Raw genomic sequence first — 72,089 nt, 5'->3', positions numbered from 1 at the left:
ATAGAAGAATGATTTTAGATAATGAACATTTTGGAGAGGTGATTTATTTCAACATGACATATAAAACAAATGAGTATGAATGATCATTTGCACCATTCTTTGGTGTTAATCATCATAATTTGACATTTTTTTTTCTATACTCATCTGCGATGAAACCATCTATTCTTTTTATATTGTTATTTAAAACTTTCTACCATGAATTATGTGTAAAAAAGCCTTAAACAATTCTTATATATTAGGATAAGGCTATCAAATGTGATGAAGATGGAGTTATCAAGAGTGGTTCACTGTATTTGTATATGGCATATGTTTCAAAACATGTGCAAACACTTAAGTCATTTATTTAGTTCTTTTACGTCGTTTAACAATGATTTTAACAAATATGTATGTGATTTTGATGAAGAATATGAATTTCTTCAAGTGTGAAAAAAGAAACATATATATATATGGTTGCAACAATTATTCAATAAAAAAGAGAAGTGAGCATTAGTGTATGGAAATAATATATTTTGTGTGGATATGAACAGCACATAATATTGCGAAAGTTTGAATAAGGAATTAAATGTAAGCCCCGTATCCTAGACCGTACCTTTCCATAGGCTTCCGCGGTCTTCCCGGTCGAATTCCGGCAACCTTCGACCTTTAACCGGTAATTGCACGCGACCTGGATTCTAGTGTCGTCAACCCGAGTCGACTCAACCTAGGACTCGTACCTTAGCGACCGCGTCGTCGCCGCGGTTCCGATGCCGCGACTCGCACGCTGATGCGATGCTCTGGTTGGGAGATGTGGGCCAGCGTTCGGTGCGAGGAAACGCCGCGCGTGCGAATTCCGAGAGAATCTCTACAAGGTGTCACATCAATCAATCAATCCCATTAATTCCATCATGTCAAGTACACATCAACTTTCACCCTTTCCCAAGCAACCCCCAAAGTCAAAAAAGCTCTTACACAACCCATGCTTTTCTTACATATTTTGCCAAAAAAGTCATAAAGTCTCTTACACCCATCCCTCTCTCCCATCCATCACTCCATCACCCATCATTCTCTCTCTCTCTCTCTCTCCCTTACAAGTCTCTCTCTCATTTCAACTCTCCCTTAAGCAATTCATACGTATGGTCCTCCCATGGTGAGAAAATCTCATTTGTGAGGTCCACCTTTCCTACCCCTTCATCTCTCATCTCAACCATCCATTTTTCATCTTCCTCCATCAAAGAGGAGCACAAGGAGCTAAGGAAGCCAAGGGAGCAAGAAGATCAAGCGGTGGGTGTGTTATAGGGTAGATTTTGATGTTTTTAAGTTGGGCCAAGTGAGGCCAACCGATCAATGGTTTGGATCTCACTTTGGACCCTAAGATGTGGCCGATGGCCCACTTGGATCATCATGATCATTCCATGATGGGGCCATTCTCCATGGACCCCATCATGACGTTTATTTCCTTGTATGCTTAAGGTCATCTAGACCATCTATTTTAGTGGAGAAAGGATCTCCACCGTTGGATTTCAATTCCATGGACCCCACATGTAATGGGACCCACTTGATGTATGATTTAGTGCAAGGGAGGGCCCATAGTGCCGGGGTCCCTCCATCACACGGTCTCACTCTCTATCTCTCTCCCTTTTTATTTTATTTTATTTTTATTTTATTTTATTTTATTTCGTTGTTATGATGATGAGGTTGTGTGGCCCACTTGAATGGACCCCACCATGAGGTAGGTACCTTATCCAAACCATTTATAAGTGGGGCCCATCTTATATGTGTAGCACCCACACCATCCATCACTTGGTGGCCCACCTAAGCAGGGCCCACCTCCAACCTATATGCAAAGTCCAGCGTCCAGGAACGCTGGACGTCTGTTGGAAGAAACACAAATACAAGCTTTTTTCCCCAAGCTTGGAATGGTCCACTCATATGGATCCCACCTTGATGTATGTATTAAATCCATGCCGTCCAATCCTTTCCTAAGTTTATTTTAGGCGTTGAGCCAAAAGATGTGATCAATCAGACCTTCGGGCGGGCCATACCATACCAAAAGGTGGTTTTCACCATTGAAACCTTCCCTGATTGGTTATACACTGGAATATGTCCAATATTGGACTTGTTTTGCTCGTGGTGAGCCATGGAAGAACGCTGGACGGTGTGGATTCACTGGATGTGGACCCCACCTGCAAAATCTGTGGATTTTCTGAAAAAAAATAAAATAAATAAATAAATGAACAAAGCAGCTACTGCTGCTGTTGTCAGCGTTGCAGCAGGCAGCGCCAGCGCACGTCCGGGCGGTCAGCGGACGGACAGGCAGTGGCCACGGCCGTAGCTGTGGGCCCCACCTTGATGTTTGTACACCATCTAAACCGTTCATAGGGTGGGCCATCCCCTGACGTGGGCCCATCCCAAAAATCAGCCAGATCCAAGACTCAGGTGGCCCACACCGTAAGAAACAGTGGGATTAGACCTCTACCTTTGAAATCTTTTTGGGGTCCACAGAAGTTTTGGATCTGGGTGAAATTTGTTTTAACCCTTCATCTAGGCCCATGGGACCTTATCAGCGGGTTGGATGGCATATCAACATTTCAGTGGGCCCCACATGGAGCCCAGCAATGATGTATGTGTTTTATGGCTACCGTCCAGGCGGACGGTGGGCCTGGGATGGTGTGGTGCGTGCGTGTGTGGTGCGTGCGTGTGTGGTGCGTGCGTGTGTGTGTATATATATATATATACATATATAATATTATATTATATATAATATTATATGTAATGTATATATATTATATATTATATTATATATAATATAAAGGTGGGGGGGGAGGCCCATTTCAGTTCACTTATGGGCTAGGATTGAGGCCCACTTTGATGTCTATGTAAGGTCCATGGGTCGAGGCCCATTTAATGTATTAGGGGCCCATGGGTCGAGGCCCATTAAGATGCAATGAGGCTAATGGGTTGAGGCCCATTTGATGCATGTATGGGGCCCAACTGGTAAGGCCCATTTGATACATATGAGGCCCATGTGAGTAGGCCCATTTGATGCACGTATGGGGCCCAATTGGCGAGGCCCATTTGATACATATAAGGCCCATGTGAGCAGGCCCATTTGATGCACTCTAAGGCCCACGGGTTATAGCCCATTGCAATGAACATAAGGCCCATTGATGAGGCCCATTAATGTGGCCCACTTAATGAATATAAGGCCCATGAGGTATGGCCCATTTGATGTATTGAAGGCCCAATGAGATATACCTAAGGTTCATTGCAATGTGCAGTCCCAACATGATTCATGTAATGATATTTATGACAGTCGTGCCTTGGGAGCAATGGTGGTTTGACGTCCACATTGCAAGTATAGTGTGGTTAAATGTCCGCATTATGACTTTCCCTAGGGCCCATTATTAGGCTCGTACGTCTGATGTGTAGGCCGTCTAGGCCCATCTTTGTTATGATTATCATTCATCTCATATAACATGTTTAATTCCATGATTCATAATCATATGCATCATACGTATGCTTGATATGAGAAATGCCCGATCATAGCATATGCCTTCGGGCGATTGTTTAGGGGCTCCCGACAGGGTGTTGCCCTACATGAGCGTACGATACGCGCATGATTGCATGACCGGATAGTGTGATTCATGCATTCGCATTGTGTGATATGGTTACCGTACGCCTTAGCGACATCAGGCCGTAGCCTCCATAGGACGTATCGTGGTTGGAAGGATTGGATACCGAAATCGTTCTACATGGGGTGCGATAGATATCCCCGGGTGAAAGTCCCTAAACCCTTATGGTACCAGGAGATTGCTCCAACGCCTAGACCGAGTGGATGCATGAGCGCCGAGTGCCGATCACCAGACGGCCGTTGCGCTTCCCACCGTGTCGTGGTCGGTTGAAAGGGGGTGCGACCTTACCCGCCCGAGAGTAGGAGCATTGCTAGTCTGACCAGCTCGAGGAATGGGTTCGCTATTGACGAGCCGAGCCCGATATTGGCAGGCAGATAGTGAGGTCTTTTCCACTCACCTTATTGCGCGCGATGGGGCGGCAATCTGGCTTGGAGTGTACTAGACCCCGGTGATATTCCAGATTTAAGCCGCATTGACATGTGGACTTAGATGAGGATTTGTATGCTTGACTTGCATTTCGCATTGCATGGCCTTGGTATGGCCGACATCATTCTTTGCACCGCATGGCCTTGGTACGGCTAATGGGATTCTTGGCATTCATCAGCATGTTCCGCATTACTCTGATACTGCATAACTATATTACCACCTTGAGCATACACTTTCACCACCCTCTAAGCTTTCTATAAGCTTATGCACGACCCTTGCGTGCAAGTGACGTTGGATCGCAGCAGCGCTGAGGCTTGGGCGCGTGGCTGATCTTTTTGGAGCTTTTGGTCTATCATCATTGTATTTCCCTTATGCTCATTGTACTTGTAAAGTTTTTTATTATAGTGGAAATGTGATGGAGTTTTTGGTTGTTGTTTGTGGGTTATGCCTTTGGTTATGCGTGTTACGAATCAAACTGATGTTGAAAATCCTCCTTGTAGCATCCCAGGATCGGAACCTGGCGAATGGGCGCTGGGAGCCGAGAATGGGGTTCTACGGAGGCTGTCGGCGCCGGATTCGGCGATCGGAAATTTTGTGAGCCCGGTTTCCAAGTTTGGGGCGTGACATTAAAGATATACGTACATCCTAACCAAAATTTTATCAAATTTTTGAAATATTTTGAACAATTTGTGAATGATAAATTGAATGCAGAATTAGATATCAATTTCAAAATGACGCAAAGTTCACCAATTGTGTCATTTTATATTAATATCTTGAAGCATATAAATAGTGTATATACATAAATCATTTTAAAATTATTTCAGGCATAGTTTATCAATAGTCTTTATCAAATTGGAAAAAGAAGAAGAAGAAGAAGAAGAAAAAGAAGAAGATAATTAAGTCCAATACAATAATAAAATATCAAGTTTTGAATAACAGAAATCATAGTCCCCGCATGGTTGTTATGAATTTAAAGGATGAATCCATCGCTTGCAATTGTAAAAAGTTTAAATGCATGGGTATTTTATGTTACAACGCATTAAATGTAATGAATCATACCCTCACAACTATCCCAACTAAATATATATGGAAGAGGTAGACCTGAGAAGTTACTTCAATTTTGTTCTCATCATTAAGTAGTGGATGTGGCTCAGATGATGACCATAAGACATTCTGATCCCAACATTATAATAATTTGGTTTACAACTTTATCATCACATGTTGAAGTGTTTGAATACACTTATAAACATTTTGAACAAAATTGAAGAAGGATTTGAATGTGCTTCTAAATATTAGGAATGAATGTTGCAAGATTTTCAAAAAATATTGAAATAAAAATAAAAATGACCATCATCACACGTTGAAAGCAAAATAATGAGATAGGTGGTCAAGCTAACTAATTGGAAGTTGACAATGCACAACAAAGAGATGAAATCATTAAAGTTAAAAAAGAAGCCCATGATAAGTACAAAAGAAAATTATTGTGTCAAAAGAAAAAGAGTTGAAATTAGAGAAAAATATCATGAAATTAAAATAAATAAGATTTGTTGTGTTATACATAGAATTAAGAGTGGTTTAGAGAAAGGAAGATTGAAAAACTGTCAACAGAAAGTGTAGAGAGATGCACTAAATCAAGTTTATCCAATACATGTCTCGCATCAATACGATCTAATGTTCAAACTTCATTTGTGCAGATAGTATTTCAATTACTTTAAGAGCAATGAAAATTTATGTTGAAGTAAAATTAAATTTCTTGGCGAACCTAGTATTTATTTGTACATTTGTAACACCTCAGGTTTTCAGGGGCTGTATAGGAACTCAGCTCCCAAATTCATAGGTGCCACAGGTGCCCTAATGAGCTTCAAATTTTAATTACATTTCGATGATCTCATAAACAATGGAGAGTTTAGCAAGACATGAAGTATAAGTAAGTCATAAAGCAGTATCAAGTGTCACTAAATATAAAAATATCCAAACCACAAATCCCAAATCATTTAAATAGGGAACTAGTCCCACCCATATATGACCCAAAGTGACTAAAGCCCTGACCCATACCCCGTGGTAGCCCGAACTCGAACCAAAAGGATCCACCGAAAGTCTGGAAGCAAGGAAGCTTCTCTTCCTTATCCATCCCCACCCCGCTCGGCTCGTCGAGCTCCGCCTCACCTGCATCTAGTAAAGGGTCTGGTTGGTGTTTTAAAACATTGTCCCAGAGTGGGAGTGAGTAGCTAACTTAGTGGGTGTCATTAGCCATAAGTTATATCAAATAACAATTCCAGGATGAATTTAATGAAAAGTATAAATTCACACATCTCTAACTAATCTTGTTAAATGTGTATGCTTGAATTATGGTATGATGCATGACCTTACCCACAACACTCCCTCGAGTGACTTTGTCTCACGGTCGCACATGACCAACACTCCCTCATTGCAATCTCAACTGTCAAGTCCCCAAATCCTAGCTAATGCGATGTATGGATAATGTTAGCCGAGTATTTAGTTAATTTCGTTCATCCAGTATGTTGGAAAAACTGGTACACCCCGACGATATCAATACCCTCATCCATGTGCGAGTCCAAGACCCCTCAACGTGCGAGGCCAAGACCTCGCAATCCTTGATCCCATCGACGTCTCCACCCCCCGATTGCAAGCATGTGGGGAGTGCTGGGAAGCGAGATCACTCGCGGTCACTATGCAGAGGCTCGTCACCCTAGCGTAGGCTGATAGCTCGGACATAGTGTCTCATTCCACCATGCCCGACTCACGAGACTGTTGATCAAATTCTAACTGTTGTCAGTGGGCGTCAGTGGGCGATGGGTGTTCTCAAACACGCGTGAGCAAACATGGTTAACAAACAAGGTTGGTCAGTTGGTGGACCTAACCGTCTAAACTTAGGCGAGCACGTATCGCACGACATCGGGTGAAAGCAACCCATGTAGTTTCACTACTGTCATACATACGAGTTCGCCCAAATTTCTCAGTCTAGTCTTGGGATGGCTCAACCGATGAGGCTGCCCTCATAATTTATAGGTTCATGACCAACTGAGACAAAATGACTTCAATTTTTAACATATTAAGATAGTCACGATTTCTCATCAAATATTCATAAAATATAACCCATAAGCAGTCAAGACATAATTTTCAGAATATCAAAATGAATGCAAACTACCCCTAGCAGCAAAAATTAGACACGCATGTACATGGAATTAGATTTTTTTCTAAGAGAAAAAAATTTCATGTCATTCGCAATGCAAGAAATACAGACATACAAAAGTATAGAAAATCATACTGGAAATCAAATGCAAGGGTGAACATGCAACAAAATTTTCAGACCTAAACACCATTTCAAATTGATCAAACTTCAATTTATCTTTGCATGCATGTTAAGCATACACATCAAATAGGTTCCTAGATAGAATCTCCTAAAATCTACACATGTATATCAATCTAGCATCCAAAATCATTAAGTTCATCTTAGAATTGGTAATTTGTCACCTAAGGATAATATTCCACACCTTGTGACGAACTGCTCGATTCACGGCGCTCGTAGGGTTAAGGTGTTAGGAAATCATCATTGAAATTTCTAAATAAGCATACAAGCTTGTAAGAATTAGAAGGAATTAAACACAAGACCTAAACCTACAAACATAATTCAATACTTACCTTCAATCGTCGCCGAATCGACACCAATGAATGACAATGTTGCTATAGAGGAGATGAGAGGGTGAAGGTGCACAAACTCTCATGCTTCCAAGCTCTCCCTCTCTCTTTCTCCTCTTTTCTCCTCTTTCTCCTCTTTTCTTCTCTTTCTCTTATCCCTTTCTCCCTTTTTTTCTTGTTGAAATTCGTGTGGGAGAAGGGGGTGCCTAAAAGAAGCCCTTATATAGTGCTAGATTTGGTGTAAATGGCCCCAAGGGCTAAGTTTTTACTATACTAGCCCAATGGGAGAGTCTTTCTAACCTCTAGGGCCCACTATAGGGCGTATATATTGATATACATCATAGGATAGTTAGCCTTAACGATGATCTACATATGGATATGATCAGCCCGCCATTTGGATGCGCCGATCGACAAATATGATTAGAAGTCTATTCAACGGTCAGCAATGGTCGATCGGGGCCGCGGCTATACGGATATGAGCATGAAAATATCCTTACTCCACATGTGAAGTTTGGTCGTAAACTTACGATTCGAAATCCTTAACTTTGCATAAGAGTGGATGACCCAATTCACTTAAGTTTCAGCTTCTTCCTTTAGGGTATTTGCACTTCTCATGCACTCATCTTTCGGCTCAAGTTGAGCGGTTCTAAACACTACACAGGTCCGACTCCCACGATGGACGTCGAGCCCAGTAAGACGGACATTATTCTATAGTTTTGGAACTAGTGGCCCACTGATGAACAGTCTAGAGCTTATTCAAAAAATCGGGGCATTTCTAGAATGAATTAGGTATTGAGATTTCTTATGGAAAATGATTAGGGTTTGGATTAACTATGTTCATAGCGTGACCTATTTATAACTAGTGAAAGTGGAGATTTGGTTATGATTACTCTAAACTGTTGGTTTTAGGCTAAAACAATAACGGGGTTGATCTGGTCTATTAGTCAAGATCCGGGCCCAATCTAACTCAGCTTCGAGTAGATCTTTTAATTTAGTTACAATTGTCTTGATTAATCAGTGGTAGATCGATTAGATTTAGGCTATGTGTAAGTAAATCATGTGGTTAAATTCGGTGTTTTAAGTGATTGGGCGGATTCGTTGGCTTCCTATGGTTGATTAATCGGACTTGTGCAATTATTTACTGGTATCACCTGTGTATAAACTAACATTGAGTACTAATGGTCAGTAAATGATAATATAAGTTAATTACATTTTAAAAAATTCAAGAATTTTTGGAAATTCAAGACAGTAAAAATCGAAGACATTACAACATTATTTTAGAGATACAATAATGTTGGGCCCCATGACCACATAGTATCTTTTTCTCTTTGTTTTTCTTTCCTACACCACCATTCCACCCTCATTTTGCTTGGATTTTGCTGCTACTTTTAAGTCGTTACCACTTCTTCTCCATACTCGCAAGGTATCCATGCATTCTCACACTTTTTTAATATTTTCCATGTGTGCCACATGCATGTTGCTGCTCATTTCAAAAGTGGGCCTCACCGGGATTGATCATGGCTCTATTGGACGATCCACTCCATCAAATTCATAAAGGGTTACCTTGTGCATACATGGGAGTTCGTTTCATCTCAATTGGACTCCCGTAGCTCCTTGATCAGGCTAAGTCATTGTGGGGTCCATTGCGAGTGTTTCACAATGACTTGTTTTCAAATCTTATTCCAATGATTTTGCCATGTGCCTTTTCTACACTGCTTCCCATTGTAGATGCGAGCCCCACTTGTGGCGATCGTAACCCTAACAAGCGATCCACTTCGTTGAAGATTTAGATGGCATACTAGTGCGTGCATGGGAGTTCGTTTCATTGCAAACAGACTCCTGTAGCCTCCTAATCAGGCCAGATCATCTTGGGGGTTTGCTACGACTGATTTTGATGATGGTTTTTCATTTCCATGTGATATGATAATTCTTGCCATGTGCCATGACTTCCTTCGTATGGGCCCTTGTTTCTTGTAGTAGGACCCTTAATGTGATTATCTAACCCATACAAAAGACTGACAACCCTACCTTACTTAGGTTGTTGATGTAGCCATGTTACTTATTATAACATGGGTTATGTGAGAAAAGACTTCCTTGTAGTCCTTGAGAAAGTAAGATTAAACATAGTGGTGATTGACCGGAAAGAGTTGTAGTTTATGAATTTTAGTACCTTGACGTATCATAACCATCACAAATACTTAGGACGCATCTATGAACATATGATTACATGTATGAGGGGCCTTATTTGGGTTAGAATGGACTGTTTCCACCATCAAGAGCCGACTTACTATGCGTTATACCTTTATCTTTACCTTACACGGGAGTGCAAGTGTGTCATGCACATGGGATCCTGTTATTAGACCTTTGGACACTTGCACCGAAAGATCGAGTTCAAGCTAATAGTCTAGAAGCCTATTGCCTGGACTACGATATATACGATTCAGGATTTGATGTTGCATAAAAGATTATCAATCATTAGACTCAAGGACGTGTAAGGGTCATGATCTTCATTGGGCAGCTTTGGGTCATTTTAAAAGGCTTCACCAAAGGCTATTGAAAGTAAATGATGCTAGTTACATACACTAGAATTCATTGATTCTTGCGCGGGCCAGCATGAGATCACTAAGTTTACTTAAAGACTTTTCCATGGCTAAGATCTAATTAGATCAAGGACTAATCAAGTGATTTTTCCACTGGGCTTCGTACTTAAAAGGTTTTAATCAGCTCTACAAAGGTTTTCAACCGTTACAGTTTTGTTTTAACCATTAAAATTATTTTTATCATACTTGATGATGATTTAATGGTCCACTACTTGATCAGTATGGGATTTGAATCCATGATGAATGGCCTACACAATAAAATGATTGGATCATAAATATATGCATGAATGAGGTTATTTAACGGACTTTTATCATATTACATAAGAGTATATAAAAATTCATAGGATAGTGGTGTATCATACCTATACCACCACAAAAACCTAACCCTTCCTTATATATATCCAATCCCAAAGGGAACCCAGAGCTAGTCCCCCCAACGAAGACTAAGAGCCATTTCGGTTAGGAGTGATTTGGTACAAGATGAAGGCTCTAGAAGGACAAAAGCAAGGCTCAGATGATGTGAATGGAGGTAGTAAGAAAAGACTTAATGACTTATGATATCACTTAAGGTTTGTCCGTTGATTGAATGGAACGGCAGAACAAGATTCATCTAACTGACCGTTATTAATTAGAAAAAAAATGCTTTGCTGATGACAATGATGATTAAATAACTCGTCCAGTCCTATAAAGACTTGGTCGAGGCTTTGACTTCGAGTCTACCTGACCCACCCATCCACCCAGTCAAATGCGTATTGAATGGAGCCCAGCTTTTGAGTTTTTAAAAACTCTCTCTCTCTCTCTCTCTCTCTATATATATATATATATATGAAAGTCATGGAAAATCTACTTTATTTTGATTGACCCTTTTTTTTTCTTTCTAAACTTTAGTTTAACAGAATCCGTACTTGGTAGAAACTGAATTTGAGCATAGAACGTGCATAGAAAAAGGATACCATATTTGTTTTAGGCAACCTCACAAAATCCAAGAAAATACAACATAGAATGGAAACCATTGTTCAATATCATCCCCGCTAAAACAATTCTGGTTCCATTAAGATGGGCGCCGCTCCGGTCAATTGCCGGACTAAGGTAAGAGGATCCTTGATTGTGGGGCCCACTGTGATGTATGTTCCTTACATCCATGCCGTCCCTTCGTTTTGACAGATCATTTTAGGGCATAATCCTAAAAATGAAGCACATCTAAATCTTCGATGGACCACACCACAGGAAACAGAGGTGATTGAATGGCCACAATTAAAAAAAATTGGGAGCCACCAGAATGTTTATTTGCTATCCAACCTGTTGATAAGGTCACAAAGACCTGGATGAAGGTACCACACAAATATCAGCTTGATCCAAAACTTGTGGCCCACAACAAGTTTTTAATGGTCAATCACCACAGTTTCCTGTGGTGTGGTCCACCTGAGATTTGTATCTGCTTCATTTTTTGAGACCATGCCCTAAAATGAGTTGTCAAAACAGACTGACGTTGTGAATGTAAGGGACATACATGACGGTGGGCCCCACAGTGTGGGATCCACCGAAGCCCCTGCCCCATTAAGATGACTGAATTGCAATAACTCAAATGAATGTAGAGAAAATGATCAGAATAGGGGCAGAACCATCTTAACTCAAAACAAAGACAAGCCCCTAGACATGTTTTTTTTTTGAGTTGGACAAGAAACGATCTGAACAGCTATCTTTGGGCTGATCCTTCATTGTGAATATGGTGGAACTAGTCCACATTGTTTATTTCCCACAATAATGTGCAATTCTTTTAAATTGAGAATCCAAATTCAGTAATGCAGCCTACGCATAATCAAGCCAAACATATATTCTTTAATGTGTTAAGCTTTGTGAAGCCAGACCATCATAGATGAATTGTTCATCCAGTTAGCACTTTCACGGAAGGCAATTTTGTAATTTCACATGAAGTTTTATGTAAACTCTAGTTCGTATGGGGTAATTGATGCAGGACATGGAAAATTAAATATGATATGCAAGATTGCAGGCTTAGATCACACCAATTTAGAAACAATCACACAAATTTAACATCCCACATGAAAATCCAAACATTCAATTAAAGGGGAATCTATGCGGGTCCAAGCCGACACAGGCTAGGACTGGACCAATAAAATTATAAACCAAACAATGTCAAAGGGAAATAAAATCAACTACTCATGCATAAAAATCAGTCCCTAATCCAAGGGATTCCCTAATTTCAATTCAAGGAACCCTAAGGTGATAAAAAGGGGCAAATCAATTAGGGATCATGTAATATAGGGTTAGAATTCATGAAAAAATGACTATGAGAGGATAAAAGAGGATAAAAACCTGAGCCAAAAGATGATCCCGCGTGTGGACAACAACAATGGCCCAAACGGACGTGCGTGTGATCCCGGCCGCACGTGTGTGGGGCCCACTATTCAGAAAAAGGCCACCTTGGCCCTGGTCAGCCAGGGATGGACTCCAAAACCTTCAAATTTCAGCTCGATCCGATGTACGGTTTGTACGTGGTGCTCCGCCGAAGTTTCAGCCGAAATCTGGAAACCTGCTTCAATGAAGAAATCTAATGCAAAAAAAGGACAAATTCAAAGTACGGATGGTGGGGGAAGATGGAAAAAAAAGATGATGGAAGATGGGGGTGAATTGGGATCGATGTGGCTTCGCACCACGGTAGTTAGCCCTTCGAAAAGGGAGGGCTTCGCACCCACTTTTGAATTCTTCCACAACTCACGAAGAGAGCAGAAAAATAAAGCAGGAATTTTTTATTAACTTCAATGAATGAAAAGAACTACAAAGGGTGCCTATTTATAGGGAGAACCCTATACCCAAAAACTCGCACCATGTGCGACACCTATTACTTGGCGATGAAGTAAACTAAAATAAAAACCAAACAAGGAAATCTAAAGCGTTCACGATGTTCTAAATAATAACAATAAGCAAAACTTAAAATATAAAACCAATCCGACGAGTGGGCCACGATCATGAGATCCCATGGTGGGTTTTTCTTGACTATCGGGCCACTTTTCTGAACCAGAACTTGTCTTCTAGATAGGAGGCCCTCCCTGGACGTCGTCATCGAGCCAGATCGATGGTGGGGTCCTCCTTCTGCGTACGTACGTGCGTAGGGGTGGTGGTGTGCGGGCGTGCGTGTGCACGATGTCCTCATCAACTCTCTCCGGCTGCGAAGATTTCGCCACTAGCGAAATAAAACTCCTGAACCGCTCTAGGATGTCTGGATCAAGTCTCTGAAGCTCCTCCTCAGTGAGCCACGTGCTGTCCGAAGTTGGGCGTGACTTCCATTTAACTAGGTATTTCTGAAACCCGCCATCCGACGTGGAAATTATCTCATGGTCCAAGATATCCTCTATTTCCTCTCTGGGTGTGTGAAGGCTAGGTATGGAAGGCAGAGGCTGGGATGAAAGGTCGGTTAGAGGCCATGGATCAAAGGGTAAGGTTGGGACATCAGGATGGGTGGGCGAAGGGCTGGACAAAGTATCAGTGGGTCTCTGAAAAGCAACTAGATCCTCCACGTTGAATGTGGAACTAATTCCCATGGAAAGTGGAAGATCTACCTCATACGCATTGAGACCGTTTCGCTTTATAATTTTGAAGGGCCCAGCGCTACGCGCTTGTAACTTACGAATGGCCCCTGGAGGGTACCGCTCGGGCCTGATACGGACCATCACAGAGTCCCCAATATTGAACTCTTTGAAACGTCTATTTAGGTCTGCAGAAAGTTTGTAATGCTCATTACTAGTAGTGATCTTTCGCCTGATTTCTTGATGCAATGAATGTATGTGATGCGCAAAAGACTCTGCAGACTCTGATGGCCTATGAGACAATGACATGGGGATAAGATCAATAGGTTTCCAGGCTTATAACCGAACGACTTCAAAAGGACTTAGACTGGTGGACCTATTGACAGAACTATTGTATGCAAACTCGGCTATGGGTAGTACGGCGTCCCATGTCCTGGTATGCTCCCCCACTAAACATCGAAGTAAACTCCCTAGGCTCCTATTAACCACCTCAGTCTGGCCATCGGTCTGAGGGTGGTAAGCAGAAGAAAACTGGAGCCTAGTATTCATCATGTGTCATAGTGTCTTCCAAAAGTAACTCATAAATCTCACATCACGGCCAGACACTATGGTTTTTGGTAACCCATGCAGTTTGACAACCTCACTAAAGAATAGCTTGGCAACATGAGAGGCGTCGGAGGTCTTAGAACAAGGAATGAAGTGGGCCATTTTAGAGAAACGGTCCACGACAACGAATTTGGAGTCATGCTTTCGAATAGTCTTTGGAAGTCCAAGCATGAAGTCCATACTGATGTCCTGCCAAGGGATGAATGGGACTGGCAAAGGTGTATATAATCCTGTATTCTGTTTCCTTTGCTTTGCCAGTTGACAAGTACGACATTGCCCTATAATTTTGACCACGTCCCGCTTGAGGCTTGGCCAATGAAATCTATCCTCCACTAGGGCAATGGTCTTGTCACGACCGAAATGACCTACAACCCCTCCTGAATGTAACTCCCAGACAAGAAAATCGCCAAGGGAGGTGCGTGGTATGCACAAGCGGTCACTCCTAAACAAATATTCGTCCAAAATCAAATACTCAATGTTAGCTCCTGATGGACTCTCTAATAAAGACGTATACACAATTCCAAAATCTGGACACTCAGAATACTCTTCTTTGATGCGCTCAAGGCCCGTAACTTCAACGTTCATGGAGTTGAGTAATGCGACTCGACGACTCAACGCGTCGGCAGGTTTATTCTCTACACCGGCCTTGTGCTTAAGCACAAAAGTGTACTCTTAAAGGAATTAAATCCACTTAGCGTGCCTGGGGCTTAATTTCTTTTGAGAGTTTAAGTATTTTAAGGCCTCGTGATCTGAGAACAAGACGAATTCTTGCGGTAATAGGTAATGTCGTCAATGGCGTAGTGATTGCACTACCGCGTAGAATTCCTTGTCATAGGTGGAATATCTTTGCTTCGCCTCATTCAGTTTCTCACTAAAAAAGGCGACAGGGTGCCCTTCCTGGCTAAGTACTCCCCCTATGCCGACTCCTGACGCGTCACAAGCGACTTCAAAAGCTTTTGAAAAATCTGGAAGTCGCGTAACTGGAGCTTCGGTCATCTTGACCTTTATCTCCTTGAAGGCCTTCGAGGCGGACTTTGTCCATTGAAACTCTCCCTTTTTTATGCAGTCCGTGATGGGAGCCACAATGGAACTGAAGCCTCGAATGAACCGCCTATAAAAGGTGGCTAAGCCATGAAAGCTGCGCACCTCATGAATATTGCGGGGTTCAGGCAAATTAATGATGGCCTTGACCTTCTCGGGATCCGCCGATACGCCCTCAGCTGACACAATAAAACCTAAGAAGATCACACTACTAGACAAGAACGCGCACTTCTTTAGGTTGGCGTACAACTTCTCGGCCCTAAGGATCCCACAAACCTGCCTCAAATGGTTGAGGTGTTGCTCCTTAGTCATGCTATAAATCAAGATATCATCAAAGTATACGACCAGAAACTTCCCCATGAAGGGTCTCAACACTTGGGTCATCACACGCATGAAAGTGCTTGGGGCATTAGTTAACCCAAAAGGCATAACTAGCCACTCATATAGCCCATCCTTCGTCTTGAAGGCCGTCTTCCACTCATCACCAGGGCGTATACGGATTTGGTGATACCCACTTTTGAGGTCGATCTTTGAGAAGATAGTAGCATTAGCCATCATATCTAGCATGTCATCAAGACGCGGTATGGGAAATCGATACTTGATTGTAATTTTGTTGATGGCCCTACTATCAACACACATCCTCCATGTGCCATCCTTCTTAGGTGTAAGAAGGGCGGGCACGGCACACAGACTCATGCTCTCTCGAATGAAACCCTTCTCTAGGAGTTCATCAATCTGCCTCTTCAACTCAGCGTGCTCCTTCGGGTTCATTCTGTAATGTGGGAGGTTTGGTAGAGTTGCCCCAGGAATTAAATCAATGGCATGCTGTATATCCCTCATAGAGGGAAGCTCATTCGGTAAATCATCAGGAAAAACATCACGAAACTCATGTACTACCTGAATGGCCTCAGTGGATAATTCTACGCTAGTATCTGGTACACTCTCCCTAGCCACAAGGGCGAATATCATCGAGTCCGCCTCCGTCTCTCACTCAAAGTCTTTGGCATTCAAAATATGGAGTGGTTTGGACTTGGACTTCGACTCCTTCACTTCTTTGGGCCGCTCACACCACTCTATGTGGTGAACTCTTTTCCAGTTATATTCTTGGGTGGTAGAGGATTTAGCTTGACCTTCTTGCCCTCAAACCAGAATGTACACACATTTGAACGAACAAATATGGTAACATCCCTGTCATAGAGCCACGGCCTACCCAGAATGACATGGCCCACATCCATAGGAACAACATCACACCAAATTGTGTCTTTATAAGATCCGAACTGAATAGGGACAAGACAGCGGTGCGAGACTGGAATGGATGTTTCATCAACCCAGGAGACTCTATAGGGCTGAGGATGGGCTTCCAGCTTCAAGCCCAAACGACTCACAGTGCTAGTCGGTGCCACGTTGGCACAACTACCACTATCCACGATCTACTTACAGCTCTTTTCCCCACATTTTGCATAAGTGTAGAAGTTCGTGTTGCGGCGCTAGTCATCAGTGTTCTTGGCTTGAGCCAAGGCGCAACACACAATTGCGAGGGTCATAGACTCTTGTGCTCCCTCTTCCTCATCACTAGGGGTTCCGACTGGCTCATATTCCTCCTCACTATCACTCTCTGGGGGCACTATTTCTACTTGCCCATCAATAAGGAGTACTTTGGTGCCCTCTCTCGTGCCGCACTGGTGAGCAAAGTGACCAAACCCCTGATACCTAAAACACCTAGTGGCCCCACTTCCACGTGAACTAGACCCGACAATCTCTTTACCCTTATCATCCTTACGTTTGGGCTGAACATTAGGGGAAGGTTTGTTTTGGAATCCCGTGTTAGGTTTAGCCCCAGAGGGGTTGGCCTTAGTACTGGATTCGCGAAAGTCAAACCGCCTTCCCACAAATGCTTTAAGGTATTGCTCGACATCTAACACTACTTGGTATAATTGTTCGATAGTGTCTATGCCTTTGGCGAGCAATTCTCTCTTAATGTCAGGACGGAGGCGCGTTTTAAAACGAGCAAGGGTGAGTACGAGGTCCTCATCAACCTCACAGCGGGTCGAGTACTTTTCGAATTTCTCAATATAGTCAGCAACACTCATGGAACCCTGTCGAAGAGACTGCCACTCCTCAATCAACCGCATGCGATAAGAGAAAGGGAGGTACTTCTCTTTCAACGTTTCTTTCATTTCTCCCCAATGGACTATTGGAAGTTCCCTCGCTCTTTCTTTTTTTCGCTCACCCGTCGCTCAAAACCTCTTTGCTTGACCCACAAGCTTCATCTTGGCGAATCGGACTCGTCGAGCATCCGACATATCATACCACTCAAAATAGTGGTCCATATCCACCAACCAATCTAAAAAAGCTTTAGGGTCCAAGTGACCATCAAAAGTAGGAGCATCTACCCTAACTCCCTTGAGGAGTTGTGCATCTGGGTCATATTGATCATGATGTCCCTCACGGGGTGGGTGCACAGGTACGCGCCCATGACCAGCTCCTTGGCCGCCTCCATTCCTTGGTCTAACCTCCCGACCAACTGCCTGAGATTGGGCATCCTCCCCAGTGGTGGGGTTTGCCCTGAAGGAGGTCTCTATTTCTTCAAGACGTTTATCTATGTGTTGTTCCAAATGCTTATTCAAGGACTCAACTTGCTAGGCTAACTTGGCCACTGTTTCTTGTAGTTGCTCCATGTTTAGTGTGGGGTGCAAACCAAAGCCGCGACCCGTACGTGTGGGCATACACTGACTTGCTCAACCTAAGGATCTGCTATGACAACTATATGCGTCTAAAAACTAAATGACCCTACGAGACTCTATATGAAGGAGACTACACACTATTACTAAAATTCAGCTATATATGATGGACTGAATGCATGAAGGACTCAAACAAACTAAACCCTAAATATGTGGTGAATTCCCCTATAAGAACCCTAGGCTCTGATACCAAATTTGATGCAGGACATGGAAAATTAAATATGATATGCAAGATTGCAGGCTTAGATCACACCAATTTAGAAACAATCACACAAATTCAACATCCCACATGAAAATCCAAACATTCAATTAAAGGGGAATCTATGCGGGTCCAAGCCGACACAGGCTAGGACTGGACCAATAAAATTATAAACCAAACAATGTCAAAGGGAAATAAAATCAACTACTCATGCATAAAAATCAGTCCCTAATCCAAGGGATTCCCTAATTTCAATTCAAGGAACCCTAAGGTGATAAAAAGGGGCAAATCAATTAGGGATCATGTAATATAGGGTTAGGATTCATGAAAAAATGACTATGAGAGGATAAAAGAGGATAAAAACCTGAGCCAAAAGATGATCCCGCGTGTGGACAACAACAATGGCCCAAACGGACGTGCGTGTGATCCCGGCCGCACGTGTGTGGGGCCCACTATTCAGAAAAAGGCCACCTTGGCCCTGGTCAGCCAGGGATGGACTCCAAAACCTTCAAATTTCAGCTCGATCCGATGTACGGTTTGTGCGTGGTGCTTCGCCGAAGTTTCAGCTCGCCTGCGGGCCGAAATCTGGAAACCTGCTTCAATGAAGAAATCTGATGCAACAAAAGGACAAATTCGAAGTACGGATGGTGGGGGAAGATGGAAAAAAAGATGATGGAAGATGGGGGTGAATTGGGATCGATGTGGCTTCGCACCACGGTAGTTAGCCCTTCGAAAAGGGAGGGCTTCGCACCCACTTTTAAATTCTTCCACAACTCACGAAGAGAGCAGAAAAATAAAGCAGAAATTTTTTATTAACTTCAATGAATGAAAAGAACTACAAGGGGTGCCTATTTATAGGGAGAACCCTATACCCAAAAACTCGCACCATGTGCGACACCTATTACTTGGCGATGAAGTAAACTAAAATAAAAACCAAACAAGGAAATCTAAAGCGTTCACGATGTTCTAAATAATAACAATAAGCAAAACTTAAAATATAAAACCAATCCGACGAGTGGGCCACGATCATGAGATCCCATGGTGGGCTTTTCTTGACTATCGGGCCACTTTTCTGAACCAGAACTTGTCTTCTAGATAGGAGGCCCTCCCTGGACTTCGTCATCGAGCCAGATCGATGGTAGGGTCCTCCTTCTGCGTACGTACGTGCGTAGGGGTGGTGGTGTGCGGGCGTGCGTGTGCACGATGTCCTCATCAGTAATATATAACCTATTGTGTGTGTGTGTGTGTGTGTGAGAGAGAGAGAGAGAGAGAGAGAGACATCATTGTATTGAGAGTTGCTTCTTCATTATTATTATTATTATTTTCCTTTTAGCACAGTGGATCAGTGTGAATCCGTGGAGGTACTGAAAGTGAACAACATAAATATGTTTTGGTTTGCATCTTTTCTCTGTTTTCTTTTAATTTTGATATTGTTGTGTGGTCGAGAATGGATCTCTTCTCCCAACAAAATGCAACTAGGAAAATTAGCATAAAAGATCCATACACGAACAATGTCATCTCATAATTATTAAAGATGAAATAGAAGAAGATTATGGGGTTTTTCTTCTGTCCAACACTGATTATGTATCGCATGACCAATTTACATGCATTAGTCCATTGATTTCTACACAAGGAGAGCAATGCTCTAGAGGAGCTATTTTCTCAAAATTCAATTATTTCAGCAATCCTATTTTAGGGTTTACCTTTAGTTACAGTGTTGGAGATCAAATGGGTATGTTGTTACTTCCTATAGGCAGTTACAGGTAAGTTTAGTAGGGATCCATCCATTGCATGCCAAAGAATCACTGCAATCTAAGAAACCTGACCATTCAAATATTCAATCACTGAAATACTCTCTTCAAATGTAGACAACTGATTTTTTTATTTTTTTCTGTTCGATTTTGCTTAATCATCCATATTCAAGTAACTCATGTAACAGCTAGGAGAGACTGATTGCAGTGATTTTTGAGCTATAGCACCCACCCAACCTCAACTAGTGGCCCACCATTCATTCACGAGACAATGCTCAGGAGAAAGGTTGGCTGGTGCCGATTAGATTCCAAGTTTGCTCAATTGGATACAAATGTGGTCCAAGATTCAGTGATCCAAACAGTTGATATTATGGGCCCGGTTTTGGATGGCCCATTACCAACAAATGCCTTAGGCTGGAAGAAACACAAGCCTTCATTAGGTAGGCAACAAAAAATGGCAAAGAGAAAATGCAGCAACAGTTCACATTCAACCAGTGAAATGGTAAGATATTACGCAGCACCGGTCATTCAATCAGGGTGATTTTTGGTACATGGGCCATCCATGGTGAAGCTTCCTTTCATATAGAAATATCCGACAATGCGGTTTGAATGAAATTGTAATTCCCTTGCAAAGAATAACAATACAATATCAATAAAAATTGTATGAATTTACACTTCATCTTGGAGATGAAGGGGAGGATGTTCCTGTTGAGAGTCGCCATTTTGGCGTTTGCATGACGCCAATGATAAAAGTTCCTTTGATAGTTTCTAAGTATATATTGAATAAGAAAGAAATTGTCCCCAATAGAGTTGATATTTTGTTTCAACAAGAAACGAATGTATTTGATTTGGGGAAATATCTTATTCAATAACAACAAAGAAAGAATGAGAGAATAATCATCACAAAATATTTAATTCATTCTGAATTCATTTACGTCCTTACATATCCCTTGATTCCAATATAAAGTGTAACAATATTAAGTACAAATCATGTAAAAAAAAACAATTATAATTCAAGTGGTAGTTTCGGCAGCCTTCTGGCTTGTGATATCATCCCCATGAGATAAGAGTTGTGCAGATCTGAACATTTGAACAACTTCACTTGTTCGAATAATGACTTTTATGAAGGAATGATTGAGTCCCAAAAAGATTGCAAAGAATTCAAAAAATCCAGCAGCATATAAACTACATGTGATCATTTCCGTGCAACTGTCCCCTGTTGTGCTGTCCAGCGCAACAGGCCTTTGGCCATCTTGCCTCCATCTTCTTCTTCTTCTCCTTCTCCAAATACCTTGCAGAAATATCAGAAATCTTTCTTCAGGGGCTCTGATCTTGTCTGTGCTTCAAATGAAGGGGTGGAGGGGTATTTATAGGCTTCCACAAGTATAGAGTCTCGATTCTCGTGTTGTGGACTCCACTGCACAACACCCCTGTTGCGCGGCGCGCAATGGATCTCTTACCCATAATGTGTTGTGCGGACCCGCACAACAGACATGAGTTGCGCAGTCCCGCGCAACTCAACTCTCTTCTCTCTTTCATCTTTATTTTCTTCTTTGTTTTCTTCTCTAATTCCTTTTCTACTTATTTTATGTTCCAACACATGAACGTTTTGATCATTGAACTGTGGGCTCCACTTGTAAAATAATATCATGGCCCTATGATAAAACCCCTAATAAAAATGCAATGAACATGAACGCTCAAAAATAGAGAGAAAGAAAAGAAAATTTCTTTCATGGAAAACCAAAATAAAAACAATACAGAGAGATGCACCAGTGCGAGCCGAGTTCTTTTTCGAGCCAAATGGTGCGGTCGGTAGATCGAGAGAGGGTTTGTGGGTTGCTTGTAGATGTACCTGCAGTAACCAACATCCTACAATCCCTGTCAAAATTTCCTTTTTCGGATAAAAATACCCCTGAACAATGTGGTTTAAGCTCATCATACATTGATAAACTGACAGTAGTTTGAGGCTTTGTGGAATAAGCTTAACCTACAAAGCTTTGTAGAGGATCCAGGCTCATCTATCTGACATTAACAATCTAGACATGAATGACATAGCTGGAAAAAATATGTATCAATTGGTAAGTCATTTTTGAGTCTTTCATGTCTTCTAAAATTGTTTTTGTATGATTTAGATATTCTCCGATTCAATCTCTCCAAATGAGTTTAGATGAATAAAAAAAAACAAACAAATTCATCACCAGTAATCACCACAGCTGCAGGTTCCATCCTTGAACAGATGAAAACGGTTAGCATCTCTAACTATGAATTCCCTCTGCGTAATCTTCGAAATGTATTTAGTGACAGTGTGGCAATCCCCACATACACGAAGGTTCTTCATTATCTGCAACGGCGTGCCTGGCCTCGTGTTCAACAAACCAAATGCTATTGCGAGCCTCTCGCTATGCCCACATAAAATATCTCTCTTCTCATCCTCCTCAACGTCATGCAGCACAAATTTCCTATCTGGAACATACCCTTCTTTCGCCATCAGTCCTGCGAGTCTCTCCAATAATCGATAAACCTCTACAGATTGCTCGACTAACCTATCTCCAGTCCCAAAAACATATACCCGGCTTCTAATCTCTATCCAGCTGTATCCAGGGTCCTTTTTCATTCCTCTAGCTTTCATGGATTTCCGTATCTTAGTAACTTCATCCCATTTCCCAACAGCTGCATATGCATTCGATACTAGAACATAGTACCCAGTTTTGTCTGAATCCAATCCCATAATTTGCTCTGCAACACGTTCGGCAATCCTGGTTGCGCCAGTTGTTCGACAAGCACTAAGTAGAGCTCCCCATATACTTGCATCTGGTTCAAATGGCATCTCATGAATGAACTTCTCGGCTCTGGCTAACTGTCCAGACCGAGAGAGAAGATCGACTACACATGCATAGTGTTCAGTCTTAGGCATGATTTTATAACAGCTTGTCATTCGATCAAAGCATGACAAGCCTTCTTCAACCAAACCCGCATGACTACATGCAAAAATAACAGCAACAAAGGCAATGTGGTCTGGAACAATGCCTGTTTCCTCCATCTCTGCAAAAGCCCACAAGGCTTTCTTGCCATGGCCATACATCCCATAGGCAGATATCAGAGAAGTCCATGTCACCACATCTTTCTCTTTCATATTGTCGAATACACGGATGGAGTTCTCCAAACAGCCACACTTCGAATACATCTCAACCAGTGCATTCCCAATTGGGACATCACATTCCAACCCAAATTTGAGAACGTATCCATGGATCTCTTTCCCCAGTCGCTTTGCCGCTAAGAAAGAACATGCTGGCAAGATTCCTAGCATGGTAGCTGTGTCAGGCATCACTCCCTCAGCATTCATTTGGCTGAACATTTTCAGTCCCAAACTACAATTCCCAGTGTGAATACACCCAACGATGACGGTATTCCAAGTTACCACATCTCGAGTTTCCATCTTCTCAAATTCTTTCAACGCGTCTTCTGCACTACCACATTTTGCATGCATATCAATAAGAGCATTACCCACGAGTAGATCTGAAGCCAATCCCAACTTAATTACATTACCATGAAGTTCCTTCCCTGCACTTAAACCTCCTAACTGGGTACAAATTGAAAAGAGTGCCACTATAGTAACGGAATCAGGTCTTATGTCCGTCTTTTGCATGATCTTAAAAAGCTCTCTCCCTTCATGGTGACATCCTTTTTGAACATAACCATTGATCAACGAATTCCATGAGACAGAGTCTACACAATCCATTTGATCAAAAACTGTTTGCGACTGTCGTAAGCCTCCACACTTAGCATACATTGTTATGAGAATGTTATTGGCGGCAGTATCGCATTCATATCCATTTCTCTTCATGTATCCATGAACCGATTTCCCACGTTCCAAGTCCCTCATCTGACCACAAGCACGGAGAATCGCCGTTATCGTTAAAAGATCAGGTTTGAATCTAATCACCATCTCTTCGAATAGCTTTATAGCCTCTTCAAATACACCAAATTGAGAGTACCCACCAATCAAAGTATTCCAAGAAACAGTGTCTTTGCCTATCATCATATCAAATAATCTTCTAGCATCTGTTAAATTCTCGAATTTACAGTACATCGCAATGAGACCATTGCTCACTAGTCTATCATTCTCTATCCCGATCTTATTTACAAGGCTGTGAATTACCCAGCCCTCTTCAATAGCTACTAGGCTTCCGCAGGCAGGTAAAACACTAGCTACCGTAAAACAATCCGGAATTATGCCTGCAATTTTCAATTGATAATAAACCTCCAAAGCTTGCTCTGGTTCTCCATTTGCACTGTACCCAGAAATCATAGAATTCCAAGACACCACATCCCTCTGAGGCATTTTATCAAACACATCGCGTGCCTCCTTCAAATAACCCAATCTAGCATACATATCAATCAAGGAATTACCAATATATAAGTCAGACCCAATACCCATTTCCAAAACATGATCATGAACAGTCCTACCCATCTCAAAATCAAGTAAGCCCGCACAAGCATTGATTACCGAAGGGAAAGTGAAACTGTCGGGGCACAATTTCAACCGCCGCATAGCAAAGTATAAATCCAATGCTTCGGAGAAAATGCCCATCTGGGTATTCGCTCTTATGATCGAATTCCATAGATAAACGTTGTCTAGGTGGGAAACACGATCGAAAACCAATCGGGAGGCGGTCAGTTTGTGCGATTCAGCATATTTGCTTATGAGTTTGCCAGAGAAGAAGACAGATTGGGAGAGCCCGGAAGTAATGATTATGGAGTGGATTTGATCGAGGTGGGAAGGACTTTTAGCATTGGAGAGAGATTTTGTGATTGAATGGAGGAGGATTTCTGGGCTTTGATCAGTGAAGATGGAAAATCCGACGGCTTGGATGAAATATGAGAGGATCTTGTTTTGGAAGTGTTTGATACATGTCTTGGAGCTGGGGCGAAACGGATCCAGGTTTTGGGAACGGAAGTTTCTGATTTTCGCGGGGAATATTTGAATTCGGAGGATTTTGATACGTTTTGTAACGTTGCCTCAACGGTAGGCTTGGCATGGCGTATTGGGATCTGGGAATTTGTGATTTTTTGGGACACGTGGGCAAGGCAATTATCGATCTGGGTCGTCCGTCTAGGCCAGACACTATCCTGCGTGGATGAACTGGATGGGCGGTTGTGATCATTCACTCAAAGTGATTCGTGGAGGTTATGGACTGATGGGCAGTTAGAGCTGGGCATCAAGTCAAGTCGGACTGAGTTAGGGCTGACCCAACTCGATCCGGTTTTGAAATAGGTCTACTCGAGCTTGACTCGGTACCGAGTCAAGCATGCCTTCCGAATTCAGGTCTGGCCTGGACTAATCCAGACCGAGTCTGGCCCGATAAGAAGTATCAAGTCGGTTTGAGTTGGCACCAATTCAGAGAGAGAGAGAGAGAGAGAGGGTGGTGGGTGGTTGTCGAGCTTGGAAGAGGAGGGTGGGAGGGAGTAGAGAGAGAGAGAGAGAGAGAGAGAGAGAGAGAGAGAGAGAGAGAGAGGAGGGTGGTGATGGTGGTGGGAGGTTGTTGGGCTTAGAAGAGGAGGAGGATGAGGGAGGAAGAGGGAATTTGGGATAGGGTCGGGGTGGGGTCAAGTGTGGTGTATAGGGTTAGAGATACTTAAAAAATTAGGGTTTTTTTAATTATTATTATTATATATATTCAAATTCGAGTCGAGTCAGTTTCGAATTGAGTTTCAGGTCAAGTTGGGTTGAGTTACTGGGTAACTCGAACTCGACTCGGTTTGAGTTCAGATTGGGCGAAGCCTACTCGGTTCGGACCGACTCACCCAGTTCGGATCGAGTTAGGTCCGAACGAGTCGGATGAGTCGAGTTAGGCGAGTCAAGTCGTCCCGTACGCAGCTCTATGGGCAGTTGAAGGTGTGGTGCATTGGATCCGATGGACGGTCTAGATCTTCGATTGAAAATTTTGTTAGATCTGACCTCATCCCTGCCTATCCAAACCATTCATCAGCTGGGCCACATTGAATAGGAACAGTTTGGGTCATTTCCTTCTAACATTCCCTTTCCTTGGCTTCCACAAGTGTGTCCCATCAAGATGGTGGCCTAGCCTAATTATTAACGTCATGTTCATGATAACCTGTATAATTATATGACATGCTTGATTGATAACCTACTCACCTATGATAACATGATTGGTTAATAACATGTTTATAGTTGTTTTGGATGTCTTTACGGGAGCGCCCTGATAAGACGTGTTTTACTCCCGGCATGTAGTAGACTCACGAGCTATCGTTTGCTCATACATATAGCTTACACTTTTGAGGGTGCATTCAAGAGTTATTGGAGTTTGTTATTGTTTCCTTCATTACTGTTGAGCTGGTACACCATATCATGTGTGACATGTCGAATAGGTTCGTCTCTTCGATATGCGTTGATACCATGTACAAAATGTGTAACCGCCTAAACAGATTAATCGTTCAAAAAAAAAAATTCATACTGAAAAATCCCTCTTATAAGATCCCGGGATCGGAATCTGGCATATGGGTGTCGGGAGCCGAGAATGAGATATTATGGAGGCTGTCAGCACCGGATTTAGCAATTAAAAATTTTGTGAACCCAGTTTTCGAGTTTGGGGCGTGACAACAAGAAAGAAATGTAATCGGCCACATATGTTATCAGCCAATTAATTGAGAAAAGATCATGAAGATTAATTCCGTATACAATTTTTTTGCCAACAACTTTACATGCCTATAAATAAAGCAAACTGTAACACCCCAGTACTTTTCAGTACTTTGGTATTACCATGAAAGTCTAAATCAGTTTACACGTGTGTGGAACATATGTAACTTTCCTTACACATTAACATCCAGTGATCCTCAAATCATTAATCTCAATCGTCTAGTACAACATTCATAACAAGCCATCCATCCGATTGATTTTCAAAATAGTCCATCATAACTTCAGAGACGTCTATTTTAGGATCTCAATCGCTTCAATAGACCAATTAAACCGTTCCTCATTGATAGCAAGCCCGAGATCTTAAGATCCACTGTCCATCAAGTATGTGGCATCTCATTCAACGACCCAACACTAAATCATGTGAATCCGATTATTAGATGGTAATGCTGACTATTCAGAGGCATCTAAACTACTTTAGGACCCTTAGGACCGTTGTAAGTGATCCCCATCTATAGATCAAGTGATCTATCCATCATTATTCAAGATGGACCATCACATTGTTAGAGAAATCGTGGATCCATTGCTGCCCATAAGATCCACAATGCTTCCGCCGATCGATTTAACGGTCAATTCCCATAACTCGACCATCGGGTTATCAAATTACCCCAAGTAATAGCTATGCCTGAGATTTGGACACATGGCTCAACAAGGCGTGATTCAAACCATTGATGACTCTAATCAAAGGCAGGTCCCATGTAAAATGCTACTACTAATAAAAATAAATAAATAAATATCTATGTATACACATATAATAATAATGTGCAAAGATAAAATGAGTATAATAATACAAATAATGTTATTATAGACTTTAATAGCACTAAGGGTATTATTAACACATGAAACAGATGGTCCCGAATGCATAGATGATCCCTAGGGGTCTTTTGACCGTTGATGTTCAAATTGAGATAAACCTAACCATTGGATCTATGAAGATTAACAAATTAGACAAGATTCAGTCAATGAGGGCCCACCTGAGTGTTAGACCAGCCTTATTCTTGGGCTCATGGCCTTACATGGGCTAATTGATTAAATGGTCGATGAGGATTTCATCAAACAATCATGTGGACCCCACTTTTAGTACTGTGAGTGCACCAGGGGACATGCACTGACTGTGCACTGTACGTAAAATCGGGTCAAACCGAGCTTGACCCGATGATTTCCAAAAAAGGAAATATTCCTTCTTCCTTTTTTCTGCCAACGTCCATTTCAAACAGACGGACGCTTTTGCTCGATCAATGCCCCACCATATGGCTTCTTTAGCATGATCTGAACCGTCCATCACAGAGTCCATGAAGGTTTGATCAAAACCCAAGTGTTTCGCATGTTAGAAAACCCGTGCGTACACACGACGTCGATCGTAAGAAGGCTGGTGTGCAATGGGATTGTGCTTCCATCCCTGTCAAAACCAAGCCACCATCACTAATGCGGGCCACCTTGAGCTGATCCAAACTGTTCATCTGGTAGAGCATCCCCTTCTGACCAAAGCCATGTTGTCCGTACACACTCATGCACGCATGTATGTACTCAAACTCGAGCCAAACAAAGCTGCATGTGGTTATCTTTCCATGAGCGGAAAGTCTGAACTTTTGCTGCCACACTGGCAATCCGCGTGCATCCCTACTCCTCCATCTCAACCGTAGGATGCGGATCAATTTGAGCGCTTCAACGTAGGGTTTTGGCCATACAAGGATAGCTGGATATTCCTTCCGTTAAAGGATATCAGTTGCCCTAGGACTCACCTAGACTGTCCATCGCTCATCCAATGGCTCTAAGATAAGCTAGGGTATGCTTAAGACAATTAAGGGTCGAGCAATAGGAGCTCACCCTCCATTCTTGCAGCCACTCGAGAAAATCGAGCCGTTTGTTCCCAAGCTTGAGCGCACCGGCCCGATATCCTCCAAGCTTTAGTTCTCCATTCCATAAGCTCCCTACCGCCAATCCAGAGCCTCCACTAGAATCAAATCTAAAGAAAACCCCTTCGTTTACAATCTACCATGATCGATCGTGGCTTTCTTCCTTAATAAAGCAAGCCGCACCGCATCGAGTTTGGACCAAGTTCGGTCTGAGCTGGATGAGTGAGGTCCGATTTCAGAGCTCAGTGAAAGTTTGAGAAGAAGAACAAGAAAGAAAAGGAAAAGAAGGAGAAACATAAAGAGAGGGTGTTGGGTGGCCTCCCTACTACCGGGTCGGGACGCTGTCGAGCTAGGATTGACTCAACTCGATGACGAGTTCAACCGAGCTTGAACCAGGTCGGGCCTGTCATCCATTTTCGGACATTTCTAGTTGGAAGAAAATGGAGAAAGGAAGAGGAAGAAAAAGAGAGTGAGGGAGATCGTGCCACACTGAGTCGGGGCTGTTGTTCGACCTTGTGTCGCACCAATTCGACGTCATTCGAGTCGGATCGAGCCTGGCTCGGCCCAGGTTATCCCAAGGAAGAGAGGGAGAAGAAAAATAGAAAGAAGTAGTGAAGGAGAGAGAGAGAGAGAGAGAGAGAGAGAGAGAGAGAGAGAGAGTTGGGGTGCTGGTCCGTTTACCAGGTTGGGCTGCGAGTCGGGTCTCAATCGTGTTGACTCGCCGCACCAACTCAACTCGTTTTCGAGATATTGGGTGGTGGTCCAGGTTGCTGGATGTGTTTACAAAAAAAAAGGAAAAAAAGGGAAAAAGGAAGGAGAAGAAGTAGAGAGAGAGAGAGAGAGAGAGAGAGAGAGAGAGATCACTGAGTCGACTTGGTTGAACTCCATGAGTCCAGCTATGCGAGTCGGGTCAAGACTTGCTAGATGCTGCTCTTAAAAGGAAGAAGAAAGGAAATGGAGAAGGATAGGAGGAAGAAGGATAAGAGAGAAAGTAAGAAAGGAAAAGAAAGGAAAAAAAAAAAAAAAAAGAAGAAGAAGAAAAAGAAGGAGAAAGTGAGATTTAGAAGGTGATTGTTGAGACGACTCGTCAAACTAATCGGGTCATGGATTGGGACTGATTTGGTCCAACGGTCCAACAAATGGTCATGGAGATCCAAAGCCACCTGGGTGACTCGCTGAGTTGGTTCGAGTTGGGAGCAAAATCAAGTTTGTGGGTCGATTCAAGTCGGCGTAGTGAGTCAATGTTTTCTTTCCATACTAGACTTGCCTCTTTATATTAATATCATTGTTGCCACTCTTGTTATTAGGATTGCTAATATTAGATATGATTAGCCATTAGCGGAAAATTTATGCTAAAACTTGTTATTATAAACGAAATTGCAATTATTAAATAGTATTATTTTATTTATTGCTCTTAAATATTACCATTAATAGTATATCATAATATTTATTATCATAATGATTATTGGGGTCATTTTAGCTAATAATAATAATAATATATCGCTAGTATTAATGGCGATTTTATAATTATCAATGTTATTAGTGTTGTAATTAATCGTACATCAATTGGCATTCAAATATTAGAATATAAGTCTAGAACTAAACTATAGAATGAAACCATAATTCTACATCAAGTCCTAAAAGTAAAAAATTTGAACCCTAGGCTATGATCTTAACCCTAAATGGTGTGTAAAACTTGAATCTAATTGTACGATTTCGTCATTCGTGGTAGGATTCAATTACAAGGACGCACACACTTCCTAGCAATGTTAGTTAGCGATTTGATTCGTAAGGTGATGATTTCTTCCCATTGAGCCTTTTATTTTCCCATTAGCTTAAGTGATAGTTTTTATCTTAATTTCTGTTAATAATTGATATCTTTAACTTATAATTATGTATGCTAGTTGTTGGAATTAAATGCTAGATTACATGCTCAATATTTATCCTGCATATTTTCTCATGCTTGTGGATTACTTGTGAATTTCTTATGCAACTTAAACTAGTACATCAATTAGTAAAAAATCCCACTTATAAATGTACACCCATACTTAGGATGTAATTTGATTGATTGTGTTTATAATGGGCCCTCGATCTAGCATGGTTACTTGAATGATGTGAATAATGAAGTGGGCCTACCATTTATGGGTTATTGTGTTTGCGTGGCTTTTGAGGATGGTCTTTTCATCGCATCTATTTGATATTTGCCTTATGTGGCTTTGATTTGATATTTTTCCAATATAGTTTCGATTTGTTATTTGCCCTATGTGACTTCGATGATTTATTTCCACATAACCATGCGATGGTAAGTTTCATATGTTGAACTATGATTAGCCACTAGTCAATGGATTTTCATTAAACATCCTAAGGTGGTAGTCTCATAGGACACTATCCGAGCTGTCGGCCTACGCTAGGTGATGAATCCCCCGTACTGACCTTTGAGTTTTATTAAACTGGTTGGTTGTAAATGAAATAATAATGGATGGGCTAATTATGTATCCATAACATACAGGCGATGACGGGTGGCTAATTCTGGATGTTGTAGCACGTGCCTAATAGAATTTAGTTAGGGTATCGTTTCGCTAGCTCCCAGACCATCGACTATCGACTCACTTTTGGTGAGCTTGGGACTATGCATGTACAATGTACTTTCGCTGGTGACCGGCTACATGCATGGGTTTTGTCCAAAAGCTAATTGGATGAGCATCTTCAGTTGATGTGCACTGACGCATCTATGCATTTAATAAGACTGTATCGTATATTGTTTTGAATTCTTTTTGTTTATAAATATGCTTACCTAATGCGACGGTGTGAAATCTTGAGGGGAATTCATACTAAGCTGGTCACTTATTCATTAAATATATAATTGTATAGGTAGTATAGGTGGCTTAAATGATATACATATTTAGGCTTGATGAGGAGTAGGGTACAAGTACCAGGGATGCATGGTTGTATCTGCCAAGAGAGGCCGTGCGATCTTACGGCTCAAATTTATATGCATTCTATTATTTCTCATATGTAAATTATGTAATTCTTGTATTTGTTAATATGGAGACATTGGTTTGTATAAGTCATTATGGGCAAACACACATATATTATGAATATAAATGCAATTTTTACTTTATGTTTGATTTGTCCATCTTCCACTAGACTGCTACTCTGAAAGAAAAAGAAACGAAGAAAAAAAATATATGTACCTGAATTTGACTATCTTTAAAAGTTAACACTCGGGTTTTTGGAGAACAAGTCATATACTCGGGTTCCGAAAACACGGAGCGTTACACAAACAGCGAAGAACTCCAGACCCACGACTGTCCAACACAATTCTCTTATAGTGCAACGCTGCCTATCCTTTGTCACTCATGGATGCCTATCCCAGTTTAGTTTAGCTTTAACTTAGTCTTAGACTAACTTCATTGCCAGCTAGCACAATACTGTAGAAAAGCACGGATTGATTATGTTATTTATTTTTCCACCTTATGTCCGTGATCACACCGTTAAACTATTAGGAAGATCTCTAACTTTTCACCAAAATGCTAATGGAGCTTTTTTACCTATGTAATTAGAAATTCTATCGACTATCTTGCCTACAAAGTTCAACTCTACAACGAACGGATGATCGTCTAAACCACGGTCATCTTGTCAACGAAGCTCAGTCGAGCAACGAACAAATAATTGAATCACAACAATCTCACCTACGAAGTGAAGCCTCGAGCAACGAACAAGTACCCGATTACCACGAATACTTTACTTACAAAGTTGGTGCTGGGAGAAAGATTCTTTCTCGACCACACACACAACAATATCAAAATGAAAAAAAATAAAGAAAGAAAAAATATGCAAACCACAACACTGAGATTTACATTGTTCTCATTCGGTATGTTTATGGATACATGCCAATCCACTATACTCAAAGACAAAAAAACAAAGAAGCAACTCTCAATACAATAATAACTCTCTCTCTCTCTCTCTCTCTCTCTCTCTCTCTCTCTCTCTCTCAATAGAATATATTACCCCAAAGGAACTAGGGTTTATATAAAACTTCATGTGAAATTATGAAATTGCCCTCTGGACAGGAGCACACCCCTGGACCCCAGGTAAGAGGTGATGCCCCTAAGCGAGCCAGTGCAGAGCTTAACCCATGAAAGTGGTGGCTGGATGAACTGTACACCTTTGATAGAGGTGGGCATCGAGTCGAGTCGGACCGAGTTAGGTCCAACTCGACTCGATCCAGTTTTGCCAACTCCCTAACCCAAACTCGATCCGACTCGGGATTGAGTCCAGCAGGCTTGACTCGCTCCGAATCGAATCTTTGTTGGGTTGACCCGAACTGAGTTCGACTCGGTCAGAGAAACTGAGTCGGATCGAGTTGGGTATGATTCGGATCAGGCCACCAGCGAGGTCGAGCCAGGGCGGGCCACCATGCCCTAAAACGATCTCTCTAAATGGATGGATGGTGTTGATACAACACATACATCATAGTGGGGCCCAAAGAACATGATGACGTCACTTGAGTAGCTAATCCGCATTTGTCCAGAGCCAGGTTGGGCCACAACCGAGGTCCCGAGCCAGGGTGGGCCACCAGCGGCCTGCACCCAAGATCCCGAGCCCAAAAAACACATAAAAAAAACTTAAAAAATAAACATGATGAATGGATAAAGATGACCGGTAAAGATTGGGTGTTGGGCTGTTAGCTGGCCTGGATTCCGATCGGGTTCAGTGCGGTGCCGGCGCGGGTAGGGTTAGGGTAGTTGAAATGGTAAAAGTAAAAACAAATAAAAAGTTTAATTTATACTACCCGATTCCGGTCCGAGTCGGGTTTCGGATCGGGTTACCATGTAACCTAAACTTGACTTACTCGGGATTCGGATCAAGGTAGGTCTACTTGATATGAACTTGACCCTGACATTCAGTTTGAATTAAGTCAGATTTGATCGAGTCGGATGAGTCGGATCCACCAGATCAAGTCGTGTGGGCCCAGCCCTAACCTTTGATGATCAGCCTCCATAGATCCTAACAATTGGTTCCAAGTGACAAATAGTTCCAAGCAACCAACAGATTGTCACCCCACTAACTATCTCACCTAGAAAGTACGGCTAAGGCAACAAACAAATTGTCATTTAACCACGATGGTCCCACCTATGAAGCCTGGCCATGCGGCAAACAAACAAATTGTCATTAGCCTTTTTTAATTTTTCATTATACTGATTGTAAGCGTTCATTTGATATCAATAAAATACTTTCAACGTGTTATCATTTCTCTTTTGTCAATATTGTCATATCATTGAATTGCACAATGCATCACGTGCTTAATTAAAAGTCTTTTCACTATAAAGGCAAGAAATTTATCAAAATGACGAACCCTTTCCTCACTTTTCTATAATTGATGGTAAGATAGACGGCCCAATCCAAACGGGACTTGATCTTCTAGTCTATTCGGTCCTTGGGTCATAAGGCATTCAGTTCGATTCGAATCACATTCAGCTTTAACACGTTAGGCACATACACACCATACAAACAACCCCAATTTGAGCCAAACACTTCCTTGTGCAGGTCATTCATTGGATGGCCAGGATCATTAGATCAAAGCATGAGTCCTGGGCACTTGAAGGCCCACTGCCTTCCATAGATGGAGGGTCCAGATTCTAGACAGATGAATGAAACTGCTTTTGTGGCTGACCTGAGCCGAATGACTTGATAATAGATGGCGCTCATCACACTATGTGCTCTGGCTGGCCCATATTGAATATGAACCGTTGGCCATTACTTTTTAACACTCTTTCTTCTGTGTTTTATCCTTTTTGCATGCTGGGCTGATCTGGTGAATCAACTAGGCTAATTTTTTAGCCATGGCACGTCGTGTGGGCCCTATCTGCTCAATGGCTTAGATCTTGCACACACATACACATTGGTACGTGAGAGGAGAGTAGGAATTAGGGCCGAAAGTTGGGCGGGTTGAACCCGACCGACTTGTGACCAACCCGACATTGGGTTGGGCTTGGGCAGGATGTATCAAGTCCGATCTCGGGCTTGGGCTATACAAACACCAACCCAATAAAACTTGGGTCAGGCTCGGGTTGAGGTCTTGGGTTGCCCGACCCAACCCGAACCCGAACCCGAACCCGATCAATATATAAGTTATAAATTATAATTGAGAGTGGATCGTATGTGTTGAAGATAGGAAATTTCGGTGCTGACAGTTCTCATTGGTCCACATCATTTCCGATGACTCAAGCTAACAAGAAATGCAGGCTTTCGCTCTCCCAAATAGATTGTGTGCTACACAACACAACTTTTAAATGAGTAGTTGTCCTATATTTTAGCTTGTTTGTCTAAAATAAATGAAGTTCTTTATGATAAATAACTACATATATAATTAATAAAATTATAGATATAAAAAATAAGACTTTCATTGAAATATAATAAACCAATGCAATCATTAAAATATTAGCATGTATCAACCCGACCAACCCGGCCGAACCCGCTTGAGTTGGGCTTGGGTTGAGAATTCTCAACCCGAGGTTAGGTTGGGTTGGGTTGGGTTGGGTTGGGTTGGGTTGGGTCACGGTTGAGGTACAAGAACCTTGGGTTGGGCTAGGGTTGAGCACCAACCCGACCCAAACCGCCCTGACTTTCAGCCCTAGTAGGAATCAGCAGGCTACCTGGAGTAACGGGGCTTGATACATAGAGAGAATCTAGGCCGTTTATCAGGCAAGCCCTCTGCATCTATGCTCTCACCCAAAACCCACGCCATCCATTTGCCAGGTGGGCAAAATGAACTTGTCAAAAGAAATGAACGGTAGAGGAGTTGACCTGCGGACAAATTTCAAACGGCTTGATTCTCACACGCTTATACCAGCACGTGCCATGTTTGCCGCAGAATCAAAAGAGGGGAGAGGTTAGTCCCATACTGACCGAAGAGGAAAGAGAACACGGGAGCAATGGTTGTATAAAAGGGATGGAAGGTGAATAAGAAAACCATACCTTTCTCGGCCTTTTGGCTAAGATCAAGTGTAGTATCTGTTCTTATCAGTTTAATATCTGATACGTGGGCCATCGGCTCACATGATATTAAATTAATTTCTTTTGGGGGAGGGCCCACCACAGTAGCTTGCTATTGGGGCTCTCAAGTGTCGCCCTTGTGTTGCACTATTGCATGGGCCTGGCGCACCCCTCCCAAAGCTAAGTATAAATGTTTTCACCCCATCATATAATCTTGCATTGGGCCCACTGGATGATCTTGATTGCTCAATCATCCAACAGGTTAGATGAAAAATCATTCAACAGTGTTTTTATAGTCTGATCAGAAGTTAAATTGCTGGTTTCTATACTAAATGGTATAGTGTGTGGGCAGCTGTCACTTGATCATTTCCGTTGTAAATGGCTGGTTTATTTATTCTTTTCATTTTAGGGATTTTTAAAGCAAATTTCTTTGAGAATTTTGTCATGAATTAAAATACTAAAAAGCCTTTGTGTAGTATTTTTTTTCTTTAAAAATGCATGGTATGTGTGACATACAACCATACCTCAAAACGTGGAAAAGTTTATCACGACCAAAGTGTTAGAATTGCAGGGCAGTAGACTTATAAGGGCTTAAAAAGCGCACCTTCTCAATCCCAAGTGTGTTAGGCGGATCTCAGTAAGGCCGCAGAAAGCTTAATACACTCAATACTGTAGAAAGTACAAGGACAAATCACAACTTTTTCCTAAACCCTAGGGAGACACTTGAGTTTTTAGCTAGACGAATTTTCAACAATGGCACTCTGAATGGAATAGACCAAACTGCATCTATGCTTGACTAAGATGGTCGGTTTTCTCACTTTGGCGTTTAGTTGCTAGTGATCTCCGTTGAAGATAAGAATATGTAGACACTCCACCCCAAGATGGGAGAGACTACTTCGCAAGAATTCAGATAAATTTAGAATCGGCCGTTGATCGACTCGAAAAAGTATTGCAAACCTAAACAAATTGTATGAAGAGGATCCCCGTGACCCCCCGAGCCAACCAACGGTTTGGATTGGCCAAAAAGCTCTCTCACCTACCACCCTACCCCACCTAGGCCTACCAAATGGTACTTGGGGTGATAAGCAAACTAAAACACCTCAAAATTTGTATAAAAAGGGTCGGTGGGAATCCGATTCTCGCAGGTAACCAAAGTTTATTAATCAAGCACAAAGAGCTCTTATCATCTAACAAGATCTCGAAAGACCTGAAATCACGACACATGGCGAGCAACATAAATCCAATTCCCATTGATTTTGCCTATATAAGCAGACCCCCTCCCCTGAGGGAGGTCCAAAAAGAGAGGGAGGTGGAGAGGTGTTTTCGGTGCTTAGGAAATGTTTAGGAGTAGGGTTCAAGTAGGGATACCTGATTATCTCTTTGGTAAAAGAGTATTTGGTTTCTCATTCTCCTTCTCACATATTAATCAAGCTTGCGGTCTAGTCTATATATTTTTTTACCTGCATCATATTACTGCTTCTTTTTTTTTTTTTTTTACCTTGATCGTGTTAGTTCTACGTTGAGAAAGCGTATTTACAAGTTGACCTTGGATTGTAATCTTCTTAGAATTTAATTTAATTCTCAAAATTCCTGTAAAGTAGAGACCACATGTTATGCGGTGGAAAGGGGTGCCTACTCCCTTCCTTTTCCATCACCTAAGCCCCTAACTTAGAATATTTTAATCGTAGACTAACCGTAGGAGTCACTTGAGTTGGAGATTTTTACAATTCCATCACCACATTTTGCATGCATATCAATAAGAGCATTAGCCACAAGTAGATTGGAAGCCAATCCCGACTTGATTACATTACCATGAAGTTCCTTCCCCGCACTAAAATCTCCTAACTGGGTACAAATTGAAAAGAGTGCCACCATAGTAACGGAATCAGGTCTTATGTCCATCTTTTGCATGATCTTAAAAAGCTCCCTCCCGTCATGGTGGCATCCTTTTTGAACATAACCATTGATCAACGAATTCCATGAGACAGAGTCTACACAATCCATTTGATCAAAAACTGTTTGCGACTGTCATAAGCCTCCACACTTAGAATACATTGTTATGAGAATGTTATTGGCTGCAGTATTGCATTCATATCCATTTCTCTTCATGTATCCATGAACCGATTTCCCACATTCCAAGTCCCTCATCTGACCACAAGCACAGAGAATTGCCGTTATCGTTAAAAGATCAGGTTTGAATCTAATCACCATCTCTTGGAATAGCTTTATAGCCTCTTCAAATACACCAATTTGAGAGTACCCACCAATCAAAGTATTCCAAGAAACAGTGTCTTTGCCTATCATCATATCAAATAATCTTCTAGCATCTGTTAAATTCTCAAATTTACAGTACATCGCAATGAGACCATTGCTCACTAGTCTATCCTTCTCTATCCCGATCTTATTTACAAGGCCGTGAATTACCCAGCCCTCTTCAATAGCTACTAGGCTTCCGCAGGCAGGTAAAACACTAGCTACCGTAAAACAATCCGGAATTATGCCTGCAATTTTCAATTGATAATAAACCTCCAAAGCTTGCTCTGGTTCTCCATTTGCACTGTACCCAGAAATCATAGAATTCCAAGACACCACATCCCTCTGAGGCATTTTATCAAACACATCGCGTGCCTCCTTCAAATAACCCAATCTAGCATACATATCAATCAAGGAATTACCAATATATAAGTCAGACCCAATACCCATTTCCAAAACATGATCATGAACAGTCCTACCCATCTCAAAATCAAGTAAGCCCGCACAAGCATTGATTACCGAAGGGAAAGTGAAACTGTCGGGGCACAATTTCAACCGCCGCATAGCAAAGTATAAATCCAATGCTTCGGAGAAAATGCCCATCTGGGTATTCGCTCTCATGATCGAATTCCATAGATAAACGTTGTCTAGGTGGGAAACACGATCGAAAACCAATCGGGAGGTGGTCAGTTTGTGCGATTCAGCATATTTGCTTATGAGTTTGCCAGAGAAGAAGACAGATTGGGAGAGCCCGGAAGTAATGATTATGGAGTGGATTTGATCGAGGTGGGAAGGACTTTTAGCATTGGAGAGAGATTTTGTGATTGAATGGAGGAGGATTTCTGGGCTTTGATCAGTGAAGATGGAAAATCCGACGGCTTGGATGAAATATGAGAGGATCTTGTTTTGGAAGTGTTTGATACATGTCTTGGAGCTGGGGCGAAACGGATCCAGGTTTTGGGAACGGGAGTTTCTGATTTTCGCGGGGAATATTTGAATTCGGAGGATTTTGATCCGTTTTGTAACGTTGCCTCAACGGTAGGCTTGGCATGGCGAATTGGGATCTGGGAATTTGTGATTTTTTGGGACACGTGGGCAAGGCAATCATCGATCTGGGTCGTCCGTCTAGGCCAGACACTATGCTGCGTGGATGAACTGGATGGGCGGTTGTGATCATTCAGTCAAAGTGATTCGTGGAGGTTATGGACTGATGGGCAGTTAGAGCTGGGCATCAAGTCAAGTCGGACTGAGTTAGGGCTGACCCGACTCGATCCGGTTTTGAAATAGGTCTACTCGAGCTCGACTCAGTACCGAGTCAAGCATGCCTGAACCGATCCGAATTCAGGTCTGGCCCGGACTAATCCAGACCGAGTCTGGCCCGATAAGAAGTATCAAGTTGGTTCGAGTTGGCACCAATTCGGAGAGAGAGAGAGAGAGAGAGAGAGAGAGAGAGAGAGGAGGGTGGTGATGGTGGTGGGAGGTTGTCGGGCTTAGAAGAGGAGGAGGATGAGGGAGGAAGAGGGAATTTGGGATAGGGTCGGGGTGGGGTCAAGTGTGGTGTATAGGGTTATAGAGACTTAAAAAATTAGGGTTTTTTTTAATTATTATTATTATATATATTCAAATTCGAGTCGAGTTAGTTTCGAATTGAGTTTCAGGTCAAGTTGGGTTGAGTTACTGGGTAACTCGAACTCGACTCGGTTTGAGTTCAGATTGGGCGAAGCCTACTCGGTTCGGACCGATTCACCCAGTTCGGATCGAGTCAGGTCCGAACGAGTTGGATGAGTCGAGTTATGCGAGTCAAGTCACCCCGTGCGCAACTCTATGGGTAGTTGAAGGTGCGGTGCATTGGATCCGATAGACGGTCTAGATCTTCGATTGAAAATTTTGTTAGATCTGACCTCATCCCTACCTATCCAAACCATTCATCAGCTGGGCCACATTAAATAGGAACAGTTTGGGTCATTTCCTTCTAACATTCCCTTTCCTTGGCTTCCACAAGTGTGTCCCATCAAGATGGTGGCCTAGCCTAATTATTAACGTCATGTTTATGATAACATGTATAATTATACGACATGCTTGATTGATAACCTACTCACCTATGATAATATGATTGGTTGATAACATGTCTATAGTTGTTTTGGATGTCTTTACGGGAGCGCCCTGATAAGACATGTTTTACTCCCGGCATGCAGTAGACTCACGAGCTATGGTTTGCTCATACATATAGCTTACACTTTTGAGGATGCATTCAAGAGTTGTTGGAGTTTGCTATTATTTCCTTCATTACTGTTGAGCTGGTACACCATATCATGTGTGACATGTCGAATATGTTCGTCTCTTCAATATGTGTTGATACCATATACAAAATGTGTAACCACCTAAACAGATTAATCGTTCAAAAAAAAATTCATACTGAAAAATTCCTCTTATAAGATCCCGGGATTGGAATCTGGCATATAGGTGTCGGGAGCAGATAATGGGATACTACGGAGGCTGTCAGCACCGGATTTAGCAATCAAAAATTTTATAAACCCAGTTTCCGAGTTTGGGGCATGACAACAAGAAAGAAATGTAATCGGCCACATATGTTATCAGCCAATTAATTGAGAAAAGATCATGAAGATTAATTCCGTATACAATTTTTTTGCCAACAACTTTACATACTTATAAATAAAGCAAACTGTAATACCCCAGTACTTTTCAATACTTTGGTATTACCATGAAAGTCTAAATCAGTTTACACGTGTGTGGAACACATGTAACTTTCCTTACACATCAACATCCAGTGATCCTCAAATCATTAATCTCAACCGTCTAGTACAACATTCATAACAAGCCATCCATCCGATTGATTTTCAAAATAGTCCATCATAGCTTCAGAGACGTCTATTTTAGGATCTCAATCGCTTCAATAGACCAATTAAACCGTTCCTTATTGATAGCAAGCCCGAGATCTTAAGATCCACTGTCCATCAAGTATGTGGCATCTCATTCAACGACCCAACACTAAATCATGTGAATCCGATTATTAGATGGTAATGCTGACTATTCAGAGGCATCTAAACTACCTTAGGACCCTTAAGACCGTTGTAAGTGATCCCCATCTATAGATCAAGTGATCTATCCATCATTATTCAAGATGGACCATCACATTGTTAGAGAAATCGTGGATCCATTGCTGCCCATAAGATCCACAATGCTTCCGTCGATCGATCTAACAATCGATTCCCATAACTCAACCATCGAGTTATCAAATTACCCCAAGTAATAGCTATGCCTGAGATTTGGACACATGGCTCAACAAGGCGTGATTCAAACCATTGATGACTCTAATCAAAGGCAGGTCCCATGTAAAATGCTACTACTAATAAAAATAAATAAATAAACATCTATGTAAACACATATAATAAAACAAATAATGTTATTATAGACTTTAATAGCACTAAGGGTATTATTAACACATGAAACAGATGGTCCCGAATGCATAGATGATCCCTAGGGGTCTTTTGACCGTTGATGTTCAAATTGAGATAAACCTAACCATTAGATCTATGAAGATTAACAAATTAGACAAGATTTAGTCAATGAGGGCCCACCTGAGTGTTAGACCAGCCTTATTCTTGGGCTCATGGCCTTACATGGGCTAATTGATCGAATGGTCGGTGAGGATTTCATCAAACAATCGTGTGGACCCCACTTTTAGTACTGTGAGTGCACCAGGGGATGTGCACTGACTGTGCACTGTACGTAAAATCGGGTCAAACCGAGCTTGACCCGATGATTTCCAAAAAAGGAAATATTCCTTCTTCCTTTTTTCCGCCAACGTCCATTTCAAACGGACGACGCTTTTGCTCGATCAATGGCCCACCATATGGCCTCTTTAGCATGATCTGAACCGTCCATCACAGAGTCCATGAAGGTTTGATCAAAACCCAAGTGTTTCGCATGTTGGAAAGCCCGTGCATACACACGACGTCGATCGCAAGAAGGCTGGTGTGCAATGGGATTGTGCTTCCATCCCTGTCAAAACCAAGCCACCGTCACTAATGCGGGCCACCTTGAGCTGATCCAAACTGTTCATCTGGTAGAGCATCCTCGTCTGACCAAATCCACGTCGTCTGTACACACTCATGCACGCATGTATGTACTCAAACTCGAGCCAAACAGAGCTGCATGTGGTTATCTTTCCATGAGCGGAAAGTCTGAACTTCTATTGCCACGCTGGCAATCCACGTGCATCCCTACTCCTCCATCTCAACCGTAGGATGCGGATCAATTTGAGCCCTTCAACGTAGGGTTTTGGCCATACAAGGATAGCTGGATATTCCTTCTATTAGAGGATATCAGTTGCCCTAGAACTCACCCAGACTGTCCATCGCTCATCCAATGGCTCTAAGATAAGCTAGGGTATGCTTAAGACAATTAAGGATCGAGCAACAGGAGCTCACCCTCCATTCTTGCAGCCACTTGAGAAAATCGAGCCTTTTGTTCCCAAGCTCGAGCCCACCGGCCCAATATCCTCCAAGCTTTAGTTTCTCCATTCCATAAGCTCCCTACCGCCAATCCAGAGCCTCCACTAGAATCAGATCTAAAGAAAACCCCTTCGTTTACAATCTTCCATGATCGCTCGTGGCTTTCTTCCTCGATGAAGCAAGCCGCACCGCATCGAGTTTGGACCAAGTTCGGTCTGAGCTAGATGAGTGAGGTCCGACTTCAGATCTCAGTGAAAGTTTGAGAAGAAGAACAAGAAAGAAAAGGAAAAGAAGGAGAAACATAAAGAGAGGGTGTTGGGTGGCCTCCCTACTACCGGGTCGGGACGCTGTCGAGCTAGGATTGACTCAACTCGATGACGAGTTCAGCCGAGCTTGAACCAGGTTGGGCCTGTCATCCATTTTCGGACATTTCTAGTTGGAAGAAAATGGAGAAAGGAAGAGGAAGAAAAAGAGAGTGAGGGAGATCGTGCCACACTAAGTCAGGGCTGCTGTTCGACCTTATGTCGCACCGATTCGACGTCATTCGAGTTGGATCGAGCCTGGCTCGACCCAGGTTATCCCAAGGAAGAGAGGGAGAAGAAAAAATAGAAAGAAGTAGTGAAGGAGAGAGAGAGAGAGAGAGAGAGAGAGAGAGAGAGAGAGTTGGGGTGCTGGTCCGTTCACCAAGTTGGGCTGCGAGTCGGGTCTTAATCATGTTGACTTGCCGCACCAGCTCAACTCGTTTTCAAGATATTGATGGTGGTCCAGGTTGCTGGATGTGTTTACAAAAAAAAAGGAAAAAAAAAAGGAAAAAAGGAAGGAGAAGAAGTAGAGAGAGAGAGAGAGAGAGAGAGAGAGAGATCACCGAGTCGACTCGGTTGAACTCCATGAGTCCAGCTATGCGAGTCGGGTCAAGACTTGCTGGATGCTGCTCTTAAAAGGAAGAAGAAAGGAAAAGGAGAAGGATAGGAGGAAGAAGGATAAGAGAGAAAGTAAGAAAGGAAAAGAAAGAAAAAAAAAAAGAAGAAGAAGAAGAAAAAGAAGGAGAAAGTGAGATTTAGAGGGTGATTGTTGAGACAACTCGTCAAACGAACCGGGTCACAGATTGGGACTGATTTGGTCCAACGGTCCAACAAATGGTCATGGAGATCCAAAGCCACCTGGGTGACTCACTGAGTTGGTTTGAGTTGGGAGCAAAATCAAGTTTGTGGGTCGATTCGAGTCGGCGTAGTGAGTCAATGTTTTCTTTCCATACTAGACTTGCCTCTTTGTATTAATATCATTGTTGTCACTCTTGTTATTAGGATTGCTAATATTAGATATTATTAGCCATTAGCGGATAATTTATGCTAAAACTTGTTATTATAAATGAAATTGCAATTATTAAATAGTATTATTTTATTTATCGCTCTTAAATATTATCATTAATAGTATATCATAATATTTATTATCATAACGATTATTAGGGTCATTTTAGCTAATAATAATAACAATATATCGCTAGTATTAATGGCGATTTTATAATTATCAATATTATTAGTGTTGTGATTAATCGTACATCAATTGGCATTCAAATATTAGAATATAAGTCTAGAACTAAACTATAGAATGAAACCATAATTCTACATCAACTCCTAAAAGTAAAAAATTTGAACCCTAAGCTATGATCTTAACCCTAAATGGTGTGTAAAACTTGAATCTAATTGTACGATTTCGTCATTCGTGGTAGGATTCGATTACAAGGACGCACACACTTCCTAGCAATGTTAGTTGACGATTTGATTCGTAAGGTAATGATTTCTTCCCCTTGAGCTTTTCATTTTTCTATTAGCTTAAGTGATAGTTTTTATCTTAATTTCTGTTAATAATTGATATCTTTAACTTATAATTGCGTATGCTAGTTGTTGGAAATATATGCTAGATTACATGCTCAATATTTATCCAGCATATTTTCTCATGCTTGTGGATTACTTGTGAATTTCTTATGCAACTTAAACTCGTACATCAATTAGTGGAAAATCTCACTTATAAATGTACACCCATACTTGGGATGTAATTTGATTGATTGTGTTTATAATGGGCCCTCGATCTAGCATGGTTACTTGAATGATGTGAATAATGAAGTGGGCCTACCATTCATGGGTTATTGTGTTTGCGTGGCTTTTGAGGATGGTCTTTTCATCGCATCTATTTGATATTTGCCTTATGTGGCTTTGATTTGATATTTTTCCAATATAATTTCGATTTGTTATTTGCCCTATGTGACTTCGATGATTTATTTCCACATAACCATACGATGGTAAGTTTCATATGTTGAACTATGATTAGCCACTAGTCAATGAATTTTCATTAAACATCCTAAGGTGGTAGTCTCATAGGACACTGTCCGAGCTGTCGGCCTACGCTAGGTGATGAATCCCCCGTAGTGACCTTTGAGTTTTATTAAACTGGCTGGTTGTAAATGGAATAATAACGGATGGGCTAATCATGCATCCATAACATACAGGTGATGACGGGTGGCTAATTCTGGATGTTGTAACACGTGCCTAATAGAATTTAGTTGGGGTATCGTTTTGCTAGCTCCCAGACCATCGACTATCGACCCACTTTTGGTGAGCTTGGGACTATGCATGTACGATGTACTTTCGCTGGTGACCGGCTACATGCATGAGTTTTGCCCAAAAGCCAATTGAATGAGCATCTTCAGTTGATGTGCACTCATGCATCTGTGCATTTAATAAGACTGTATTGTATATTGTTTTGAATTCTTTTTGTTTATAACTATGCTTACCTAATGCAATGGTGTGTAATCATGAGGGGAATTCATACTGAGCTGGCCACTCATTCATTAAATATATAATTGTATAGGTAGTATAGGTGGCTTAAATGATATACATATTTAGGCTTGATGAGGAGCAGGGTACAAGTGCCAAGGATGCATGGTTGTATTTGCCAAGAGAGGCTGTGCGATCTTACGGCTCAAATTTATATGTATTTTATTATTTCTCATATGTAAATTATGTGATTCTTGTATTTGTTAATATGGAGACATTGGTTTGTATAAGTTATTATAGGCAAACACACATATATTATGAATATAAATGCAATTTTTACTTTATGTTTGATTTGTCCATCTTTTACTAGACTGCTACTCTGAAAGAAAAAGAAAAGAAAAAAAATATATGTACCTGAATTTGACTATCTTTAAAAGTTAACACTCGGGTTTTTGGAGAACAAGTCATATATTCGAGTTCCGAAAACATGGAGCGTTACACAAACAGCGAAGAACTCCAGACCCACGACTGTCCAACATGATTCTCTTATAGTGCAACGCTGCCTATCCTTTGTCACTCATGGATGCCTATCCCAGTTTAGTTTAGCTTTAACTTAGTCTTAGACTAACTTCATTGCCAGCTAGCACAATACTGTAGAAAAGCATGGATTGATTATGTTATTTATCTTTCCACCTTATGTTTGTGATCACACCGTTAAACTGTTAGGAAGATCTCTAACTTTTCACCAAAATGCTAATGGAGCTTTTTTACCTACGTGCTTAGAAATTCTATCGACTATCTTGCCTACAAAGTTCAACTCTACAACGAACAGATGATCGTCTAAACCACGGTCATCTTGTCAACGAAGCTCAGTCGAGCAACGAACAAATAATTGAATCACAACAATCTCACCTACGAAGTGAAGCCTCAAGCAACGAACAAGTACCCGATTACCACGAATACTTTACTTACAAAGTTGGTGCTGGGAGAAAGATTCTTTCTCGACCACACACACAACAATATCAAAATGAAAAAAAAATAAAGAAAGAAAAAATATGCAAACCACAACACTGAGATTTACGTTGTTCTCTTTCGGTATGTTTATGGATACATGCCAATACACTATACTTAAAGACAAAAAAACAAAGAAGCAACTCTCAATACAATAATAACTCTCTCTCTCTCTCTCTCTCTTAATATAATATATTACCCTAAATGAACTAGGGTTTATATAAAACTTCATGTGAAATTATGACATTGCCCTCTGGACAGGAGCACACCCCTGGACCCCAAGCAAGAGGTGATGCCCCTAAGCGAGCCAGTGCAAAGCTTAACCCGTGAAAGTGGTGGCTGGATGAACTGTACACCTTTGATAGAGGTGGGCATCGAGTCGAGTCGGAACGAGTTAGGTCCAACTCGACTCGATCCAGTTTTGCCAACTCCCTAACCCAAACTCGATCCAACTCGGGATTGAGTCCAGCAGGCTTGACTCGCTCCGAATAGAATCTTGGCTGGGTTGACCCGAACTGAGTTCGACTCAGTCAGAGAAACTGAGTCGGATCGAGTTGGGTATGATTCAGATCAGGCCACCAGCGAGGTCGAGCCAGGCGGTCCACCAGCGTGGTCGAGCTAGGGCGGGTCACCATGCCCTAAAACGATCTCTCTAAATGGATGGATGGTGTTGATACAACACATACATCATAATGGGGCCCAAAGAACATGATGACGTCACTTGAGTAGCTAATCCGCATTTGTCTAGAGCCAGGGTGGGCCACAACCGAGGTCCCGAGCCAAGGTGGGCCACCAGCGGCTTGCACCCAAGATCCCGAGCCCAAAAAACACAAAAAAAAAAAACTTAAAAAATAAACATACTTGATAAATGAATAAAGATGACCGGTAAAGATTGAGTGTTGGGCTATTAGCTGGCCTGAATTCTGATCGGGTTCACTGCGGCGCCGACGCGGGTAAGGTTAGGGTAGTTGAAATGGTAAAAGTAAAAACAAATAAAAAGTTTAATTTATACTACCTGATTCCGGTCCGAGTCGGGTTTCGGATCGGGTTACCATGTAACCTGAACTTGACTCAGTCGGGATTCGGATCAAGGTAGGTCTACTTGATATGAACTTGACCCTGACATTCAGTTTGAGTCAAGTCAGATTTGACCGAGTCGGATGAGTCGGATCCACCAGATCAAGTCGTGTGGGCCCAGCCCTAACCTTTGATGATCAGCCTCCATAGATCCTAACAATTGGTTCCAAGTGACAAATAGTTCCAAGCAACGAACAGATTGTCACCCCACTAACTATTTCACCTAGAAAGTAGGGCTAGGGCAACAAACAAATTGTCATTTAACCACGATGGTCCCACCTATGAAGCCTGGCCATGCGACAAACAAACAAATTGTCATTAGCCATTTTTAATTTTTCATTATACTGATTGTAAGCGTTCATTTGATACCAATAAAATACTTTCAATCGTATTATCATATCTCTTTTGTCAATATTGTCGTATCATTGAATTGCACAATGCATCACGTGCTTAATTAAAAGTCTTTTCACTATAAAGGCAAGAAATTTATCAAAATGACGAACCCTTTCCTCACTTTTCTATAATTGATGGTAAGATAGACGGCCCAATCCAAATGGGACTTGATCTTCTAGTCTATTCGGTCCTTGGGTCATAAGGCATTCAGTTCGATTCAAATCACATTCAACTTTAACACGTTAGGCACATACACACCATACAAACAACCCCAATTTGAGCCAAACACTTCCTTGTGCAGGTCATTCATTGGATGGCCAGGATCATTAGATCAAAGCATGAGTCCTGGGCACTTGAAGGCCCACTGCCTTCCATAGATGGAGGGTCCAGATTCTAGACAGATGAATGAAACTGCTTTTGTGGCTGACCTGAGCCGAATGACTTGATAATAGATGGCGCTCATCACACTATGTGCTCTGGCTGGCCCATATTGAATATGAACGGTTGGCCATTACTTTTTAACACTCTTTCTTCTGTGTTTTATTCTTTTTGCATGCTGGGCTGATCTGGTGAATCAACTAGGCTAATTTTTTAGCCATGGCACGTTGTGTGGGCCCTGTCTGCTCAATGGCTTAGATCTTGCACACGCATACACATTGGCACGTGAGAGGAGAGTAGGAATTAGGATCAAAAGTTGGGCGGGTTGAATCCGACCGGACAGTGACCAACCCGACATTGGGTTGGGCTTGGGCAGGATGTATCAAGTCCGATCTCGGGCTTGGGCTATACAAACACCAACCCAATAAAACTTGGGTCGGGCTCGGGTTGAGGTCTTGGGTTGCCCGACCCAACCTAAACCCGATCAATATATAAGTTATAAATTATAATTGAGTGTGGATCGTATGTGTTGAAGACAGGAAATTTCGGTGTTGTTGGGTCTCATTGGTCCACATCATTTCCGATGACTCAAGCTAACAAGAAATGCAGGCTTTCTCTCTCCCAAATAGATTGTGTGCTACACAACACAACTTTTAAATGAGTAGTTGTCCTATATTTTACCTTGTTTGTCTAGAATAAATGAAGTTCTTTACAATAAATAACTGCATATATAATTAATAAAATTATAGATATAAAAAATAAGAGATGTATTGAAATATAATAAACCAATGCAATCATTAAAATATTAGCATGTATCAACCCGACCAACCCGGCCGAACCCGCTTGAGTTGGGCTTGGGTTGAGAATTCTCAGCCCGAGGTTAGGTTAGATTAGGTTGGGTTGGGTTGGGTTGGGTTGAGGTATAAAAACCTTGGGTTGGGTTGGGTCACGGTTGAGGTACAAGAACCTTGGGTTGGGCTAGGGTTGAGCACCAACCCGACCCAAACCGCCCTGACTTTCAGCCCTAGTAGGAATCAGCAGGCTACCTGGAGTAACGGGGCTTGATACATGGAGAGAATCTAGGCCGTTTATCAGGCAAGCCCTCTGCATCTATGCTCTGACCCAAAACCCACGCCATCCATTTGCCAGGTGGGCAACATGATCTTGTCAAAAGAAATGAACGGTAGAGGAGTTGACCTGCGGACAAATTTCAAACGACTTGATTCTCACACGCTTATACCAGCACGTGCCATGTTTGCCGCAGAATCAAAAGAGGGGAGAGGTTAGTCCCATACTGACTGAAGAAGGAAGAGAAGGTGGTAGCTATCGTGGTATAAAAGGGATGGAAGGTGAATGAGAAAAGCATACCTTTCTCGGCCTTTTGGCTAAGATCAAGTGTAGTATCTGTTCTTATCAGTTTAATATCTGATACGTGGGCCATCGGCTCACATGATATTAAATTAATTTCTTGTGGGGGAGGGCTCACCACAGTAGCTTGCTATTGGGGCTCTCAAGTGTCGCCCTTGTGTTGCACTATTGCATGGGCCTGGCGCACCCCTCCCAAAGCTAAGTATAAATGTTTTCAACCCATCATATAATCTTGCATTGGGCCCACTGGATGATCTTGATTGCTCAATCATCCAACAGGTTAGATGAAAAATCATTGTTTTTATAGTCTTATCATTATTTTAGTCTAGTGTGTGGGCAGCTGTCACTTGATCATTTCCGTTGGAAATGGCTGGTTTATTTATTCTTTTCATTTTAGGGATTGCAAATTTCTTTGAGAATTTTGTCATGAATTAAAATACTAAAAAGCCTTTGTGTAGTATTTTTTTTTCTTTAAAAATGCATGGTATGTGTGACATACAGCCATACATCAGAACGTGGAAAAGTTTATCACGACCAAAGTGTTAGAATTGCAGGGCAGTAGACTTATAAGGGCTTAAAAAGCGCATCTTCTCAATCCCAAGTGTGTTAGGTGGATCTCAGTAAGGCTGCAGAAAGCATAGGGGCATTAATACACCCAAAATGAAACTCGTAAACATACGCAATGCATGTCGTCAATCATGATATGAAAAGATTGTGATTCAGCTACCCGTAATACCGTAGAAAGTTCAAGGACGAATCACAACTTTTTCCTTAACCTCAGGGAGACACTTGAGTTTTTAGCACAACTTTTTCCTTAACCCCAGGGAGACACATGAGTTTTTAGCTAGACGAATTTTCAACGATGGCACTCTGATTGGAATAGACCAAACTGCATCTATGCTTGACTAAGGTGGTGGGGTTTCTACTCACTTTGGCGCTTAGTTGCTAGCAATCTCCGTTAAAGATAAGAATCTGTAGACACTCCACCCAAGATGGGAGAGACTACTTCGCAAGAATTCAGATAAATTTAGAATCGGCCGTTGATTGACTCGAAAAAGTATTGCAAACCTAAACAAATTGTACGAAGAGGATCCCTATGACCTCCCGAGCCAACCAACTGTTTGGATTGGCCAAAAAGCTCTCTCACCTACCACCCTAGCCCACCTAAACGGATCCAGGTTTTGGGAACGGTAGTTTCTGATTTTGGCCGGAAATATTTGAATTCAGAGGATTCTGATACGTTTTGTATCGTTGCCACAACGGTCGGCTTGGCATGGAGTATTGGGATATGGGAACTTGTGACATTTTGGGACACGTGGGCAAGACAATAATCAATCTGGGTCGTCCGTCTAGGCCAGACACTATCCTGCGTGGATGAACTGGATGGACGGTTGTGATCATTCAGTCAAAGTGATTCATGGAGGTCATGGACTGATGGACACTTAAAGGTGTGGTGCATTGCATCAGATGGACGGTCTAGATCGTCGATTGGAAATTTTGTTGGATCTGACCTCAGCCCTACCTATCCAAACTATTCATCAGCTGGGCCACATTGAATAGGAACAGTTTTGGCCATTTCCTTCTAACATATCCTTTCCTTGGCTTCCACGTGTGTGTCCAATCTGATGGTGGCCTACCCTAATTTTGGGTCATAGGCTTATTGCATTTAATCTCCACTGTGTGGTCAGGGCTCCAATGGACTACCGTGATGTATGGGTTTTATCCACACCGTCCATCCATTTTTCTGTATCATTTTAGTACGCCAGCCCAAAAATCAGGCACTTCAAAGGCTCAAGTGGACCACATCACATGAAGCAGCAGTGATAGTGACACCTACCATTGAAACCTTTTTAAGGCCCGCTGTGATGGTTAATTGCCATCCAACCTGTTCATAAATGTTTAAACCCCACTTGAGCCTTGGATCTGTCTCAGTTTGGCTAGTACCCTAAAATTATATGCCAAAACGGATGGACGGTGGGGATAAAATTCATTCATTAAGGTGGCCCCTCAGAGCCCCTATCCGTCCTGGCTAGGGACGGGCCTGGTAGTACCCAATCGACGTCCCTTGCTGAGTGCTTCGGATCTTGCACACGTACACATTGGCACGTGTGAGGGAGAGTAGGATTCAGATAGCTAGCTACGGTCGTGAGTAGCCTCAGGGGTGCCCTGTGAGATTGGAGGGACGAGGCTGCCAAAGGGAGGACGCGGATTGCGTCCAGCCCCCCGCCCGGCTCTGGCCCGAACTAACGGGCAGTTCTGTCAGTGGGCCTATTGGTGCACAAAAAAATGTTACCTCCGGACCCTCTAGCCTTGTTGCCATTGAAATATAAATATAGTAGAAATGAAATTATGTAAGAAAGGAAAAGAAGAAGAAAAAGATAATGAAGAAAATGAAGAAGAGAGATTAGTAGTTGTGCGTACAGCGTAACAGATAGTTGTAACACAGAGAATATGAGAAGTCATGTTGGGCGCCGCGCGACAAAGTGTTGAGCAAGGTGGGTCCCATGGCACAGGATTCAAGGCGTAGAGACCTATAAATACCCCGCTACCTCTTCATTTGAGACAAGCAAGAGATCAGAGCCCTTGAAGGAAGACCTCTGAGTATCCTTGTTAGGTATTTAGAAAAGAGGAAGGAAGAAAGATGAAAGAGAAGATGGTTTGAAGCCTGTTGCATTGGACCGCACAATACAAGTTTGTTGTGTTGGCAGATGCCTTAAATCTATCTGTTTTTTGGGCCGCTCAACCGGTCGAGTGGGCCGCTCGACTACTCGAGGCCTGCTCGACTCAAAGTCTAGCGACCTATGTTTTTTGGTATTCGTGCCGCTCGACCAGTCGAGAGGATGGCTCAACTGGACTAGGGGGTCCTTCAACCAGTCGAGGCCTCAGCTCGACTAGTCGAGGGTTATGCAGCCGGTGCGTGGACTGCGTAAATTTGAGGCAGTTTCCGGACTTTTCCAAAGGAGGTGCGTAAGTGGAGTTTCCTAAACTATAAATAGGGGTCCCTAGGGCTATTCTAATGTATTCTAAAGCTTTCTAAAAGTTTTCCAAGGCTTCCTAAAAAGGTTTTAAAGTTATCAAAGGGTGTAGCAAGGGTGAGATTCAAGATTGTTCGAAGTCCTCTCTCTTGTCATTTCTATTTTATAATGGATTTCTATCGTTTTGTGACATGATTTTTTTCCAAAAGAGTTTTCCACGTTTAATCTTTGTGTTCTCTTGTGATTGCTTATTACTCTTGGATTGCTATCCTAGATTGTGTAAATCCGTAGTACAAATCCCCAACAAGTGGTATCAGAGCAATCGTTGGGGTACAGATCTGAATCTGATGGATTAGTAATAATGGCAAGCACCAGGTATGATATTGAGAAGTACTCAAGGAAAAATAATTTTGAGTTATGGAAAATCGAGATGATGAGTTCCTTAATTAAGCAAGGCGAAGATGGTGCTCTTGAGGAGCGAAAGTCTACTATGATTGATGATGAATGGAATACTCTTAATAAGAAGGCTTTATCATCATTCTGTTTATCTCACGGATGAGGTTCTCTACAATGTTATGAGGGAGAAAACTGCGGCTAAGTTATGGGCGATCCTTTGAAAATCGTCTGCACTTAAAGCGGCAGTGGTATAACTTCAAGATGGCAGAGGGTGGAGATCTGAAGGCTCACATCAGCAACCTTAATAAATTGGTTTACAAATTATTGGATATGGAGGAAGTGATGAAAGATGAAGAACAAGCATGTATGTTACTGAATTATCTTCTAGCGTCTTATGAGTCATTCAAGGACACAATGTGCTTCACGAATAAAACCCTGAGTGTCGACACTGTTATCTCAACTCTTCAAGAGAAGGCCATGAGAAAGCTTAACGTCGACTGATGCACTGTTTACAGGAGATAGGAATTCTAAACAAGGTACATGTTTTTCAAGTTCTAGGTCCAAATCCAAGGGCAAAGGCAAAGAAAAGGTAAAGTGTTGGAACTATGGGAAGAAAGTACATGTGAAGAAGGATTGTGAAAATCATAAATCGAAGAGAGAAGATTTTGAGGCTTCATACAGGGAGGCCAATGCTGCCACGTCAGATGAATTGAATGGATGCAATGGTAATGTTTGGTCTGTGTCTACGATCAGACGACCATACGATGATCGTAAGGGCAAGTGGATGCTAGACACAGGAGCATCTTTTCACATGACTCCTCATCGGAGTTGGTTCATTAGCTACAGGGAGTGCGATGGTGGACAGGTATTTATGGGCAATGACATTGCTTGTAATGTTGTGGCTATTGGTACGGTGCGTATTAAGATGTTTGATGGGGTGGAGCTTACCCTGACTGATGTGAGGCACATTCCTGACATGAAGAAGAATTTGATTTCTCTTGGTGTACTTGAGGCAATGAGTTGCAAGTTCATAGGTATTGATGGTGCTCTTAAGGTATTTGAGGGGGCATGGGTAATCATGAATGCACAACAACTAGGTAACATGTACAGGTTGATCGAGAAGACTTTAAAAGGTGGAGCTGTAATAGATGTAGCGGATTCCACCTCTGTACGTGTGTGGCATGTTAGGCATGATCACATGAGCAGGCAGGGCAGGAAGGCTGAGACGCATGAACAGAAATACAGATCAGGTGGAGCAGCCACTTGTGAGAAAAATCACACAACATAATCGCAGATATCGGCGAGGTACATGGACGACTCCAATATCGTAGGGGATCCGTCTACTATTCAGATGGCTCTAGGTGAGCTTGATGCTAAGAAGTGGAAGGTGACTATGGGCGATGTGATGGACTCGTTATACCAGATCGACACATGGGAGCTAGTAGAGCTTCTAGTGGGCCGGGAAGCGATTGGATGCAGGTGGATCTTCATGAGGATACAACATAAATATAGAGTGAAGTTGGTGGCGAAGGGTTATGCTCAGAGAAAAGCGATCGGCTTCTCAGAGATATTCGCACCAACGGTATAGTAGGTATTTATTAGATCCGTGATTAGCACTGGTTGGCCAATTTGATCTTGAGCTGGAAGGATGGATGTGGATTCTGCACTTTTGCAAAGGAAATTAGATGAGCAGATCTACACAAAGCAACCAGAGCGGTTCGAAGTTTAAAGGGGCTGAGAAAAGACTTTGCAGGAGGTCATAGTAGACCTGTCGCCTAGAAAAGTAGTTTGATTCCTTCATGGTGAGTCAGGAATTGATGACATGTAGATCGCCAATTATAACATGTCTAAAATCAATGTACTAAAGACTCGGTTAAGTGGGACATTCAGGATGAAGGATCGGGGGGCTGCAAAGATGGTTCTCGGCATTGAGACTGAAAGAGGAGTAGGCTTTGGTTGTCGCAGGCAGAATACCTTGGGTAAGTATTGATCAAGGATGTGATGAACCAGGTAAAGCTAGAGAGCGTTCCCTACGTATCTCTCCTCAAGTTTTCCTCAGGACATGTCCCAAAATAGATGAGGAAAGTAGGATATCTCATAAGCCTTATTCAAATGCGGTTGACAGTGTATGTCATGGTCTGAATTAGACCAGTTATTCCACAAGCTATCAGTGTTGTGAGCAAGTACCCCGGCAAGTAATATTGGGTAGCGGTGAGATGGTAAGAAGACTACGTCTTTCCTTTTGAGAAGACAAGAGCAAAGGTGGTTGGGCATGCAGATCAGATCCGGCAGACATGCTCTCCTAGATCGTTCCAGCAGAGAAGTTGAAGTTATGTGAAACTTCTCTGGGCTTGGCGATGGCGGAAAAGAAGGACGAAGTGTGCACAAGAACCTATGATGTGATGCAGAGATAAGAGAAGAGATCAAGAAGTTACACGGTTGAAGATTGAAGGCATGGTGGAGATTGTTGACAGATACCTTAAATCTGTCTGTTTTTTGGGCCGCTCGACCGGTCAAGGGCTGCTTGACTCAAAGTCCAGCGACTTATGTTTTTTGGTGTCCGTCCGCTCGACCAGTCGAGGGGATGGCTCGACCAGTTGAGGGGGTCCTTTGACCAGTCAAGGCCTCAACTCAACTAGTCGAGGGTTACACAGCCGGTACGCGGACTGCGTCAATTTAAGGTGGTTTCCAGACTTTTCTAAAGGAGATGCGTAAGTGGAGTTTCCTAAACTATAAATAGGGGTCTTTAGGTCTATTCTAAAGTATTCTAAAGCTTTTTAAAAGTTTTCCAAGGGTTCTAGGGTTATCAAAGGGTATAACAAGGGTGAGATTTGAGATTGTTCGAATCGGGTAAGTCCTCTCTCTTGTAATTTCTATTTCATAGTGAATTTCTGTTGCTTTGTGCCATGGTTTTTTTCCCTAAAAGGTTTTCCACGTAAAATTTTTGTGTTCTCTTGTGATTGCTTGTTACTCTTGGATTGTTATCCTAAATCTATATTTGTGTGAATCCACAGTACAAATCCCCAACATGTTATGTCGACCCGCGCAACAAGACTGTGTTGTGCATAAGTAATGTATATGGCATACATGTTGCTAAATTTTCTGAGCTTTCTATGATCTTTTTGAAATACAATTGTCGTTTCACAAAGGCTGCTATTCTAAAAGCTAGAAGAGAGAACAAAAGATGTTCAGATTCTTACAACACCTCTCTTATTGAGATGAACGCGTTGTAAGCCGAAATGCTGCTGAAATTGCTATTGAATCAATTATCATTTCTTTCATTGTATCGATTCAATGTACTTTGTTTCAGAATCAAGGAAAACATGAGGATATAATTGAAACTCAGAATGAATGAAATACTTTATGATGATTGTTCTCTCTCCCTTTCTTTTTTATTATTGAATGATAATTCTCCCAACGAAATACTTTCGTTTCTTGTCAAAACAGGCCCACCGTGATGTATTTGTTTATCCAAGCCATTCATTCCTTTTCTCATATCATTTTAAGGCATGAACAAAAAAAATTTGAGCCAAATCCAATGCTCAAGTGGACCACACCAAAAAATAAACTTGGTTGTATTAAATGCATAAGGCATTAAATGCAAGAGTCATCTATGGTGTGGTCAATTTGAGCATTGGATCCGCCTCATTTTTTTTAATCATGCCTTAAAATGATCTTAGAAAAGGGATGGACGGCTTGGATAAACATATACATCATGGTGTGCCTGCCCATTAGGGGGCTAGAGACCGGGGGCAGGACGCAATCCGTAGGATCAAGGTCATTCATAAGGCAAGCCCATTGACCCCATCCATCCATTTATCAGGTGTCCAAACTCAAACTGCAAGTGCCGTCTGCCACCATGGTACACTTGTATAGGCAATCGCCGATCTGGATCATCCATCTAGACCCGAGACTCTCCTTATGGGCCGATTAGAGGATTTTGGTCATCAATGTATTTTCGTTAAGGGGATTTTTTTTTCCATTTTCACATGTAAATGATGGTAAATGAGGGTTAAAAAATAATTCTCACACTTCAAATAAAAAAAGAAAAAGTATTCATGTGTCTAATCTATGATATCTATCCAAATAAGTCCAAAAATAAAAATAAAAATAATCCACGGTAAAAGTAGAGTATGTTGTATTTTGTTTTAAAATAATATTAAATTTTGATTTTTAAATTTTCAGTGGTTTCCCTCCACATTTAAATTTTGATGTTTTTGAGGTGTGGGTTTTGTCCCACATCCGATTTTACAAAGAAAATTTTCTTATATATAAGATAGGCTTTTTGCCTTGGACTTGAGCCTCATTCAGGGGGCATGTGAATTTGGTCATGTGGGGAGCTATGCCAGTAGCTCTAATCTATGCCATTGACCACATGCGCGCGCGCACCGAACCGAGTCATGCCGTGCCGAGCCGAGTCTGAGTCCGAGTCCGTGTCCGTGTCCGTGTCCGTGTGCGCATGCACGTGCACATGCGCGACGCGACCGGACGAGACGGGCTGGCCTGGGCGCGGGTGCGGTGTGAGTGTACTCGCGTGGGTGTGTATGTATAGGTACCCGCGGGACTTTAGTTGCGAGAGTGTACTCGCACTTACGTCTTTTCGTTTTAAACTTAAACCTGTTGGGTTTAAACCCAATGGACATAACCCTTTTGTAAAGGGTGCTTATGCACCACTTCGGAGTCTATATAAAAACTTTCAATTTATTTACAAATACAAAAATCCTTTTCTTTTATAAAACTCTCTCTGATATTCTGGTTTAAGAATTTTACTGAGTTCATCGCTGAGTCAACTCAGCAATTTCAGGTTAAACTGCAAGTGGTTCGAGCCTGTGTACAGTGAGTGCACCGCTGGGACCGGGCCATAGTCATTGTATCCTAGAGGTCGATTGCTCTGGAAACCTGTTACACTTGGGACGCTGTCCAAGGGGAGCAAATTTGATTTCAAGCCGAGTGACTCAATCACGCCTCGACTCAATTCAATAAGTCCTCTTTCTCAAAATTTTATTTTCTTTTTTGGTTCTCAATTTTCTATAGTCTATTTAATTCAACCAAATAATTCAACAATCTTGAAATCGAATTTGTTGAATTACATAGACTATGGCTACCATAATAGTAAATGCTTCTACTGAGTTACCAAAAATCGAACCATTCGCTGGACAATGCTTTAAATGGTGGAAACAGAAACTGATGTTTGCATTGACCACCCTTAAAGTTTCATATATACTATCTGAATCATTTACTATAGATCCAACAAATCAAACCGAAGTAGCAGATGAAAATAATTATAAAAATTATATTCTAAACTCTTTGTCCAACGAACTATTGACGTGTATGCTTCTTATAAATCTGCTAAATACATATGGATTGCTTTAGAAAAGAAGTACATATTGGAATATGCAAGTGATAAGAAACATGCAATTGTTAATTTTCTTCATTATAAAATGACAGACGATAAACCTGTTACAAATCAGATTCACAATTTTCAAAATCTAGTTCACGAACTATCGACAGAAGGAATTAAGTTGGATGAAGTGCTTCTTTCAGGAGCGTTAATAGAAAAGTTACCGCCCTCCTGGAAAGAATATAAGAATAGAATGAAACATAAAAAGAACAATGTTTCTTTGGAAACCACTATCGGACACATACGGATAGAGGAGGCTAATAGAATCAGGGACCAAAAAGAAAATAGAAACGAAATAGATTGAAAGACGAATATTGTAGAATCAAGTCAAGATAATAATAAGAAAATAGGCAAACGTCATAACTATGGCAAACCTGGACATTATGCAAATGAATGTAGGCTCAAAAAGAAGAATGTAAACAATCAATTCAAGAAAAAGGAAATTGCTACAACTGTGGAAAGCCTGGGCATTATGTTAAAAGTTGTAGGCTTGAGAAAAAAATAGAGGAGGCCAATAGAATTAGGGACCAAAAAAGAAAATAAAAATGAAATAAATTCAAAGGCGAATCTTATAGAATCAAGTCAGAAAAATAATAAGAAAATGGGCAAATGTTATAACTGTGGCAAACCTGTACATTATGCAAATGAATGCGGGCTCAAAAAGAAGAATGCAAACAATTAATTCAAGAAAAAGAAAATTTGCTATAACTGTGGAAAGCCTAGGCATCATATTAAAACCTACAGGCTTAAAAAAAATAAAAATAAGCCGCAGACTAATTTTACAGAAACAGGCAATAAGTCTGACATGGTAGTAGTTGTGGTGTCAAAAGTCTTCCTTGTAAATAACTTAGAGTAGGTACCAGACACTAGTGGCAACTAAGCATGTGTGCAAGGATCGTAGCATGTTTACCTCCTACCAAGTATCAGAAGATGATGAACAAGTGTTCATGGATAATGCTAGAACATCTCCAGTTGTAGGCAAAGTGAAAGTACTTCTGAAACTCACTTCTAGAAAGACTCTAATGTTGAATGATATCCTACATATGCTTAACATTAGAAGAAACTTGGTCTCTGATTTGCTTCTCAATAAGGCTGGTGTCAAGTTAGTATTTGATTCAGATAAGCTTATAATGACTAAGAATGAAACTTTTGTTGGTAAGGGATACTGTAGCAATGGTTTATTCATTATAAATGTATCCATTGATAATAATAAGAAGATATCTAGTTCTGTTTATATCGTTGAACCTCTTTATCTATGATATAGTAGATTAGGTCATGTGAATGTAGTATCTTTGAAAAAAATGAAAAGATTAAGTTTATTACCTAATATATCTAATGAGAAATTCGATAAATGTGAACATGTGTAGAATCAAAATTTATTAGAAAACCCTTTAAACGAATAGAACGATCCTCTGTTCTATTAGAATTGATACACAGTGGCTTAGGTGATTTTAGAAATCACATGTCTAGAGGTGGAAAAAGATATTACATAACTTTTATAGATGACTACTCTAGGTTCACTAGAATCTATCTGTTAAGGAACAAAGATGGAGTTTTAAATGTTTTTTCTAAATATAAAATTGAAGTTGAAAATGGGTTAAATATAAAAATTAAAAGACTTAGAATAGATAGAGGAGGAGAATATGAATCTTCTCAATTTAGAGAATTATATGAAAAGAGTGGAATAGTTCACGAAACTACAGTTCCCTATATACCAGAACAAAATGGAATAGCAGAATATAAGAATAGAACTCTAAAAGAGATAATAAAATGCTATGTTAAATAGTTCAGGCTTACCCTCAAATATGTAAGGAGAAGCAATTCTGTCTGCTTGTTATATGTTAAATAGAATTTCTTCTAAATCTTTTGAACAAACACCTTATGAACTTTGGAAGAATAATGTTCATACTAATAAATATATTAAAATATGGGGGTGTCTTGCTAAAGTAAGATTACCTAAAATTATGAAAAGAAAATTAGGTCCTAAAACGAATGACTGTCTATTTATAAGTTACACACAAAACAGTGTAGCCTACAGGTTTCTAGTTTTAAAAACTAAGGATAATATTTTAGATCCTAATACAATTATAGAAGCTAGGGATATAGAGTTCTTTGAAAACGTATTCCCTATGAAATCTAAATCTATAAGAATAGATAAAGTTAATGAATCAGATATCGCGTATACAAGTAAAAGTACTTACAAGAAAGTAATATAAGAGACACAACCAAGAAAAAGTACTAGGGTTATAAGAGAAACTAACTTAGGAGATGATTTTTTCACCTTCTTAGTAGAAGATGATCCCACAACTTATACAAAAGCGATTAACTCTCCAGATGCAATCTTTTGGAAGGAAGCAATAAGTGATGAGTTAGAATCTATTATATCTAATAACACTTGGGAACTCGTAGACCTACCACCTGAAAACAAACCAATAAGCTATAAATGGATTTTAAGAAAGAAACTAAAACCAGATGAGACCATTAATAAGTTTAAGGCTAGGTTGGTAGCGAAATGATTTAAACAAAATAAAGGAATAGATTACTTTGATACATATTCCCCTGTAACTAAGATTACAACTATTAAGGTTTTAATAGGGATAGCCTCTATATATAAACTGGTAGTACACCAGACAGACGTTAAGATGGCTTTCCTAAATGGAGACTTAAAAGAAAAAATATATATAGAGCAACCTGAGGGTTATAAGATATCAGGTAAAGAAAATAAAGTATGTATACTAATTAAATCACTATATGGCCTAAAACAAGCTCTTAAACAATGGCATAAAAATTTGATGATGTTTTAAAATCAAATGGTTATCATATAAATAATGTAGATAAATGTGTATATAGTAAAATTTCTAAAAATGATTATGTTATTATGCCTTTATGCTAATGACATGCTTATTTTTGGAACTAATTTTAAATTAGTAAATGCAACTAAGAAATTCTTGTCATCTAAGTTTGACATGAAAGATTTAAGAGAGGCTATTGTAATCTTGGGTATTGAAGTAACCAGGAAAGATTGTGTTATTATATTATCACAATCTCATTACATTGAGAAGATATTGAAAATATTTAACCATTTTGACTGTTTACCTGTCAGTACTCCTTATGATTATACTGTGACTCTCATGAAGAATACAGAAAATAGTGTGTCTCAATTAGAGTATTCCAGAATAATTGGTAGCCTCATGTATCTAACAAATTGCACTAGACCAGACATATCTTTTACAGTAAGAAGGCTAAGTAGATATACACATAACCCTGGAAAAGAGTATTGGAATGCCTTATCTAGGATTTCGAGATACCTAAAAGGCAATATGGCATATGGTTTATATTATAATGGTTTCTCTGCTGTATTAGAAGGATACAATGATATTAACTAGATCAGTGATTCAGATGATACAAAATCTACCAGTGGATATGTCTTCACTTTGGGTAAAGGAGCAGTCTCTTGGAAGTCTATCAAATAAATATGTATCGCTCGGTCAACTATGGAATCCGAATTTGTTGCCTTAGAAAAGGCTGTATTAAAATCCAAGTGGCTTAGAAATCTCTTAACTGATATATCATTGTGGCAAAAGCCTGTATCAGCTGTGTCTATTCATTGTGACTGTCAAGCAGTTATAGCGAAAGCAAAAAGTAAAATATATAATGAAAAGATCAGGTATATTAGACTTAGATATAACATAGTGAAACACATGTTGCGTGATGGAGTCATATCTATTGACTTTGTGAGGTCAGAAAAGAATCTAGCAGATCCTCTAACCAAAGGACTATCTAAAAGGTTAGTCAATGATACATCGAATAGAATGGGGCTGAGCCTAATATATGAGCTGGCAGTTTTGGCAACCCAACCTATACAAGTGGAGATCCCATGAGATAGGTTCAATGGGTAAACAACAAGACACGAGGTAAACGATTGCACTGAGTTATATGAACCCCTTCTATGGTGTACAGTGCGAGCATTAATGCAGAAAGATGAGTTTTTAGAACTCATAATGGATCCATAGTCATATATTTGGTAGTATATATAGTTGCTGCATACACTTGATGGAATTCACTTATATGGGTGTAGAGGTGGAGGCTGATTCCTATGAGAATCTAGGCGAATTCTCTAGATCATTTATGAATACAGGTAATGGTATATGGTCGAAACCTACCGAACCGCAGAATCACTTGCAGAGAAAAAGTTGTGTGAGTGGCATGTACTTGCAATATACATTAAAATGATTCAGGTTCAATACTACAGTGTCACCTGATTCCTGTAGACCTGTCTTGCTTATTCTAATGTCGGTTCAAGTCTATGGTAACACTGACACCATTGCATAACTATTACGCGTTAATCTGAAAGAGTTTTATTTTAAAACATGTGAGGGATTGTTGTATTTTGTTTTAAAATAATATTAAAATTTGATTTTCAAATTTTCGGTGGTTTTCCTCCACATTTAAATTTTGGTGTTTTTGAGGTATGGGTTTTGTCCAACATCAGATTTGATAAAGAAAATTCTCTTGTATATAAGATAGGCTTTTTACCTTGGGCTTGAGCCCCATTCAGGGGGGATGTGAATTTGGTCCTGCGGGGGGGGGGGCGCTATGCCAATAGCTCTAATCTATGCCATTGACCATACACGCAAGCGCGCATGGAGCCATACCGTGCCAAGCTAAGCCGAGTCTGAGTCCGTGTCCATTTACGTGTGCGTGTGCATGCGCGCATGTGCGACGCGATGGGACGGGCTAGACTGGGTGCGGGCGTGGGTGCGGGTGTGAGTGTGAGTGTACTCGCATGGGTGTGTGTGTGTATGGGTACTCGCGGGACTTTAGTTGCGAGAGTGTACTCGCACTTGCGCCTTTTCGTTTTAAACTAGAGAGATGTATCTGTTCCGGTTGGTCGCACATGTTGGGTTTAAACCCAACGGACCTAACCTTTTGTAAAGGGTGCTTATGCACCATTTCGGAGCCTATATAAAGACTTCCGATTTATGTTTGCAAATACGAAAATCCTTTTTTTTATAGAACTCTATCTGATATTCTGGTTTAAGAATTTTACTGAGTTCATCGCCGAGTCAACTCAGCACTTTTGGGTTAAATTGCAAGTGGTTCGAGCCCATGTACAGTGAGTGCACCGCTGGGACTGGGTCATAGTTGTTGTATCCTGGAGGTCGATTACTTTGGAAACCTGGTGCACTTGGGACGCTGTCCAAGGGGAGCAAATTCGATTTCAAGCCGAGTGACTTAGTCACGCCTCGACTCAATTCAATAAGTTCTCTTTCTCAAAATTTTATTTTCTTTTTTGGTTCTCGATTTTCTATAGTCTATTTAATTCAACCAAATATTCCAATAGAGTACACACTTGAAATACAGAAAATTGAAAATTAAACACTCACCGTTTGAAAACTTACTTATGGCCATAAAAGTTTTGGATGAAGTTATATTTGTGTTTTTTGGTCACCATATACATGACCTTATTAATAGGTTGGATGATTGACGGTGTCATTGTCGGCCCTAAAAAAAGTTCAGAGTTTTAATAGTGAACGGCATTATCTACACTATTTCGTAGGGTGTGGTCCACTGAAGGTTTTAATCTGCCTCCTTTTTGGGCTCATTCATTAAAATGAGCTGATAAAATGGATGGACAGCATGGATTATCAGACAAATACATTATGGTGGAACCCACATATTTCACTAATGCAATTCTTATTTTTAAAAAAAAAAATTAAAAAAAAAAAAAATAGCAGAAATACACCGTTGGATTATCATTTTTTCCAAGTGATATTGAAATGTTATCATTATGTATTTACTACTGTTTACAGTAGTAAATGAACAAATTATTCATGCTTATACCTACCCTAACATCATTAGATCAAATGACTAAAAAGCCAATACATGGTAGCATTGTCACACAAAAGGTTAAGATGAGATCCTTACAACTTGTACTATAGGTAGAAGGAAATTGTAGGAGAGCAAGATGGTCGTCATATAAGGAGGACACGTACCTGTTAGACAACCATAGAGACTAAGAGCATGTAGTTGCCACACAAATACAACCATAGAGACTAAGAGCATGTAGTTGCCACACAAATATATGGTGGAATGCAAGAAACTATAATTTAAGTAATGGCCTAATAGAGTGCAAGAAGTCAAAATAACTAGTTATTGGTGATGCGCTCCAAGACAGAATGTGATTGGCTAGGCTTAGCTAACAGCTGGAAATACAAAGATCATAAGAAGGTATCCTTAAGAAAGCCTAGCCAACGGCTGGAAATACAAAGATCATAAGAAGCTATCCTTAAGGAAAAGGCGTAATCGGCCACCTCTTTTTCTAGCCAATTAAGTGAGAAAAGATCGTGAAGATTAATTTTGTATACAATTTTTTTGGCAACAACCATGCATGCCTATAAATAAAGTAAAGAGCGAAGCTTCGGACCCATGACAATCCAACACAATTCTCTTGCAGCACAACACTGCCCATCCTTCTGTCCTTCATTGTTGTCAATCCCAATTTAGTTTAGCTTAACTTAGTCTTAGCCTAATTCCATTGCCAGCTAACACAATACTGCGGAAAAGCATGGATTAATTAGGTTATTTATCTTTCTACCTTGTATCAAAGATCACATTGTTGGACCGCTAGGAATATCTCTAAGTTTTCACCAGAATGCTAATGGAGCTTTTTTACCTACATGCTTAGAAATTCCATCGAGTATCTTACCTACAAGCAACGAATTGATGATCGTCTAAACCACATTCATCTTGCCTATGAAGCTCAATCAAGCAACAAACGAACAGTTGAATCACAAAAATCTCACCTGCGAAGTGCGGTCCCAACGAACAGGTAGTCGATTGCCACAACTACCTTACCTATGAAGTAGGTATTGGGAGAAAGATTCTCGACCACATGCATAACAATATCAAAATTAAAAGAAAGAAAGAAAAAGTTATAAACCACAATACGGAAATTTATGTCATTCCCTTTTGGTATGTCTACTGATTCACCCCAATCCACTATGTTAAAAGAAAAAAAAAAAATGGCTCTTAGTACAATGATAATTCTCTCTCTGTCACGACAGAATATATTACCCCAAAGGAATTAGGGTTTACATAAAACTACATGTGAAATTACAAAATTGACCTTTGGACAGGGGCACACCCCTAGACCCTAAGCAAGAGGGCGATGCCCCCAAGTGAGCCAGTGCAGAGCTTAACCTGTGAAAGTGGTGGCTAGTTGAACTGTACACCTTTTTTAATCAGCCTCCATAGATCCTAACAGTTGGTTCCAAGTGACAAACAATTCTAAGCAACATAGATCCTAACAGTTGGTTCCAAGTGACAAACAATTCTAAGCAACATAGATCCTAACAGTTGGTTCCAAGTGACAAACAATTCTAAGCAATGAATAGACTATCACCCTACTGGATATCTCACTTATGAAGTACGGCTAGGGCAACAAACATATTGTCATTTAACCACGATCCTCCTACCTATGAAGCCCGGCCGTGCGACAAACAAACCATTAAAAATTCCACCCGCCACCGATCATCTTGCCTATGAAGCCTAGATTGCACCGAGCAATGAACAAACAATCTTTCCGCGAACCATGATTGTCTCACCTATGAAATTAAGCATATGACGAGCAAACCTTTGCTATTAATTAATGACTACCTTACTTACGAAGCCAATTGAACGACGAACAAACAGTCATGCCCATGGATCATCTTGCCTACGAAGTCTGATATCTTGTCAAGTGACAAACCAACTCTTGTTAGTTAGCCTTCTTTTTATTTTTATTTTTCATTATACTGATTGTAAGCATTCATTTGATATCAATAAAATACTTTCTGCGTACTGCCATTTCTCTTTTGTCATATTATCATATCATTTCTCTTCTGTCAATATTATCATATATCACTGTAAAGGCAAACAAAACTCATCCAAACGACGAACCCTCTCATGTGTAAGTCATAAGCTTTTCTATAATCGATGATAGGATAGACGGCCTAGTCCATACGAAACTTGATCTTTTGATCTATTCGGTCCTGGGTCATAAGGCATTCAGTTCGATTCGAATCACATTCAGCTTTAACACGTTCAACACATACACACCATACAAACAACCCCAATTTGTTCCAAACACTTCCTTGTGCAGGTCATTCATTGGATGGCCAGGATCACTAGAACAAAGCATGAGTCATGGGCACTTGAAGGCCCACTGCCTTCCATAGATGGAGGGTCCAGACTCTAGACAGACGTATGAAACTGCTTTTGTGGCTGACCTGAACCAAATGACTTGATAATAGATAGCACTCATCACCGTATGTGCTCTGGCTAGCCCATATTGAATATGAACCGTTGGCCATTACTTTTTAATATTTTTTCTTTTATGTTTTATGCTTTTTAGCCATGGCACGTCGTGTGGGCCCTAACTGTTCAATGGCTTAGATATTGCACACACGTACACATTGGAACGTGAGAGGAGAGTAGGAATCAGCTGGCTACCTGGAGTAGCGGGTTTGATAGACGGAGATGATCTAGGCCGCTTATCAGGCAAGCCCTCTGCATCTATGCTCTCACCCAAACCCTACGCCGTCCACTTGCCAAGTGGGCAACATTGTCAAAAGAAATGGACGGCAAAGGAGTTTAACCAGCCGACCAAATTCAAAGTAATACCAGCACATGCCATGTTTACAGCAGAATCGAAAGAAGTGAGAGGCTTTTGAGTTTTAGTCCCATACTGACTGATGAAGGAAGAGAAGATGGGAGTAATTATAGTATAAAAGGGATGGAAGGTGAACGAGAAAAGCATACCTTTCTCGGCCTTTTGGCTAAGATCAAGTGTAGTATCTGTTCTTATCAGTTTAATATCTGATACGTGGGCCATCGGTCCACATGATATTAAATTAATTTCTTGTGGGGGAGGGCCCACCACAGTAGCTTGCTACTGGGTCCCCCAAGTGTCGCCCTTGTGTTGCACTATTGCATGGGCCTGGCGCGCCCCTCCCAAAGCTAATTATGAATGTTTTTAATAATCCAGTGGGGCCCATCAAATAATCTTGCATTGGTCTCACTAGCTAATCTTGATTGCTCGATCATCCTACAGGTTATGTCAAATCATTCAACAGTTTATATAGTTTTATTAGAAGTTAAATTGCTGGTTTCTACTGTAAATGGTAGTGTGGGCAACTATTAAATGATCATTTCCATTGTAAATTGCTTTTTTTTTTTTTTTTTGGCTTTTAATTTAGGGATTTTTTACAACAATATTCTTTGAGAATTTCATCTTTCCAAATAATACCTTTATGAATTGAAATACTAAAAAGCCAGTGTTTAAATGGGATATGTTGTTTCTGGTTGACAGCTCCGTCACCTCTCTGTGAGATTGGAAAAATCTCTTTAGAAAAAAAATGGCATGAAAAATCTCCAAAATTTATTGCAATAAAACTCATATGGAACGTTGTCCTACAAGTGTGGCTTGTTATATATATATATATATATATATATAAGTAAATTTTTTCTAAAATATAATTCACATGCTATCTGATGCATTAGAAAGACTTTTATACTCTCCGACAACAATAAATGATCTTAGACTCTCTTAAATATTCGGTTTTTCAGAAATCCACTTGTAGAACGTTGTTCTACAGTGTGGCTTGATATATATATATAAAGTAAATTTTTTCTAAAATACAATTCACATGCTATCTGATGCATTAGAAAGTCTTTTATACTCTCCGACGACAATAAATGATCTTAGACTCTCTTAAATCTTCAGTTTTTCAGTAATCACAAGTGGAATATGGTGCAGTTGGCCTGGAAAAGTTTATCGGGACCAAAGTGTCAGAATTGAAAAGTCAAGTGGCAGAAGAACCTGGATGACTCTAGTCAATGACACTGGTTAAGTTTAATACTTTGCAGTGCAGTAGACTTATAAGGCCATAAAAAAACATAAGACAACTATTCCTTTCAATTAGGGCTGTACACGGGTCAAGCTAGCTCAAAAAGCTCGCTCGGCTCGGCTCGAGTCAGCTCGGATTGACTCATCTTGAAAGGCCGACTCGGGGCGAGTCAAGCTTGTTTTCTAAAGCTCGAGTTGAGTTCAAGCCGAGTTCGACCATGGTGCATTTCAACTCGACTTGACTCGAACTCGACTCGACTCGAAGCTCAAGCTCGAGCTCAACTCGGTTCAAGTAATATATTTTAATATTATATATTATATTGATATTAAATATATATAATATGTTTAACTTTAAAAAAAATATATAGTTAAAACTTAAAAGTTTTTACTAAAAAATCCTACCCGACCGTGCTGGATTGAGTCAAGTTGGGGTTTGGGTCGAGGTGAGCATCGGGTTGAGTTGGGTGTGCGTTTCGGTCGAGCTGGGCGCTGAGTTGGCTTATGAACAAGCTCGACTCGACTCAAACCACTAGCTCGACTCGAGATTGACTAGAAAGCTTTGGCAAACAAGCCAAGCTTCAATGTTGAGCCCAAGGGCGAGCTCAAGCTCGAACTCGAGTATAGCACGGACAAGTCAAGCCGAGCTTGGCCTAACTCAACTCGACTTGATCGGCTCGATGTACAGCCCTACTTTCAATCAACCAGTCTTACAGGCTATATCCTAAGGAATGTGCAACTTCGAGAATCACCTTTCTTGATCCCCAAGTGTGTTTAGGCAGATCCTCGTAAGGCTACAGAAGGCATAGGAGCACTGATAGACCCAAATTGAAACTCATAAACAAGCTCAATGCATGTTGTCGATCATGACGTGAAAAGATTGTGATTCGGTTACCCGTAATACTATAAAAAGTACAAGGACAAATTATAACTTTTTCCTTAACCTAGGGAGACACCCGAATTTTTAGTCATATGAATTTTTGACAATAGCCCTCTAGTTGGAATAGAACAAACTGCATCTATGCTTAACTAGGATGGCGAGCTGTCTATTCACTTTAGCGTTCAATTGCTCACAATCTCCGTTAAAGATAAGAATCCATAGAGACTCCACCCAAGATGATAGGGACTACTTTGTAGGAATTCGTCGAATTTTAGAATAGTCTTCTAATCGACTCAAAAAAGCATTGCAAATCTAAATGGATTATATGAAGAGGATCCCCATGACCTCTCGGAGCTAACCAATAGTTTCGATTGGCCAAAAGGCTCTCTCACATATCACCCTAGCCCACCTAGAGCTACCAAATGGTACATGGGTGATAGGCATACTAAAACACCTTGAAATTCGTACGAAAAAGGTCAGTGGGAATCTAATTCTCGCTGGTAACGAAAGTCCACTAATTGAGCACATAGAGCTCTTATCTGTTGGCGTGAGCTGTTAGAAACCAACTTAGGAAAGATATAGTTGTAGACGTAAATATAGAAGATATAGCTGTAGACATAAATATAGAATTCTCCCAGACAAGGACATAATCTTTGCCGAGATATCTGTAATAGACAAAAATATGATTGCAAGTTTTCCTATTTATTTGTATTCTCTTAGTGTAAAGATATATTTGGAAAAAAAAAAAAAAACAGAATAGTTGACATGGTATCAGAGCCATCCGATCCTTGGCTCCCTCCACCGAAAAAAACCTAGCTTTCTTTGTTTGATCCGTGCCTTCCAGCTATGGCCAACACCGGCACTGGTGACCCTTCACCACATACCAACTCCATCCTCACCACCCTTACCGACCAAATGATCGAAGCTTTATCCAAAGTCCAGGTCCCAACTTCGACTACCGAAAGCTCGACCGCTCCAATTGGCATCAAGTTGGATGGTTCCAACTACGCCCTTTGGTCCCAGGTTGTCAAGATGTACATCTCCGACAAAGACAAACTGGGCTACATCAACGGCAATTGTCCACCACCGTTGCATGCAGATCCATCCTTTCAAAAATGGCGTACCGATAATGTCATTGTCAAAGGATGGTTGATAAACTCTATGGACCTGACACTCATTGGCAATTTCATCCGATTTCCCACTGCAAAATTGGTCTGAGATGCCATTGCTACGACTTATTTTGATGGCAGCGATACTTCTCAAGTCTATGAACTCAGGCGACGTGTGGCTCGCCTGCAACAAGTCAGTGGCTCCCTTGAGAAGTTCTACACCGAACTACAAGGACTTTGGCGGGAAATTGATTTTCGTCGTCCGAATCCGATGGAATGCACCACCGACATCCAACACTACAACAACCTACTCCAAGAGGATCACGTTTACACCTTCCTCGACGGTCTTGATGATCGCCTCGACAACATCCACAGCGATGTGCTTCAGATGCGTCCATTTCCTTCCATCGAGCAAGCTTATGCTCATGTTCACAGGGAGGCTCTCCGACAGGGAGTCATGAGCACTGGCGACCCCGACAATACCTCCAGAGCGTTCTCGCCACCAAGGGGTTGAAACTAAGTTCAGCCACCTCACCCTCTGTTGCGATCTCCAGCCAGTCCACTGGGAAATCCACTGCAGCCTCTAAGTCACGAACTGTTCTTGATGGAACGAAATGCTCCCATTGTGGCAACCATCGCCACACAAATGAGAATTGTTTTTTTAAAAAATGGCTATCCTGATTGGTGGTATGAGTTGCAGGCAAAGAAAAAGAAGGACTCGGCTAGTGCGGATGTGAACAATGGCAAGGTTGTTGTAGTGTCATTCGAACCCCACCTTTCCTTGATTCCCCAGGCTGAGTCTTCTCAGGATGCGGGACCCGTCTCCGATATAGGTAACTCTGGTTTTGGATTAGTTACCTCCTTATGTGATGTTAATCATGGTGCCTGCCTCCTTAACTCCAGAGCTACAGACCACATGACTTTTGCATCTACTGATTTACTACGACATCTCCACCACGACGCACCAATGTTGCAAATGCTAATGGGGCTGTCTCTCCGGTCATAGGGGCCGGATCTGTGTATCTGCCTTCTTCCCTCCAACTGTCGAATACGCTACTTGTACCATCGCTCTCGCATAAATTATTATCTATTAGTCACGTTACTACAGAATTAAATTGTGTTGTCCTCATTTATCCTACATTTTGTCTTCTTCAGGATATTCTTACCAAGAAGATAATTAGGCGTGGTACTAAAAGCGGGGCCTATACTACATGGAAGATGTCAACATAGGTCATGCTCATCACATATAGAGTGATGGGAGGGAACGACAACTTTGGCTATGGCATCGACGTTTGGGACATCCAAATTTTGGTTATCTGTAACATTTACTACCTGATCTTTTTTCTAATATGGTGCTATCTGATCTTAAATGTAATACCTGCATTTTAACCAAAAGTCACTGTACTTCATATTCGTTAAGTATGAATAAAAGCATTATTCCCTTTGCTTTAGTTCACTCTGATGTGTGAGGTCTCTCCCCTATCTTTATTGGTTCTGGTGTTCATTGGTTCATTATTTTTGTTGATGATTGTACCCGTATGATCTGACTTTACTTGATGAAACATAAAGATGAAGTGCTACACATGTTCCAATCATTCCATGCGATGATCCAACTATAAGTTCTTCGCTCTGATAATGGCAGAAAATATGTTAATCAGCGCTTTCACACCTATTTCGAACACCATGGACTTGTTCATGAGACATCGTGTCCTCAGACCCCTCAGCAAAACGGTGTAGCTGAGCAGAAGAACCACCATATTCTCGAAACTGCACAAGCTTTACTACATGGAGATCATGTGCCGACTCTATATGGGTCTGATGTGGTGTCTACTACCGTACATTTACTCAACAGACTACCCTCCAAAGTCTTAAATTTTCAAGACCCCACTCCAGGTTCTGGCATCCCATGTCTCCTTGCCCACAGCCCTAATGCTTCTTCCCCGAGTGTTTGGGTGTGTGGCTT

The 72,089-nt window shown here is 41.2% G+C and overlaps 1 protein-coding gene, 3 non-coding genes and 1 pseudogene across 4 annotated transcripts; 3 read left to right on the top strand and 2 right to left on the bottom strand.

The window, feature by feature from the left end:
- Positions 1-21,891: 21,891 nt before the first annotated feature.
- Positions 21,892-28,650, bottom strand: LOC131250584 (pentatricopeptide repeat-containing protein At3g03580). The gene is made up of 2 exons (XM_058250872.1): positions 28,638-28,650; positions 21,892-25,199 (listed from the first exon to the last, which is right to left on the bottom strand). The coding sequence occupies exons 1-2, from the start codon at positions 28,648-28,650 to the stop codon at positions 22,375-22,377; spliced, it is 2,838 nt and encodes a 945-aa protein (XP_058106855.1). The 3' UTR covers positions 21,892-22,374.
- Positions 28,651-35,728: 7,078 nt separating this feature from the next.
- On the top strand, positions 35,729-35,924 carry LOC131252470 (U2 spliceosomal RNA). The gene has a single exon (XR_009174489.1). It is a non-coding gene; the product is annotated as a U2 spliceosomal RNA (small nuclear RNA).
- A 1,515-nt stretch (positions 35,925-37,439) lies between these two features.
- LOC131250583 (pentatricopeptide repeat-containing protein At3g03580-like) lies at positions 37,440-49,249 on the bottom strand (annotated as a pseudogene).
- Positions 49,250-49,475: 226 nt separating this feature from the next.
- On the top strand, positions 49,476-49,671 carry LOC131252482 (U2 spliceosomal RNA). Its single transcript, XR_009174501.1, has one exon. It is a non-coding gene; the product is annotated as a U2 spliceosomal RNA (small nuclear RNA).
- Positions 49,672-67,049: 17,378 nt separating this feature from the next.
- LOC131252233 (U2 spliceosomal RNA) lies at positions 67,050-67,245 on the top strand. The gene has a single exon (XR_009174268.1). It is a non-coding gene; the product is annotated as a U2 spliceosomal RNA (small nuclear RNA).
- The last annotated feature ends 4,844 nt before the right edge of the window (positions 67,246-72,089 follow it).

Source organism: Magnolia sinica, chromosome 7 (genome assembly GCF_029962835.1).
Source record: "Magnolia sinica isolate HGM2019 chromosome 7, MsV1, whole genome shotgun sequence".
Classification (NCBI taxonomy): Eukaryota; Viridiplantae; Streptophyta; class Magnoliopsida; order Magnoliales; family Magnoliaceae; genus Magnolia; species Magnolia sinica.
This window is presented reverse-complemented; position numbering and strand designations above follow the sequence as displayed.